We start from the raw sequence: 69,869 nt of genomic DNA, 5'->3' as shown, positions 1-69,869 counted from the left end.
AGTTTCATTTTTCTTGCATTAAGCAAATCTAAATTCTAGCTTTGCTATAATAATCTCTTTGCTCAACATTCGCAAAAACATAGCATTAACATATTTTCGTAAATCTCATGCTTAAAGAAAAACATGTCTCAATTTGAATGCTTTAGAAACTTAATCATGCTTTCTCAAAAAAAAAAAAAAAAGAAATATGAACTTGAAACTCATGCCTTGCAATTAAATTTCATAAATCTAACGCATTCAAATGCTTAAACTCAAAAGATGATTTAAAACATAATTTCTTAAATCAAACTTAGAAATTCATTTTAAAATCATTTTAGTCACTCACAACTCTTGGCTAGGTTCTTGGGTTATAGGTTTGCCCTATTTCCTCATGCCCTGAAAATAACAAGAAAAATCAAGTTAAAACTTGACTTCAATTATGACAAAATCTAACCTTTTTGCATTTTTCTTCTTTATTCTTAAGGAATTCCTTTTCAACTCAAAGGAATTCTTTTCTTACTAACCTTGATCTTCCTTGAACTTTTGGGGTAGTCTTAGCTTGCTCAAGACCGAACTTTCAAGTTTGCCCCTAACTCTTCACAAAGCTTCCAAGTGGCTTAAGGCCTAAAACAACAAGAGCCCTAGCATAGCAAACTTGCTCTTTAAGTTTTCTCAAACAAAGAAGAGGAAACTTTAACTTACTTGAATCTAAACCTCACGTTCTACCTCTTCGGTCTCGCCAAATACTACAACTATCATGTAGGTTCTTGACCAAATGTCGGTTTGGACGAACCACACTCTTATTTTAGCTTCAACTCTAGCATAGAATATCGATATAGATAAATGGGGCAGATTTTGGAGAAGGTGGACCGAAGGCTATTAATTTTCGAAACCACCTTATTTTTCTAATAATAAGTTTACGAAACTGTAGTTTATAAATAGAACCTCCTCTATTTTGTCCTCCTTTCAAAATTAAACTTTTTCCTCACTCTTTCTCCCTCTTGATTTTGAAGAAACTCAGCGTTGCAGATTCCAAATCTTTGATTTTCGGTAATCTTAGAACTGCTTCATCCTTTTCACCTCTACTTTTCTGTGTTTTCTTTGCTTTTTTCCCCTTTATTCTACGACCCTCTTATGCTTCTTCTTCTTCCTTTAGCTGTGTAAATACACATCGCACAACAAATTTTGTTGAAATCACATATATATTCTTTGTTTTTACGATTCGTTTTAGGAGTTCGAGTTTTTGTTTTTGTTTTTTGTTTTTTAGCCATCTATACGGATTTCTCGTTAACCACTCCCAGATTTTAATACCCTGAGCCTATTTTTATTTTCAAAACTGTCTCTGATTGGTTGTTCACTCTAATTCTAGGCGTATGAATCTTTGTTTCTATCAATTTTGAGAACAATAATTGCTTCCTGTTGGGCTCCGCTATGAAATTCTTGCTGAAATTGGGATCAAAATGCTTAACTTGAAGGGTTTTACCCCCAAGGCCTGGAATAATTGACATCAGAACTGAGATGTGCCCCTTTCAATTTGCTCGAACTTTTTTCCATTGATTGTTTTATAGTGATGTTAAGAAGCACTAAACACGATGCTTATTCAAAAATTTTCTAGCTTCGTAGCTTTGGCATGACGTAGTTTTCATTTTCTTTTCTTTATCTTTTCATCTTTGTAAAGAAAAGCTAGTAATCTTTGATGGAGGATTGCGGTAGCCGACGCTGGGATGAGCTATTTCCTGATGCATTGGGTCTCATATTTAAGAATTTGTCACTCCAGGAGTTACTTGTTGTAATTCCAAGGGTTTGCAAATCATGGAGAGAAACAGTGTTGGGGCCTTACTGTTGGCAGGAGATAGACATTATGGATTGGAGCTTACTTCGAGATCCCGTTAGCGTTATTACAATGCTTCAATTGTTGATTTCAAGGAGCTCTGGTTACCTTCACAAGCTCTGCATTAGTTCTCTCCCTAATGACTCTAGTTTGTCCCTGATTGCAAAACAGTGAGTCCGATAATAACCCTATCTTCTTGTCCGCTTTTTTGATGCACGGTTGTTTTAGCTACTCACCTTTTATTATCGCAATTGAGATTTATCTTCCATTTTTTTAATATCACTGTTTAGGAATTATACTGTTTGGCCAAATGACTGCTAAAACTATGACTATCTCTGTTTCATTTTGGTCTTTTCTTTTAAGTGCTGTGCAATTGATTGGTCAAGTTTGACAGAAAAATGTTCTATATTGTTCTTTAGATGAGTGGAAAAAAATATAAACATTCATCTTCCAAGTTTAGAGTTTCAACCGGGAAGGTAACACAGAGTTTAAAGTGTCTACAGAGAAATTTGGAGTGAGGGTTGAAAACAATACAACCTCACAAGCTTGGGAGTCATGTACTAAGTTGTGTTTAAATTCGTGTATGCTTGAATGCGCCTATTTTCTGTAAATTAATATCTTACTTTCCTGATTGACAGTGGCAAAGCCCTTCATACTTTACGGGTACCAAGAAGCGAAATAACCAATTCAACTGTAGAACAGGTTGCTGACAAGCTTTCTGCTGTAACTTTTTTGGATTTAAGCTTTTGTAAAAACATTGGAGCACCAGCCCTTGAGGCAATTGGGAAGCATTGTGTGAATCTCATAGGGTTGCGTAGAGTTATGTGCCCTTTTGAAGCCATTGACAGGTCTTCTCAAGATGACGAGGCAATTGCAATTGCATCAACGATGCATAAGGTCAAGCAGCTTGAGATAGCCTATTTGCTTATCAATACTGAATCAGTTCTGAAAATCTTGGAGAACTGCCCACAGCTTGAGTATTTAGATGTGCAAGGGTGTTGGCATGTGATACTAGATGAGAGGTTCAAGAAGTTTTCGAAGGTGAAGTTGATCGGTCCACTGGAAGAGTTTTCGGAGACGATCAGATGGGATGGTTACTCAGATTCTTCTAGCTACTTGGTTTGGGAATTTGTGGCTGATGAATTAGATGATCAATTTGACATGCTGGAGTTTTTGGGAGAAGATTACACAAGTGTGGATGATGAGGAGCATGTTTATCCTGATTGGCTTGAGGAGTCTTCTTGAATCTTGCTTTTGCCTATCTTTGGCTACCATTTCAATGTCAAATCCGAGAGAAATGGTGACTTTGATTTCACTTAGTTAACCAAATAGTAGCAGCCCATGAAATTTGGTAACCATTATGGTTGGTTAATTTATCTATTCAAGATGCTTTCTCACATGGATATTTTTACTCTTATCTTCTTCTTTTGTTCTGTTTTTTTTTTGTTTTTTTTTTTTTCTCATGAATTAGGTCGATAGTTTTTTCTTGCAAGTAACTTTGTAAATTAGAATTTTTTTATGCAAGTAACCATTCAAATTAAATTAACATCTTTTCATGGTAATTGTGTTAAATGGCAAAATTGATTGAAATATTTATGGGTTAATTTAAAAATTAGGTTATTTTTTTAGAAAATAAGAGCGTTCGGAAGCTACCGGTTTTATTTAGGTGTATTTTAAAAAAGAGTCTTTAACTAATATGACCTAAAATGGCCTAAAATTGTATACAATATGACATGATTGACCTAAATTTCTCAAATTGAAATGTCCTTTATTATTTTACATAAATATAGGGCAATTTATCCATCTTTATTATTGATAATATATTAAAAAATAGAAAAAATAAAAAGAAAAATGGATCATATTTAAGATTTGCATTTATTATTAAATATCCTATGTAAATATATGGTAAGTGATTAAATTTTATTATAGTAATATTAATAATAAAAATTGTTTGTTAATTAGTTTTCTTTTTATGATTTTTTTCAATCTCTCTCTGCTCGTTCTTTCTCTCATTTTTCATTATTTTTCATATATTTTACGTAATTATAGTATATATTGAATAGTATGTGTATATTTTAATTAATGAAAGATTCTTATATTAATTTGTTTATGTATTTTATTTAAATATTCATATCTTACATAGTAAATAATACGTTATGTTTGAAATAATATTGATTGTGTATGAAAGTTGTTTTTGTTTACATAAACATGAATAAGAAAAAAATTATGATGAGTATATTTAATAGATGTCATTAAAATATTAGTTGTTCTCTAATATATATCTAATGTTGAGAAAAACTGGATATGTGTATGTATTATTGAACATATGCAGTGATATATATGTAACAAATCACAAAACATAAATGAATTGTTCAATAGCATATATGTATATATTGGTATCTATATGTTATAAGAAAAATCACAGAACATGAAAAAGAATATATGTATGTATTATTGAATATATGCAGTAGTATATATGTTACAGATCACATAACATAAATTTATTACTCAGCGATATGTCATAGTATATATGAACGACGAGACATTTAATAAAAATTATATATCAAATATGACAAGAAGATGAACTGAACAAAACAAAATAGGAAGGACGTGACCGGAATATATGCTTCAAAATGAAAAAAGAAAGAATACATATGTCATATTGTATATATGAAGTGGTATATATGTGTGAGCAAAATCTCGGTAAAGTACGAAATTTGAAGAAAATGAAAACTAAAGTAATTGATTAAAACTTGAAGAAAAAAAAAGTAATTAAGGAGACAAATAATTAAAAGTTGTATATAAAATGAAATTTCGAACTAAACTAAAGAACCAAATTGAAGAATGATATTGATAACAATGAAATTGATGGAAGAAACGATCGAAATTGAATTACGAAGAAGACGATATCTTCCCCCGCGCTAGAATTTTGATATCAGACATTGCAAATAATGATATATTGTTATTTTTAATTATTAAATAATTCTATATTAAAAAAGATTTCATTTTATATTGAATTAATAAAATACTTCTAATCAATTTCCATAATAAATTTATACCTTAATTAATAGACTAAAGAAGGAAGTTGTTATTTACATCCTTAATTTGAAATCATTTAAATTCAATTTCAAAAATTATAAACTATATATAAAATAATTATTATAAGTTTATAAATGTCTTAAAAATTTATTTTGTTATGAAAGTCGTAAATATTGTAATGTTCTGTTATGTTTATGAAAATTTTACTATAAATTATCATTTTTAGTAATTTGATAATTTTAAAATACTTTTGTTATCGAATATAATGATTGAAAATCAATTTTAAATATATGAATAGTTACCGAACATAAATTTGATTGTTTGAAAATTAATCTTACAAAATCAAATGTATCACTTCCAAACAAACATACTCTTGGCATGTCAAAATCACTCTTAAACATATCCTTCCCTAAATTTAAATTAAGGAATGAAAGTATATAGATTCAACATGATCCACTCGAAATCTATTTCCATTTGTCCATACGCTAAGTACAAGAATCAGAATGTTTAGGTTGGAAAAAAAATATTTTCTAAAGTGTTGTTTAAACAGCGTTCTCAATTCTCAACAACTTCAAACTCATAAAGATTGAATGAGAGCATGTATCTGATTAGATCAAGCAGATTTCTCAGCTTCTTCCGCTGCTGCTTCTTCCTCTCGCAACTTCTTCAGAGATGGAGGTGGTCTGACAACAATACTTTTCTTCCACTTTCTATCTAACTTTCTTGACAGCCTTTTGCCCACACCCTCTTCAATCTCTCTCTCTCGTCTTACTGTTAGCATCCGAGAAATCTATCGCCGGACAAACGACAATAAATGGTTAAAAATAGTGTCGAAAGGAAACTTGTTAGGCAAGTCCAAACATTGGATGTATTAGCTACGATGTTGCAGTCTGAAGGTATGTGAAGATAAACAAATACACTAAAGAGAGAAGACAATCAATATGTAATATAAACTTCCTAATTGTCCCACATTATCATACATCTGCATATATATCAGTCGGTTTACTGATAGGTAGGATTGTCAAGGCCAATTCCTATGTTCATGAACTCACCACTAATCTCTAAGAAGGCTTCACCTAGTTCAATCTCCGAGAAATTATTCAGTTAGACCATCAAAATGTAGGTGGTAGTTTTTCACCTTTAGATGCAGAGAGAGAAATAGTTCAAATTTATATCAAGTGGTTAATAGAGGATTGACCAATTATTAGATCCTCATTGAACAGTTATTATGAGACAACACATTGTGGCAGCTTCATTCAATAATCTTTAGGGTACTAAGTTAGATTATTCAATGGCTGGCCTTGGAGTACTAAGTTACCTAGTTGGAGGCTTTGAAACAATACGTTAGAGGGTCACTACAAACAACTCAAGATCTTATCGTGATCTCAAATCTGCATTTCTAACGACGTTTTGGTGTAAGAGTCAGGAGAAGGCTACATATGATCAAATGGCAAACTCTCTTTTATGCACTAAACATTGTGATGCTTCCAAGATCAGAATAGAATTAGCTTCTCTACATTAACCAAACTTCATAAAAGAAGACAAGTCATTCTAAACCCGAATGGAATTATGATTTCCATATTTATAGACTCATGCAAGCTTCAGACATTTTGGGAATCTTATACAAAATGTTAACATGAAGACATACAAAAGTTTCTAGCAGATGGTGCTCATTTTATCAAAAACGTAACTATTTAGAGTTAATCTTAGTTGAGTATGACGTTGTTAACGGTAGAAATCCCAATTTCAGTTACATTTTCTGATTCTAATTGGACCTCTACGTTCCAGAGCACATTCTAATTGGATCTAAAATGCAACGTTTGTAAAAATTCCCCAACATGGTGAAATACTGTTTTGGTAAATTTCTTTCGGTTGTGAACTCAAATCTGCATTCTAAGTTGATTCCCACAAACATATATGGCTCTAGAATCATTTTACCCAGTAGATTTTATTGATTCCCACACTTGTTCTCTTTTGATAGCAAACAATAGTCAATAATCTTAGGTCTCAACAACTACAAATCCCCATTACTAGACATTCAGCTCCAGAGTTTAATCCTACCAATACAACAGATAAGCAAAAAATGGGGAGGATTGGAGAGAGTAAAACGTATATGTATGAGACGAACATAACAGCCACATTTCTACTGAACTCAAAATTAATTAAGAATCAATCCATGAACAAGGGAAAAAAAAGGTACCCGTTTGCGCATGCGGCGGAATTCGCTAGACTTAAACTCATTGCGGGCTGATTTTTGAAGACGAAGCATAAGAAGTTCACCCTTAAGATCGATGACCTCTTCGTTTATTTCCTCAGTAGTTTTGGACCTGATATCCTTCAATTCGTCCTCCCTCTTGGCCATCATTACCACCGACGAATTTCGGCCTCTTCCAGTAGTTGCAGTTTTAGGAGGAAGGCGAAAGGAAAATGGGAAACGGATTTGAAGGGCATTGAAGGAGGATTTGGAAGTAGAATTAAGAAATTTTGAAGGGATAGGAAGGGTGGAAGGTAAAGAAGCAATTGAAAGGTTTATCATCTTCGAAGTTTGTAAGAGCGCTGTGGAATTGAAGAATAAGATAAGCTCCCAGTAGTTCTAATGTTATTTTTCGAGATCCTTTATTACCCTCTCTTGCCCCTAGTAATCCACCAGCTATCCACCACTATTTTCACACATATGATGATTTTGGAAAACAATCACAAAATAAATAAAAAACACACAGTGTAATTTGGAAAGAAAGGATAGAAATTAGAGGGGTTTAATTGTAAATTTAACCATTAAATTTAAATTAATTAAGTATATAAAACAATTTAAAAAATATTACAACTATTGTAAAATTTAAATTTGTCGAAAATAATAAATTTGGTAAAATATTTACAACATAAAACAAAATTTTAGATTATATTAATAAAAGACATTGAAAGACATTAAATGCTTCTACCAGTGGCATTGATAGACAATGATAAAATGTTATTAATTTCTATCATTAATAGAATTTAAAAAAAAAATTTGTATAGTAGGTAAATATTTTAGTTTATTTTACTAGATTTGAAAATGTTTCTTAAAAAACTTAATATTCAATATACATTTTAATTTTTTATTATGATTATTATGTTTTAATTTATGAACATTTTAATTCTTTTATTATGATTATTATGTTTTAATTTATGAAAAAAACTACCGTATTTAAAAAAAAACTTAAATATTTAATTAATAACGTATTTTTTAAAATAGTAAAATAAATTAAAATATTTACAAGCTATATATCAAAATTTTGAATTCTATCACAGATAGTCTTCTATCACTGTAACAAATCAATGACTATATATAATTTGCTATAGAGGTCGTAAATCAACCATTTTTTAAAAATTTCCTAAGAATTTGCTGTAGGTTGTAAATATTTCGTAAAATCTACCATTTTAAAAAAATTCTCTTAATATATAATTAATCAGTAAGTCATTAGTATAATTATTATGGTTTAATTTCTCTTCATATTCAAACGTTTTGATTATTTTATTTTTTTTGGTTGATTATGTTTCAATTTGACAAGATGAAGATGAATCTTGAGAAATTTCCAAAAATGGGACACACTTTTTTAATCGAAGAATTTTAGGACAAATTTGATGTGAAATGTCATATCTACCCTCGTAAAAAAAACTCTAATTTCATGTTTTTCATCGTTTTCCTCTCATTTAACGTGCTTCGCATTCTTTCCCTCTCATTAAACGTGCTTCCCATTTTTGCGTCATTCTTCCCCTCCCCACTATTCTTTCCCTCCCACACTTCTATGTGATCTTCTCTCTATCTCTCTTGTTATGTCATAGCATCTTCGAACCAAGGGTGAAGAAAATCGAACAGAGGCGACACAATATGACATGGAGTTCGAATAACGTGGTAAGGCAACTTTCTTTTTGTTACTAAACCTTTTGGTAGGTGATAAATTTTTAGTTGGTGCGAAAATCTTGTTTATTGATTTTTGCTTCATTGTCGTCAAGATCTAGATTTTTGTGTGAAATTTTGTGACAAGTTTTTTTCTATTTGATCATTCCATCGTTGCCTATAACTAGATTTCTAAAAAAAAGAAATTCATTGAAAAATTTTTATTTAAGAGTTAGATTAGAAATTGATTGAAAATTTTTTATTTAAGAGTTAGATTAGAAATTCATTGAAAATTTTTTATTTAAGAATTAATCAATTGGGGTTGATATTCTTTAAGAATTTGGTGGCATGACTTGCTTGATGGTTTCTTTTTTGCATTTGACTACGGCTAGAAATTAGAAATTAGAAAATTTTCTCTTACAAATTAGAAAATTTTCTCAAACTCCAACCATTATAGTGAATTGTTCTTTGTTGGTTTTTTTGGAAGTTGTTCTTTTTGTAGAAAATATTCTTTGATTTCTATTATTTTTTCTTTTGAGTTTTTGGTTTTCTGAATTATAATTTCTAATCTTTAAATTGATGTTGGTTGCCAAAATTTGGTATGAGTAGACTAAGAAAAGAAAAGTTGTTATACATCTTTTCCACGAAAATGTTTATTGACTTTTGTTGTATTTTAAAGTATTATTTACTGATTTTTTTGTTGCTTGTGAGATGAAAATTTGTAACTAAAAACTTAAGAAAGATAGAAATTTGATTTTGAAATGCATAGTAAAAGTTTGGAATGTGTGAGACCTGTGTGAGATGTGTATGAAATGTGTGCGAGATAATACACATGTACTTAAAAAGGCTTTCTAAACATGTGTAAAAACACTTGGAACGCACAGTAAAAGTTTGGAATGTGCGAGATATGTGAGAGATAATTATACATATGTTTTTAAAAGGTTTCCTAAACATGAATAAAAGCACTTCAAAGAACTTATGATAGGTTAAAATTTGATTTTGGAACGCATAATAAAATTTTGGAATGTGCGAGATAAAGTTTAAAATGTATGATATGTGTGTGAGATATATGCAAGATAATACATACATACTTAAAATGCTTCCTAAACATTTGGACTTATGTGATAAAATTTGGTTTTGGAACACATAGTAAAATTTTGAAATGTGCGAGATACTAATCAATAGTTTAACTTCACAATGAACTATTGATTTGCATCCATTACTTTGTATTCAGTGATACTAATTAGATCAACTTAATACATAAGACAAATAAAGAAGAAAAATATGTACAAATAAGCACAGATAGACAAAGATAACTATCTATATGTATTTATCTTATACATGCACAAATAGATTTCAATCTTTGTATATATCACTTTTCATGTTCTAAATGCAACACATTCTCAACCCAAGAAGTCAAATGACTCTTCATTGCAAAAGAAGCTTTACTTCGTTCATAAACCACTTTTGTAATACATCTCTAATTGAACTAAGCATGGTAGCTACAAGTAGTTCTCTAAGATCTTTAAACACTAAATTTACACTTTTTGCACAATTTGATGACATCATTCAGTACCTTCGTCTTTGTGAATATGTCTAAGACCACTTCTAAAAACCAACATTACTAAGATAACCTCTGATAATTGGACAAACTGGCTCCATACATCTCACGTGGTATTCAAATTCATCAATGGTGTAGGCATAAGCACAACTAAAGAAATATTTATCAAGTAGTGGATCCATAAAGTGGAGTTTCATGTTATTTAAGAGATGTTTTGTGCACACACAATACTCAACATTAGGAAACACTCATAAAACTCCTTTAGAGATGCTAAAATGTCTATAAGAAACAATGACTAAATTTTCTCACTTTGAAAAACTACCTCGTATCTCCTTAAAAAAAAACCATGTCCATGATGTATCATACATTTTCAGAAAGAGGGAAGACTTGATTGTTACCATCCTGTGATTAGGCTATTAATAGGAGGTTACCAAACTTAAACTTCAAAAACTTGCCATCAATAGAAATGATAGGTCTACAGTATTTTCACCCTTAATTGATGCACCAAAAGCCATAAAGCGAAACTTAAAATGATCTCTATCATCCATCTCTAAAGTAGTGCATGTACCTATAAAAAATACAAAATATTTATGTTAGCACCGATATTTGTTTATCCCCACCTATCTGCAAATGAATATAAATTTGATATACGAAACTAATCGTACCTAGGTTAGATTCAACCAATTTATCAAAGAAGCTTGGAATCAACTTGTATGATTCAACCATATCACCTTTTAATATCTTTACTATGTGTTCTTTTGCCCTTTAAGCTTTTTGATAACTTATATTTAGTCCAAGATTTGTATGAGTCTTATGCACAATTGATTTTGGAATGGAACGATCAGTAGACATGAACCTAAAGTCATCTATCAAGCAATTGCCAATTACTGTTAAAGAAGCTTGCATGTGACAACTTTGGGTAGTATTCAGTGAACAGTCATGGTAAAAAATATATTTTCGTAGCATTCACAACTTGCTCTTCTTATAACGAGATGCCTTAACATAGCATTTGCACTCTTCTTGCAGACATCTAAATTCAAGAGACCTCATATTTGATATTGCAGTTCTAAATTGAAAGTTGTTCTTCACTGCTATTATGCAAAAACACTTTGAAAGCACTTTTTTACTTTCAAATAAACTTTTTTCTTCAAATCACCATGATAAGAAATCTCTCTTATAACATCATCATTTGAAATAGAAGAAGAACCTATATTCAATGACATCTCAACATTCTCTCGTACACTACTAAAAGAAGACATTTTTCGAAGAATATTTAACACTTACATGAGCAACTAATGGATGTCTACTAGTTGTATTTTAGCAAAAGTAGACATCATTGTCTTTCTTTATTGGATAATCTTTAGCAAAAGCTAAATACCATCTACGGCCAACAATGTGAATAAAGATAATTTCAGACTATCTTTAGTGAAAGCTAAATACCAAGCAACATCATTGTCTTTCTTTATTGGCACTACAGTTTGAACATTGCTTTTACCAAAATCAAGTAAAATAGATAATCCTATCGATCCATCCAATTGAATCTTTTCATATATTAAACCGACCAAAAAATGAAAGTTGACTCGGACATTTATGAAAATTGCACCAATTGAGTAATTCTTGTAAACATTGCATCCATTCCATTGACCTACATAAAAAACAATGATAGAAATAGATATTGTATTCAGTAATATATATACAAACACAATTAAGTATTTAATAATGATAGAAAGAAATAGATAAACATAAACACCATCTTGAGGGGCATGTTGACAACATGTTGAGAGCCCCACCTTAAAAAAATCAAGAAGACTCCTCTCATAGCCAATTAGTTTTGAAATGGAACCTCATACTATCAAACACGTACGTGAAAAAAATTAGTTTCTACTACAAGAATGTAAATAATGAGTCAACTAAAGTAATTGATTAAGCTTAAACAAAATGATTTAAATTCAAAATAGATAATTTAAATGAGTCTTTTAAAAAATATAACAAAGTGACAAAATATTTACACTATATAAAATAATTTCGAAAGACCACAATAAAAAAATACAAAAAATGCTCCCATGATTATTTGGGACCCGGCGCGCCTAATCTATTTGGTAAACGATCGTTTAGATTTGACTATTCTTTGCTATGCGATCATTACCAAAATCTAAATGATTTTTTTTTCAAGATTCTTTGTACACGATCATTTAAATTTGGGTAGTCAAATCTAAACGATTTTTTTGTAAAAAAATATTTGGTACATGATCGTTTAGATTTTATCATTTAAATTTGTTTATGCAAATCTAAATGATTTTTTTTCAAGATTCTTTGTTACATGATCATTTGAATAGTCTATCATTTAGATTTGTTCGTTTAAATTTGATAGCAAATCTAAACGATTTATTTTAAAGATTTTTTTGGTACACAATGATTTTTCTACCAAAATCTAAAATATTTTTTTATAAATATTCTCTGTAGTTTAGGTTTCGCTACCCAGTATTCTAACTTTTTTTTTTCACATCTTTTACATTTTACACGTGATCTTCAACAACCAAAAAAACAAACCTATACGATTTTTTTAAGATTGTTTGTAGACCATCGTTTAGTTTTGACTATTTTTTTTATAGAAAATAAATTAAAATATTTACAAACTATAGCAAAATTTTGGATTCCATCACTATAACATATCAATGACTACCAGAGATAGAATTTGCTATAGATTGTAAATATTTTGTAAAATTCACTATTTTTAAAAGTTCCATTTTTTTATATTTGATAGACGATCTTGAACCGAAAAATTGGAGAAAAAAGAAAACTTGCAAAACAAAGAAGATGGAAAGGAAGGACAGACTTGAAATATAAAAAAAAACCGATTTCATCAACTTTTTTTATTGTTTATGAGCTTAAATATTTTAATGTTTTTATTATATGTATGAAAATTAACCTAATTTAAATCTCATTATATTACGTAATCCAATTGAATCACACCCTCATACATTGAACTTAAAAAAAAAAGAACCAATCATACATTTGACTTTAGTTGGATGAGACCCAAATTTAAGTATAGAGGTGGATATATAATTCTTTAATCGAACAACACATATACTTAATTAAACAAACAATTTTAATAGATAAGATCAAATACCAAAATGTCAAATTAAAATACACCTAGAAATAATTTAAAATTATACCAATAGAAATAATTTTTTTTTTTTTTTTGTAAAATCTTATAAAAAATTCTATTGTTAATAATTTTTTTATTATATTAATTAACTTACAAAAAATTATTATGAATATTTAATTAATGAAATTTGGAAAAAAGAAGGAAAAAACAGAAAAAAATAAAAATAAAAAGGGGAAAAGAGCGGAAAGGGAAATCCGAAAAAGGCAATTAAAATTTGGTTGTTGGAGTATAGTTCGATCCACGTGGCATCTAATTGTTGCCCTCCGCTTTGGTGAAGAGAAGCCATCGATTGTTTTTGTTTGTTTTAATTCCAAACCAGTCCTTCTCCTTCTCTTCCTTCCTTCGTCCTCCTTCCTTCTTCCTTCTTCCTTCTTCCTTCTTCTTCTTCACCCAAACCCTTGTTTCCAATCTTCCTTCACTCTCTGCAATCACAATTTCTACGAACGAATCACCAACTCAGCTATTTCATGCCCACAAAAACCCTACAATTTTCATTCAACTACGAGACGAACCCACTACTCTCTCAGCCAACAGATTTCTTTTTTTTTTTTTTTTTTTTCTCTCTTTCGTTTTCATTTTGATATGGCGACCAATTTCCTGATTAAGATCTGAGTTCCCTTTGATTCTTTGTTTTCGACCACGCGGATGGGTGCGACTGGCTCTAAGCTCGAGAAGGCTCTCGGTGACCAGTTCCCTGAAGGCGAGCGCTACTTTGGCCTTGAAAATTTTGGCAATACTTGTTACTGTAACAGCGTCTTGCAGGTTTCCTCCTTCTTTACCGGATGCATGATGCTTTTACCTTCAATTCTATTATTCCTTTTTCTAGGATCTTAGTTGGTTTCTTCTTAGGGTTTTGTTTGTTTTGCGATGCATCCAACGCTATTTTAAGGCTAGAATGCCGGTCGATGGATTGGATTAGATTTGCGAGCCTTCGCTATATGATTATTCATTTGATTGAATAATCATCGTGGTCTTAACATTCTTCATCAATCAAGTAATTGCATTTTTAATTTGTAGTATGTATTACCCAGGGACTTTTTAACCTAATATTAGTTGTGTAGTTTCTTAGTCTGCAGGGTAAGATTTCCCTACCCTTGCAACTTTTCCCTGTGGAATTATCTGTTAGTTGTCTTCGGAATCCACGCTCATATTTGTAGTATTGGGATTTGGGGGACAAATAGAAACGGTGGTGAGATTTTATATTATGCATTGATTGCCTCTTATCTTTTCAAACTCTGTATTATTTTATATATTTCACGAGTACATCTTAATCTCATTTTGTTTTACACATGTTTTAAGAAATGCCAACTTTGATTATACGAATGCAGATTCCTTGGTTTGATGTATGGTACTTCTCCATTTTTTTTTCCTCTAAATTTTATATCGAAGTGTGTTATTCAAAGTGTAATTCTCTATGCATGTGTTATTCAAAGTGTTTACAATTAGATATACTCAATTGTGAGAAGATGATTCATCGTTTCACTTTAACCACAAAAGGTATTTATGTTCATGACTTTTATGAGTTTCTACAGTTTACTGATACAACAGATGTCATTTTAGTCTCTTTTAATATCATCTTTCCTCGTGTTTATGTTGGATTCCTAAAGCATCTGCTCAATATCCAGCTTGAATCCTTGTTATCTTCTTTGATCTGTCACGTAACATTCTGAAATTTTCACTTGTATTATACTCATCATTTTTCTTTAATATTCAGGCACTGTATTTTTGTGTTCCTTTTCGTGAGCAATTGCTAGATTATTACTCAAACAACAAAAGTATTGGAGATGCAGAGGAAAACCTTTTAACATGCTTAGCAGATTTGTTCACCCAGGTAATTTTATTGGGTAAAGAGGTGTGCTTTACTTGGGTTTATTGCGTGTCTATTTAATTATATTTGTACTTAAAGAAGCAAAGAGGAGGAGGTTAACAACTCTCTTTTTAGAAGATTTATCGTTTTAGATTGTTATGACTATATATCTAGACTTTAGATGCGATTCACTTATTGTTTATTAGGCTGTAATCTTGTTGACTGGAAGAGTTATCTTGGAAATGGTTTTGTAATCCTCATTAGATTGGTGGGGGCCCTTTTGGGTAAAGTCTAATGAAAATTGTGTCTCAAGTTCTAGTTGAGATCTTGGGTTTGGGATGAGTTAGTTTTTCTATGTTAGTTAATGGTACTGGTACGCCTAGGAGAAGAATCTTTGGAGGCAAACTAAAGTGCACTATAGCCTCTGGGGCTTAAGTGGTAGTGGTAGGTAAACGAAAAGGCACATGTGTGCACTAGTGTGAACACATTAGGAAGTAACAAAATCTTCATGGGAAGCAATGAGGTGTAATTGTTCCATTGTGCGTGCACTATTTTGTTTGAGAGGAATAGAAGAAATTTTGCAGATGTTGAGTCTTTAGCCGGGTCCATTACCTCTCTATGTGAATTAGAGTTCTGTAAGTATGTTCTCTCTTATTTCCAACACCTGAGCTTTTCTAATGAACTCTAGTTCCAGTTATTGTTTAGGCTCCTTTCATAATAGACTGTTTTTTGTGTGGTCAGTTTGTATTCTTTATCGTTTCTTATTTCTAGCAACTGGAATCTTTTTGTACACTCTAGTTTCAAATTTTTGTTTACATACCTTTTATATATTGGTTTTAACTGAAAAAAAAAAGGTATTGTCAATTGGTACTCTTTTACTAATATAACAAAATTTAAATAAAGTTGTATATGCTTCCTTGTTAAGAACTTAAAAGATTTATTTTGGTTGGCGTATAGTTTTTTCTCCACTGATAGGAGATGAAACAAAAAGAAGATGATGTTATAAGTTCTGTATGTGTATGTATATTTTCTTCCAAAGGTCATCGGCTATGTCTTGGAGAATTCTTTACAGACTAATTGATTTAAATTATCTTTCGATTTTTTTGCATACCTTTTTGTGAATCCTAACCAAAGTTCCATGTTTTTATTTTATTTGGTTTCAAGTTATATCGTTCTCTTTATGATCTTAAAGAGGAAATCTTTTCATGGATAGGTTGGAATATAATAGTCGTTTATTTAACCTCTGATTGCAGATTAGTTCCCAAAAGAAAAAAACTGGTGTCATTGCCCCAAAGCGCTTTGTTCAGAGATTGAAAAAGCAGAATGAGATATTCCGTAGCTATATGCACCAAGTATGTTTTGAATTTTGTTTCTGAATGTCAATGTCCCCGCTTTGGTTCTTACATTAACATGGACTCATTTTCCTAGTTTTATTTTTCTTCGTTTTCTCTTCTTTACAATCTAAGAAGCATGAACACGGCGACACACCATTTTTTAAAAATCTAGGTTATAGCGTGGCAAGGACATGTTTATTAAAATATTCAGTTTTAAAAAATATATATAATTTTTATAGTAAAAGAAAATTCATAGCAAATGAATTGTATATGCTTAAAAGACTTAGCTTGATGTATTCTGCAATAAAAAAATATTATTGTCATATATGTGTCTTGTTAGTCTGCTCAACCAGTCTTTTATATGTCTAATGCATTTTTGCACTAATAAGTGTCCAATAGGTGTCCACTAAGTGTTGGAGTGAAATGTCCCACACGTGTCAGACACAATCAAGCTACTAAAGTGTCCATGCTTCTTAGTTTACAATTCATATATTAAAATGAGAATTTCTACCCATATTAATTGAGTTGATATTGTAATGAAATAGAAAAAAGGTATTCAAATTTTATCTATATCGCAATTGATGTGCATCTTTAAATGGATCTTCGTGCTGTTTTGTTTCTGGATTCAGTCCGCATCATTTGTATCTTAATCATTTATTAGTGGCTTGTACATTTTTAACCTTATCTCATTTTCATTGGTTCAGTTTTTGTATACTGCTTTTCTGTTTCATTTGGGTGTTCTTCCGTTTGGCTTTTGGTTTTCCTTTTATGTGCTCTTTGGATATTTTATTCATCAATGAAATAAATGTTTGGCAAGTGCTTCTATTTTCCTCTTATTTGGCAACTTCTGATGTAGGATGCTCATGAATTTTTGAACTTTTTGCTCAACGAACTTGTTGACATACTGGAGAAAGAGGCACATGCTATTAAAAGTGATGCAGAAAGTTCATCACCGCCTGAAAAAATTTCAAATGGTCCCAAGACTGGTCAGGCAAATGGTGCTCAAAAAGAGCCGTTGGTGACTTGGGTCCATAAAAATTTTCAGGTAATTTGGTTAGCCATTTTGATTACATAGTCCATAACAACTTAGTATTTTGTTTCTTCTCTATGTTCGATTAGAAATATTAATTCGATAAATGTCATTTAAGTCCTTTTATTGCTTTTTTTTATATCAGTGAGTGTCTGGGTCAGCTTTTGCACACCTCAGCCAATCTTACAAACCAACCCTCTAGACCCTACAACATTTGGGTGTTAAGCAAACTTGTAGGAAATCAACTCCTTTTTTTTCCAACGTGAATTTTGAACTCATGACCTTTTAGTTAGTTATTGAGACCATGTCTCCCTTTTTTCTGCTATGCCAACTCATGATGGTTCAACCATTTTATTGCTTGTACATAAAAAATATGTTAAAAGATAGTTCTTCATGGGGATAAAATTATCTTATGGTTTCATTGTTCTTGTTTTTTTTAAATATAATATGTACATATACATGCATGCATACATATATATATTTAGATATACATACATACTTACACGTACTTGTATACACATAAGTTGTAGTTCTCTTCTTCATATACATATATATAAATGTTTAGATTTTTATTGAGAACCTCATAAGCGAATCTAGTATGGCCGTTTCACTCGTTCTCCGCAGCTTAACTCCCTTCTTAGAAACTATAAGAGAATTACTTTGTTTTGACCTTCAAAAGAGAATTAGACACCTACTTGTAGCCTCACATGACCATCTGGATGTTTCTATTAATGACTAAAGATGATGCTAAGTAAATTTGTCGTTAAAGGCTTCACCTTTTTTCTTTATGAGAGTTAAAAGACTTTACCAAGAAAGATAAAAGAGTGTTAGGAAATGTGGAGATCGAGAGCACCAATACTATTTTAAGCAAACCACAAAGTCTATTGATCTTTCCAACAGAAGTCTATTGATCTTTCCAACAGAAGTCTATTTTCTAGGAAGATCCTTAGAGAGTTCTTCGTCTGGACTAAATTAGTGTTTGAGGCTTGAGTCGTGAGTTGTTACTTTGTTCTGTGCATAATAAACATTTAATTGCAGTCACTTGCAATCTGTCTTTCAGGGTTTACTAACTAACGAGACAAGGTGTTTGCGGTGCGAGACAGTTACAGCTAGGGATGAAACTTTTCTCGACTTGAGTCTTGATATTGAACAGAACAGCTCAATAACTAGCTGTTTAAAAAATTTCAGTTCCACTGAGACATTGAACGCGGAGGACAAGTTTTTCTGTGACAAGTGCTGCAGGTAGGTTGGTAAACAAGATTCTATCTGACTTCTAGTTGCATTTTTCTTTTAGTTTAGTTTAGGAAACATCATTTATATACAGCTCTTTATGGGAGTAAGTTTCCAAAGAAGCCAAGTGTGTCCTGCTTATTTCATCCTAGCCAAGCAAGGAGTGTGTCCCGCTTATTTCATCCTAGCCAAGCAAGGAAATTACTTACGTCTATTGTTGGCTTACTTAATTCTTTACAGCTTGATAATTTGCCGTATCCTAATTTTGCTGTCTTCATCATCATCTCAGCCACAAGCATACTGTGATTTGTGGTGTGGGGAGTATATGCTAATGAAAATTTTTAAAAAAAGTATTGAATGTGAATAATAAGTATAGTTAGTAACTTTAGTCCCCACCCACAACCATGAAAAACTTATGAACAAAAACCAAGAAAGAGAGTGCTGAAAGTGGACTTGTTTTGTGTGCAGTTTGCAAGAAGCACAGAAGAGGATGAAGATTAAGAAACCACCTCATATCCTTGTCATTCATCTGAAGCGGTTTAAATATATTGAGCAGCTTGGTCGCTATAAAAAGCTGTTATACAGAGTTGTTTTCCCTCTTGAGCTGAAGCTTAGCAACACGATGGAGGATGCGGATTCTGAGTACTCTTTGTTTGCTGTTGTGGTTCATGTTGGAAGTGGACCCAACCACGGACACTATGTTAGCCTTGTGAAAAGCCATAACCACTGGTTATTTTTTGACGACGAAAATGTGGAAATGATTGATGAGTCTGTTGTGCAGACATTCTTTGGATCTGCACAGGAATATTCTAGTAATACTGATCATGGCTACATCTTATTCTATGAGAGCATTGGCACTGGCAACAAGAGCTGATAATTGGAGAATTCCCATATCATCAGCCGTCGGGTAATTTATAATTCGACTCTTGTTTTTTTGGCTTCGCATGTTTATTAATGTTATTATTACTTTTTTTTTCTTTTTTTTTTTTCCTTTTTATAACACCATTGGGAAGAGCTGTGAAATATTATTGATGTTATGGACTGAAAAAATGTATACATGTTCGTTTGCCAGTTTGGCATATATAGTGTTGGCGGCAGCTTTTCTTTTCCCCTTTCAATAAGTGAAAAGAGAGCAATGTATGATGTTTATGAATTGCTGCTTTAGAGTTGGAATGACTTCCTATTTTGATTCTGTTTCTATTTAGTATATACATTCTGATGATGTAGAGCAATCAATTAACATCTATTGAGTTCAATTCCTCATCAGACAGCAATGGGATTTTTCATCTTTTGATCTTGTGTTTAATATTGCTTTGATTGTTCTATTTTAGTCAGTTGGGAAGGGGATAGTTGGTTTGGGAGTTGGACATTGTTCAGTTGATCACGGTTGCAACAAGTTATATTATATTTTTTATGAACAGTTCTTTAATGGTTCCATTCATTCAAAATATCACATACTAGCTTGAAATTGTGGTTGATTTGGAAAAGGTTGGATTTAGGGGACAGAATAAACCAAATGATGTGTTTGTATTGTAAAGGAGCAAAATATAGTTTTATGGAATTATTTAGAAAGGCAAAATGGTATGTTTTTCTCGAAGGCAAGATTTCCCCAAACATTTGATGTGTACAAATTACTTTAGCTTAGGTACAAAATGATGTTTTTTGCGAACTCTGAATATTCAGGATGACAAATAAACCAAACTATGTATGAAAAATCATTATTGTAGAAACATGACATAGAATCCGTCATTGTTATGTGTTTCGTTAGTTGTGAAAGCAAGTCGTCTCATGACAGTAGTTGTCAAGAGTTGCCTAAGAGATAGGGAATAAATCAAATAGTTAACATGCATTACCGTTAACTAGTCGCCATGGTTTAGTCCCAAAAATTAATGCATGTGTTCGCTAATCTTCCAACGCACTACCTTGATTAATTGGCCGTTTAATTAAGATGCAAATCTTAATTATTAGTGTAGGACGACGCTTAAACGACATTCTCCAAGTTTGGTGTTTCTGTCCTTCTGGGCCGTAACATTTCATTAGAATACATTTGAGTTATTAAGAAGAATAACAAATTACAAGTTTTACTTTGACACAATAGTAAAAATAATTTTAAATTGTTAGAATAGCAAAACATAATAAATAAATACATCTCTCTGAGTGTTCTAGTCAAACTGAAAAATACAAATTGTTTATCCGAATAACATAAATCCCAACTACATTCTACTTGAAATAACAAATGGTACCAAAAACATTCCCCAAAAACATTTTCTTTTTTGGAATCGTGCATATTACTTCCTTCTTCATTCAAAATCCTAAATCTATTTTGAAAATGATTTGAAAGCATTTGTTCACCTTCTTAGCAGATTCCTCCATAACCATATCGAGGCAAAGCACGATTAGTCTAAGTCTCTTCATCTTCTTCGAATATAGCTATTATTTTGCTTGCTTCAGAAGCACATCAGACTTCGACCGCTTTGGTTTGCATTGTTCGTTCTTCTTCTTCGAATAATGCCATTAAAGTAGGTTAGTTGCTCTGTTCGTTCTTCTTTTTATGCAATTTTTTCTTCCAATATCGTCATGCTAGGAATGTTTAGGACTGTATTCTAAAATCCCTATTGTTGTCGGCTCGATAATATTGAAAGGTTCAAAAGAAAAGAAATTTAAGTTGAAAAATATATTGTTTTTAATTATTTAATTATACGATATATAGAGATAATCAGTTTATATATTTTTTTTTATTAATATAAGATCAAAAGTATAACAACTATGCAACATTTTAGGAGAAAAAAAGGGATTGTCTTAATATTTGTTTATGTTTTGAAATGTTTATTATTTAATAAATTGTAGAAATTCTAAATATGAGGAAAGAAAAGGGGGAAGCGAGACACGAAGAAGTGACATGTTGCCGTCTTCTAGATACATTGGTACAAAAAAGCGATTGTCAACGGTGGTCGAAACTATTTCAAGCTCTTTAGAAGAGGTAAATTTATATGTATATATACATACTTTTTAAAGATTTTTCTAAGTATATTATTGTTGTCTACATTATTATAGCTTATTGTATGGTTCATTATAGGATAAAACACAAACTACAATAGCGAAAGGATCAGTAGGCAAAAAAGAAGTTGCACAATCATGGGGATGAAGGACCCTCCAAAATAAGAACCAACCATCAAGAAGAAGCCAAGAATAAAAAACATGATAAATAACTTATTAACCTTTATGTTCTCTTATTTTATTATGAATACATATAGATTATTTAGAAGTTGTGCACTGTGTAGGTTTCATTAAGTCGAATTAAGAGAGCAAAACGTATAAAAGAAAGTGAAGAAGAGACTGAAGACAAGATAAGTTTTACAACTTGTTGTAATGCAATTAATAGACATGAACCAAATTGTCCAATTTAATAATCAAAATAGAGAGAACAGAAAAAGACAGAAAGTGTGGAAGAGAAAAAGGAAGAAGACGAAATAGATGGGGAATGGAAAGGGGAGATAGAAGAAAAAGAAGAATCAAGATCATCAACAAGTGAGTCAAGCGAAACAAGTCAACAATCAATGAATAATTAGAAGGGACACAAGACGAAAAAAATTGGGAAGAAGGTAAGTGTATATAAATTACATAACTGCAACCTTTTTGTCTCATTGTATCTTATCTATTGTTGTAACAAAAATGTAAAATAGGTGATAACTCAAAAGAAGGGAACGAAACAAAAAAATGGCAGAAAAAGAAAAGGAAAAGCATCAATGAAGGAAGATAATGTTGAGGATGTGTGAGGTCGTACTGTATTTCTCATGATACGAGTCTTTGTACTATGTAACGGGCAATTACATTGTACTATAATTACAATGTATTTGTAATACATTCATATATATGAATTGATTATTGATTCTGGTAGATTGAGTATTTAATATTAGATATTTAGAATACCTTGAAGTTGAGATAGTATGTTGATCATTATGCAATCATTATAGGGAATATGTATACTTGATTACTGCAATCATAGTGTGGTGTAAGTTATGGAACATGCTAGCTAATATATTGCATTTTAATGTGTTGTATTTCATTATTTGGGTATGACGTTACATTAAATTACAATTACAGTGTACTTGTAATACATTTGTATATTGAGATTGATTATTAATTCTGGTAGAGTGAGTCTTCAATGTTACATATTTATAATACATCGAATTTAGTATATTGATCGTTATGTAATCATTATAGAAATATGTATAACTGATTAATGCAATTATAGTGTGTTTGAAAATTATGAAACATGTTGACTTATTGATTATTATTCGTCAATATTAGGAGTGATATACTTGATGTCCCAACAACGGAGGACCGACCCTTTGAGAATAAACATACAGACAAAAAGCAACATAATAGATAAGATCAAAGAAAATCTTGGGGAAAGATTGACATCTAGATTTAGTGAGGCACTATTTGACCATTTTCTCAAATTTTCTATAACAAATCAATCATCCCAATTACTCTTGCACCTAATTCAACTTATGTGCAAGCCGAAATAGACCACCCAACTACATTTCATGATAGGGGGTGGGGTGCTGACATTTGGGCTGAGGGAATTTACCTTCATAACAGACTTGAATTGCAATGAAATACCATATATTAGTATAGAACAAATAAAGGGTGGGGAAAGGCTAAAAAGGATTTATTTTGAGACCCTCGAATCAGTTACAAGACATTATTTGAACACCATGTTCAATATAAGCACGACTGGAACAAATGATGACATAGTAAGAATGGCCAAGTTATACTTTCTAGAGAGCTTTCTACTTCCAAGACAAGAGTCTTTGAGTATTGAGTGGGACCATGTCTTAATGGTAGATGATGACGAACTATTTCATAGTTATCTTTGGGGGATGGTAGCTTTTAACCTACTATTAGAATTTATGAATAGGGATGTGGGAAGCAAATGACAAACAAGAATATCGATGGAAGGTTTCATTTTTTCCAATCCTAGTTTGGGCTTTCGAGGTAATTCCATCCTTGAGTACGCCACCAAACATTTTTGCAACACGGATCTCAAATGAAATGCCTAGGATAATCAATTGGGCAGTAGACACACAGCCAAAATGGAAGGATCTACAACAGGTCTTTGATTTGCCAACGATATGAAACTCATTTTACAACAGATTTATACGTAAATAATCACTTATAGTTGTAACATTTTTTTTCTTCTTGAAACATCTTGAACTAACCTAATGCTCGCTACACCTGAAGAATTGAGGAAACCATACTTTGCACCATTCGTTGATGCAGGAAAAACAATTCGTAGAGATGCTGAAGAGGAATTTACAAAGGGCCAAAAAGCTGACCGTGTTGCTTAGTAGAGGCATGTCATCTACAAGCCAGCTTGATGGACTATCCAAGGTTGTTGAGAGCATTAAACAAACACAAGAAAAAATGGAAAAAAGTATGGAGAAGATAGTTGAATTGTTCAAGATTGTTGAGGATAAGATGAACAAAAAATTTGAAGAACTGCATACCCACTTAAACAATATTATTCAAGAGATAAAAGGAAAACAAAATACTTATTCAGGTGTCCAAAAGACAACCGGATATATGTTAAGCATGCTCTTTAAACTATAAGTTACTTCTGTATTTGTAAATTAAAAATACATTGTATATGAAATCAAATTTGAAAATACAATGTATTTGTAAATTCAGGGGGCTAGGTCTTTTGAGAAGCACCTTGATAAGGTGGAGGAGGGAAAGGAAGAAGAAGACCGCAACCTGTCAATATTTAATTTAAATCATATTTAATTAATATCTCTCCAATATCTTATAGTTTTATATTAATTTAATTAAATAAAATAAAGGGGTATTTTTAAAAATAGAAAAATGTTAAAACATTTACAAGTTATAGTAAAATTTTGGGTTCTATCATTGATAGTCTTCTATCACCATAGCATATCAATAACTATCAGTGATAGAATTTGTTATACGTTGTAAGTATTTTGTAAAATCTATTTTTTTATAAAAAAAAATCTAAAATAAAACTAAACTAAACTATTAATTAATTCTCCAATTAATTAATAGCTAAATTAAATATCTTGTATTCAACTTAAATTAAATTTAAATCATATTCAAATATAAGTTTCTCTCATGACCAATAATTTTAATATGAACACATTAAATTAATATTTGAACTTATTCAAATATTTTATCTCTAAAAAATTAATTTTGAATCATATCCAAAATTAAATTTATATAATAAAGTTTGATAAACTTTATATTATAATGTATCACTACACATTATACTAATTTCCAAAGTAAATTTGAACATCTCAAATTACAACAAATATAAATATATCTCATTATCCTTTACGACCTAGGAATAAGATCTAATGAACCTACAGATCAAAAGCTACAACGATATGAGATTAATTAGCTAAACTCATTAACCACATTAATCAATATTCGTTAACTATGTACACTTCACTAAAGACCCACAACTGAACTCTTCTCACTGTAGATATATTTATGTGTCCATGGATATAGACCAATAACAGTGAGTTAGTCCTTAATGAGTGTTCACAGCACCAATTGGGTCAAATTACCATTTTACCCTTAGGTTATCTCTAATCCTTACATATCAGTGCTTCTCTAATGAACAACTTGTTTATGGTCCAACCAATAAATAGAAATCCATATCATGCCATAGAGTGGGTAGAGCCCTTTGTTCAAGTCCCGGAGACACAATTTAAGGGAGCATTCTTCTACTTACCCTAAAGTAGGAAATGAGTGAATTCCATCTTTTGTAATTATATTTCCAACTCCCCACTTGGTTTTCCCTAAAATGATAGGATTATTGAGTTAGCAATCTGACCACTCTCACCTGTACAAATCGAAGGACAATCTCTTGCGAACAGGAGTTCATAACACACTCAGGATTAAGACTGAGTTACCTAGGTCATTCTAATGAAATAGAAACCTAACTAGTTAATGGAGTTACATCTAGCAGTTACTATTTTGCGATCCGGTCTTATGCAAACTCATTGCATAGGACACCCTCACTTGCATGTCAACTACATGAATGCATTGGATCATTGCGTTTGTATCAAATACAAAGTAAACTGTATCCATAGTGTTACTAGGATAAGGTACCCAACCTTATTCCAATATTATAGACCCTTTAAGCTGATCTCGAACATTGATTCTTGTATGTCTCTACATACTATTCAAGACTCATCAAACAACTTAGGATGTTAATTTATTGGATTTGGGTTATTAAGACAAAACTAATAATATAATCAATAACATTTATTGACATTATAAAAATAATACTTTATTAATAACAGTCAATGGATTATATTTACGATCTACGAGTTTTAGGACATAAATCTCAACACCAAGTAACTCGCGTGATACTGACAAGAGCGAATCTCAGGTCTAAGCGATGAAAAATTCCTAGGTCTCAGAATGGACTTGTGAAACAATTCCAGCGTATGACGCTGTAGCACTCACTGCAAGTAAGACGTTGATGAGATGCTGATAGAGTGTAACTTCCAAGTCTAAGAATGTGAATGTAGCGATACGTTATTGGATATTTCAGATAACTCACGTGATATTGGCGAGAGTGAATCCTAGGTCAGCGAGGTGATATTCCCATATCTCATAATGAGCTTGTGATCGTGATTGTTATATGAGTTGGTAACTCGTTATGTGGGTTATTGATTTGTGGTGGTTATGTGATGTGTGTTAATTCTTCGTTGTGACGAACTTTATGTGTTATGACTTACTGTTTATTAATCTGTAGATTCCTTATGATTTCCCAAAAGGTTTTTATAAAATTTGTCGCTCACTAGTTTCGTTTGACTTACGTTTTAACTGTTTCCCCTCCCCAGGTTGTCAAGCGTTGAGGCCATGCTAAGGTTGATTCTAAGGTTGTGTAACCCAAGTTAAGGAGGGAAGTAGAGTATTTCTGTAATCTTACATGGTGTGCTACCAATGGCATCTCATCATGCGTTCAAGGAGCCGGTTGGTAAGATTGTTGCTCCTTAGCACCCAAATCAGCTCAGTTAAACAGAGAAGAGAGGCGTAAGCATTTTGAGAAGCTAAGGCAGGGTAAAGAAGCCCTGAAGATTGTCGAGGTCGTAGGATGAATGAGGTAAGTAAGAGAAAGAGAAGTTTCACACCTCTAAGTACTTGCCCCGGGGAAACAATTGAAAAGGCAAAGAAGGAAAATGGGCAATAAATAAAGCAGAGGTCAAGTATCGATACTAAGAGAGTTCCATCAAGTCATATCCACCACGACATGAAAGGCTGCAACTTGGTGAAAAGAAGAAGGACGTGAGAAGGCCAAAGTTGGTTCATTTCTATGCAAAGCAAAGTGTAATTTGTAATTTGTACTTCTATAAGCATTAAGTTAATAAAGAAAAGAGTTTAGGTATTCTGCTGTGTTAATTTCTTCAGTTGTTTTCGCTGTAAAAGATATGACGGTCTCTAAGGCTCAATTGGAAGAGCTTCACGAATAGACGAAAGAAAAGAGTTGTCCCACTTACTAGGCATTTAAAGTGTTGTATTGCAAGAGGTATGTGTTGAATGTCTAGGCAGTAGGCCCTCCATTTGAGTGATGCAACATTTGGGGCGGGGCGTGACAATATAGAAATATGAAAAGAACACAAAAGCATGTTCTCTTGACTAATCGAACATGGATAAAAGCAACACATGTCATATAAAACCATGTCATGACCAAAAGAAGCCAAAAGCATGTTCTCTTGACAATTTCATTTTGATCTCGCTCCCGCTCGATGTCAATCTGGCTCTTTCTATATCTCGTTTAGTCTCGCTTTCTCTAAATCTTTTCTTATCTCTCCCTCTCTATCAACCATATGTCTAGCACTCTTCCAACTCAAATTCCATATCTGTTGCTCTCACTTCACTCCACATTCACATGTCTCACTCTCACTCAATCCATATTCCAAATCTCACATGCTCTTTTTCTCTCCATATCCACATGTCTCACTCTCTCTTAATCAATATTTCACATCTCTCTCTCTAATCCATATTCCATTAATAAGAATGAAAAAGAAAAAGAAAAAAGTATAAAATGGTTGAAGGTCAAGCTAGAGAGGAAGGAAAGAGGAAAAAACGGTTTGAAGATCCGTGAAAGAAGAAGAGGAAGAAAAGAGAAAAAAAAAACACAAGAAAAAAAGAAAAAGGAATAAAAGTGTGAAGGTCATGGCAGAGAAGAAGGAAAGAGAAAAAAAAAAGTTAAAGTTCGACGGAAGAACAAAAAGAGAAAGGAAAGAGAGAGAAAACAAAGGTCACATGGAGGACACCGAAGAAGCATAAAAAAATAAATCAAGAGCATATTTGTAACTTTACTCAACCATGACATCAACATAATATCATTTGATATTTTTCTTAAAAAAATTATTCATTTAACATATTATGGGTCACATTTCTTTACTTTACAAGTGATCCTTCATTTTTCTGAACCACAATTGACATATTAGACTTGAGCTAGGCCATTAGATCGCTAAAATAAAATGGAAAGAGCATTATGGTCAGAAAACAAAAACATAGGGCTAATGGATTTTAAACATGTGCAACAGAAGTTGGATCGAAATCCTACCCTAATTCATAAGAATAACATGTATTAACCCTAAATAATAAATCAGGGAGGAAATTTACCTCCTTAGCTCCAATTTCTCGAAATCCTTCATTCGTACTTGACCTAGACCACCACTGGAATGGACCTACTATCCTAATGACTCAAAACGAGGTTGTGAGACCCTATGAATGAAGAAATCGAAAGAGAGAAAAAGATGGAAAATAAGAAAGGTGAATTTTGTGAGATTGGGTTTTAGGGCTTGAGAGAAATTCTTTTAGGTATAAATTCAACGGCCCAAAATTCATTCAAAAACAAAAAAAAATTCTCTTCATGTAAACGAAAGCCCAAAATTATAATGAAAACTCATGCAATGCTTGGCCCATCAACACATAATACACTCTCTAATGAGGGTTTTTGTCTTCATCAAATGACAACACCTAGCTCACTAAAGTTAGTGGAATTATCCAATAAAATGTTTGATTTTCCCGCTAACAATGGTGAAAGGGAAAAAACGTCATTTGGTTAAAGTCAAACATTGACTTTTCAAACTAAATGGTCAACATTTTGACTTTTTACAATTTTGTCTGTCTTGACTAATTTCGAGCTCTGGAGCATGAATCTGCATTCATTTTCTTGATATTCAAATCACATTTGAATATATCGACTATCAAAGTTTAACTTTTCAAAGTAAAAAAATAACTCTTTGATTTTTTCCAACTTTGATCATTTCCATCATTTTCGAGCTTTCGAGTATGAATCCACATTCATATTTTTTATATTTAAACATAAAGCTATATCTCTAAACTAATAACCAACAGTTATATCACATATGTTTGTCTGTTTCTCTCTCATTGCCTAATTCAAACTATTAGAACTAATCCAACGTACTGTTCTAAGTTAATTCCATATGAGCTAGTAGGAAAACCTAATAAACCTATAGATCATGAGCTCTAATAGTCTGAGATTAATTGACTAAACCCTTTTAAACAGAGCTTATCAACATTCGTTAACTAATGGATCATTCCGTTAAAAACACATAGTTGCACTCCCCTCACTATAGATGTATTTGTGTCCATTTGATATAACCATGATCAATAAGTTAATCCTTCATTGGTTGTTCGCAACCTAGGATAGATCAAAACACAATTTTACTTTCAATACTACATTTTGTTCCTTAAGTCTCACTGATCCACTATTGAATAATTGGTTTAAGGTCCAACTTATAAACTAAATTCAGTTCTTAAGAGAATAACATATCTACTAACCCTAAAGCAGGTAGAAGTGAATTCCATCATGCACTCTACGTTCTTAATTATCCACTTGGTCTTACCCCTAAAATGGGAGACTTATTGGGCCAATGCTAATAAACTTCTCTCACCTATGCATATCTAAAGATAATTTCGTATGAAAAAGAGTTCATAATTAGCTCAAGATTAATATTAAGTTATCGAAGTCATCAAAATTCGAAATAGTTAGTTTTATATAGTAAATGGTGTTATGACGTAAAAGTGATTATTTCATAGTCTTATGTAAACTCTTTACATAGGATGCTTCTACATGAACGATTGAAGATCACATCATTTGAACTAACTACAAAGCATGTCACATCCGTAGTGTCCCTAGAGTAAGACATCCAACCTTATTCATTCATGCTTATGCTTCTCAATAAAGTTCAAGTTTACTCAAGCTACCGTTGAAACCTAAATTTATTAGATTCAAGATTGTAATATTTAATTTCACTAATAATTTCTCACTTGCTATAACAAGCCAATAAAAAGCAAGATAAAAGAAAGATATAGAAAAATTTAAATTAAAATTAACTAATAAAGGTTTCTGATTACAAAGTAAAATAGGATCGACATATAATTGAGTTGAGTAGGATGGTAAAAAAAAAAAATCACTCACCTTACCAACAATTTAAGATTTTTTTGAATTAACTCCACTAATTACTCTTTCCCGTAGTAATTAACAATTAGAAGAAACTCAACCTTGAAAGTAACTCTAACCAAACACACCTATTATCTAACGTCTATCTATTGCCCTGCTCTCTCTTGTAGTCCATCTATTCGTTTGATTTCTCGATGACTTTTTTGTAAGAGTCGAAGCCACAGCTGCGGACTCGATCTCTTCCACCTTCACAACAATGGTTGTTAATCAATGTAAGGTAATACTCTCTTCAATGCTCTCCAGCAAATCACTGAAAGCAAGTTTCAGTTAGCCCTTCTTCCTCTCCATTTCTTCTGGTAATTTTAAAGACTCTGATTTGGTCTTTCCGTTCGTGTTTTGCAAATTTCTGTTCTGTTGGAAGGTTTTTTTCTTTTTTTTGTTATTTTATCGTTTCATTTCCTTTCAGACTGCAGTTGTGTCGAATGGAGGTCTCCTTCAGGAAAAATTAGTGTAAGTTATTAGGCTTGACGAGGGGGGTGTCCTTCTTTAGGCATTTTTCTTGATTATACTTTGTAAGTTCTTTAATTGGTAGTTGCATGTTACTGATAATCAATTGTTGTGGTGGACTTTCTGAAATTTTGCTAATTCTCTTTGAGAAGGCTTCGTCCCCCTTCGAAAAATCTTCGCTAAGTTTTCTTTTTTTTTTTTATGGTGTATTGTTTTTCCACTATATTTTGGTATTCTCTCTTTATTAGTGGCAGCAACTTTTTGGAGCTCAGTTTTTTTTCTTCTTTTGGACATGAACATTGTTGTGTGGAAGAGGAATATAGCTAGGGCAAATTTAGCAATTAAAGAATTTTATGAAAGTAGAAATTTTTTAATTAGAACAAAACTAGCAATTACTACATTTATATTGAGTTAATCAGTTCTTAGATATCGACAAATACTTGATTGTTTTACATAATTCATAATTTTGATTGTCAATTATGGATCAAATCACGGACTAGATAACTTCAATTTCATCAAATTGTTATCTATAATCATTATCTTACTTTTACCATGTTGATTACCTTTTCATATATACATAAAAAAACAATGTTGATTGCTTTTGAAATAGTAAATTATGTTGTATAATATTTATTAGTTTCACACCTTTTTCTTTTAAAAAAAGAAAAAACTATCCTTGTTTAGAAACACTAAACAAAATCAACCCCACCCACCTCTCACTGCAAATTCCCTTCAAGGCACAATCTCTTACCTTTGTTGTATTCCTTTTCCTTTGCCCACAACCATCAGTACCCCAATCAGATTAATCTCCTATTCAAACATTATTGGATTCACCCATATTTTTCTATTGAATTTATTTTATTATATTTGATAAACATGTAGATCTCTTGAATTGTTCCTATCTAGCAAAAAAAAGTCATGATGACTTGTGGTTGTCATTTTCTTTTTCCTATTGGTCCTTAAAATTACATGTCTCTTCTTTATTACTATTTTTTTCCCTACACATTTGCCTCAGTTGAGATGACTCACACTGTACTATATATTTTAGAAAATAATTATGTTATATGTCTGGAGAGTTTCTTTTCAAATAATCTATATTTGTGCAGGCCCGTGATTCCTCTGGCTTTTTAAGTACTGAGGAATTGGACAACAACCCACAGTGTGATCCTCGTTTAACTTTCTTCAACTTCCTGGAAGTTACCCATTCAACAAAAAGTAGGATGTCATTGGAAACGTCAGATGCCCATGCTCGCTTGACTTGCCATAACGTAATTGATATACACGTGAATGGTGGAGATGTTCATTCCTCGTGCATAGTAAATATTGATATTGTCAAGGATAAGCTCAAACTATCTAAATCCTGTGACGGAACTTTTGAAAGTTTGAAAACTGAGAATACATTGGTGGTAAGTGAATTCGTCTATTTACTCACATTTTAGAGATGGTTTTTCCTTTTTAAAAAACTAAGACCAAGGATGGATTCATGATCATCATGACAATTTCAAAATCACGCCTAATCATAGCCTCTTAGATTTACATACTAAGGTGGTTTTTCTTGTGTTCTGTAATCTACATTTCTTACAGCGCATAGAGAAGGTACTGGAAAGACAGTCCAGTCTTAAAATGGGGGCGAAAGTTGTGCATTATTTGTTGAACCATGGACTAATGTTACTGAAGTTCTCGTCTAAAGGTAAACAACTTTCTCTAGAAAATCCCATCGAACAGGGTAAATATTTTTTTTCCCTCTATTTTCTTGAATTCATCATGTTTGTTTGGCCAATTTCCATGTCTCTCGGCTCAAGTGCCTAACTGGAGACACCTAGGTTCAAGAAAATTATAAAATATTTTATATTTCGATATTTTGGACTGTTGGTTGAGGTCTAAACCTCAAGAATATCCAGGATTTATATTTTTCGTTTGTAATCTGTAAGCCTATCTATTGAAGAAAATATGACATTTCTTATGAGATCATGATTTATCCCCTTATCAAGTCCGAATACTCCATAAATTTACCAAAGCCCACTTTCATGGCTAAATGTAACCATGATCTTTATTTTCTCCACCATAGATCTCTTCTAGAACCCTAAGGCTTTCAATAATTTCACATCAATGCTTTGAAGTTTTCTATCTATAAATATTCAGTGAACCAAAAAATTTGAGCAGGTGGATTATAGTAAATTTAATTTTTGGACTTGAAAATTTGTAGAAGACTTATTATGATTAACAATATTACAAAGGTACATTCTGCTCTTGTAACGATGTAAGATCACTACTAAACTCAAAATGTTATGTTGATAGGTTACAATAAATTTTATCTTTTATCGGTATTTTAACATCTATTCCTTGTGTGATTCGACAGAAAAATTAGGGACCGAAAGGGCTCATGATATGCCAAACATTAGGTGGAGGAAATATAAATGTTTTGCACTTGACTCAAGAAAGATTGTTATTCTCTTCTCGGTATTGTGAGTACCAAATTTCACATCTTGTCAAGCTTTTGGTTTCAACCTGAGTAATGAGTAGAATTTTGGGCATTCAACTTTAAGTAGCTACCCCAAATCGAAATAGTGAAATTTATCTATGAAGTCCAACACACAGGTGGCTTTTACTACATTGTTATTTACTATTGATACTATTGGAGTATTTAGAATATTTTTAGGAGATATTATTCTGCCGATTCTTTCTTGTATTCCTCATTTAGTATATTTAGGCTTGTACTCTTGCTAAATAATCAATAAAATAGATATTTATTCCAGAAAATCAACATGGTATGAGAGCTCTAGGTTTCTCGTCTCATTGAATCTAGCCCCCACATCCCTGTTCGATGTTTGCCTCCGTTGATCATTCGTCGATGGAGGCATAGCCATCCCCCATACCCGCTGCCCCTTAGATACTTTACGAACATATTCTTTCAATAACTCCGCCAAATAGTTCAAACCCGATTCAGTCAAATTGACACTTGGAAGTAAGTGTGTTTAAATATTTAAGGGTTAAGTATTCAAAAATCTTTTGATAAGATTTGAATATTGATTTTAGCACTTTTGGAATATTGGCCTTGTTTTTTCTCGTCTTTTTCTTTTTCCTTTTCCTTTGATAGAAAAATCAAGCTAAGTTTGACATCACTATCATCCTTGTAGATTAGCAATGTATTTCATACTTAAGAAAGCAATGCAAGTCAATATTTTAAAAAAATATAAATATAAAAGAAGTCAGATTTTGTTTATGAATCATATCTTCATTTGTGATTACAGGTCAAGCTTGGGAACCTTGATGTTGATATATTTGACTCTGAGAGTTAGGCAGCAGGGTGGAGATGGATCTGTTGCTATATAATTATAGTTTTGGTCTCTGGTTTTGTCTAATTTTCTCCATTCTCTCTTAAAATAGTTGATTTTTAAATCTTAATCTCTTTATAGAACATTTTTTTAGGCATGACTATTTATGTTTGTACATAAATGTCTTCTACTTGTGATTATGAACGCTCTAGAAATTAGTGAACTTGTGAAATTCGGATGAATCCTTGATGGAAATGTTAGCAGATTTTGAGTTTTATAAGATTATTGATCAAATTATTTTAGTTTCACAGAAAATTAAGAAATTTGTAAAGGTGTTTTCTTTTTTGTTCATTTTTCAACTTCTTGATTTAAAAAGCAATAGAAATCCATAATGAAGTTTTGAGTGTTTTGAATCAAATTTATAAAGTATATTATAAACACATGTATTAGTTTAGTTGCACTTGTAATTGACATGCACTCCTTCTCTCTTTCTCGGTTTTAATTTTATTCATTTAAAAGAAACTTTGAATCTTTATACACTCGTTACGAAATGTTGATTTTCATAATTATAATAAAACACCAAAATATTTACAGATTGTATAATAGAATAAAAGTTCATAAAATTGGTCTTTTTTTAAAAAAATATTTGAAGTTTGCTTGTGTCACTTTTGAATTTTGTGTGGCTTTGATCTCTTTCTTCTCTTCATTTGTAATTTTTCTTTTATATTTTTTTGAAATCAGGATAATTGTTCTACAGTTATTATTATTCTTTTTCATTATATTTCTATTATTATTATTTTTGTTTTCAATCAATTATCAATGAACTATATAATCGTTTACTATAGGGCTCTTCAAAACTATAGTTTATCATGAACTATTTGATCGTGTATCATAAACTACACACAATCGTGTATCATCGTCTATACGATCGTTAACCAGTACTTTTTCAAAACCATTATTTAGAAAAAGAATTACATGCGCACGATTTATCCGTGTTGACTGAGACATTTTTTGTATTTTTCATTATGAGCATGTGACATTTTTTTGTTTTCAAAATTGTTTTATATAGTGTAAATATTTTGTCTGTTTGTTATATTTTTTAAAAACACCCCTTAATTGTTTAATTAAAATTTTCCTAGATTGATTATTTAAATTAATTGGGTTTTCTATTACAAAAATAGTAATAAAAAAACCATGGAGAAACATTTCCTCCAATGAACTCGATCCTCGCAAATTCCCCATGGGAGGAATAAAATGGGGAGCGGGGAATGGCATCCCTAGCCCTGCCCTGTTCCGTGAACATCTCTACCAAGCCATCCGATACATTCTTTCATTGACGTGGTACACATGATTTTTGTAAGTATTATTTTTGACACCTAGGTCACTCACATTTGTACCCAGCCAACTATTACACAAATTTTCTCTACTTTTTAGTTATGTATTTGCGTTCTATCATCTCTCATTGTTCAACCTGTCGAGAATGAACTAAGGTACAATTTCTAGCTTGGATTTCTAGGGATCTCCTTTTATTTCTTGAAATTTGTGAGAGTTTGAACTTAGTTCTATTATATGTTTGGTATCAATTTTGTTATTGAATGAATTTTTGTTATACAAAGGGAATGTATGACTTTCCCTTTCAATTAAATCTTTGACTCGTGACTTTCTTGATAAAATTTAATTAGAGACAATAAGTTAGGTTAGCTTGTTATTCTATTTAGATATGTGTTATTCTAACCAACCTAAAATTGTAACCAATGAATGTTCAATTAGATACATGAAAATTAGTTGTTCCGCTTAAAGATCTCTTAAACTTATTGTGATTGAGAATATTCAATTATGCATGCTTTTCGTCACGTGGAATTGAAACAATTAGAATTTTGGGACAGTTTAGTTAGCTTCCCTAAATAAATTGGTTAAGTGAAAACATTCTTTGAATTAAGTAATGATGATTCAATGAACAAATACTTGAGTTGAAACTACATTCTCCTTAATCAATTCACATCTAAAATTTTCTTCATTTCACAATTTCTCGACTCAATTCGACTTGAGGACTTTACGTGCTCCTTGACTTCTACCAGGACTTAACACTAGAACTAGCTCCTTAGTGTGTAATTGAGTTATTATTTGATCCGAAATTGAGGCGACAAAATCTGTTGATCAACGACTGTCTCTGAAGACGGTGGTTGAATGTTGGCCAATGACAGTCGACGGACGATTTTCAAAGGTTGGCCGTCGAGGATAACCGAAGTTGGTGGTTGAAGTTTTTCATACAAATTAGTAAGATCAGCCATTAAGACTCAAAAATTATTTTTCTAAAAGTTGATTTTTAGTGTTTATCCTATACCGTGCATTCTTCTATAAACCCTTTTGTTTTTTCAAAACCCATTTTAGATGGTTGCTGAATATTTAAGTTTTTTTTTAAAAGAAAAGCAACTTAGGTTCTTAATTTAACCATTCTTGAAAATGCAATCCAAACACTCTCTTAAAGTTGCTAGAATATACGAATTCATGAAGTAATCAAAAGAATTAACATACTATATTGATAGGATAAACTTATGCCATGTGGAGACAATCCAACCTTGTAAAAGAGTAACTAACCATTGACAAGAGATGATAATTAGTGTTTTAACCATCATCTCCTGTTCATACAGACTAATGATACATCAACTTTACAAAAATCAATGTAACTCGTGATTGATGACAGTATAAAAATGAGATGAAAAGAAGTATTATTAATGTTGTAGATGATGGCTGGTTGTCAGCAAGGGATAAGGGTCTCCAGGCCATGCGAGGTCTCAAGCTCTAACCTTCAAATTAACTTAATCTCAAGCTCACCTGATTGTAAAAGATAAATATGGATAGTAAAATAATTATTCATGAATAGGAACAACCCATGTTTCTAATTAAATAAACACTCTTATATGTTAATAAAACATGCTAAGTAACTTCACTCAAATCAGATATTTGATATTCATTCTTTTTAAGTTTTTGAGATGCATAATGATTAAAGGTTATTTTTTTTTAAAAAAAAAAGAATAAAACGCAAAAATTTGAAAAGGAAAAAAAGCTTACAAGTCCACTACGTGAAATATAAAAAATACTCATACAATTAATCGATCACATGCGTGAAAAAATGATTTTGTACCTCGTTTAAACGATATTTTGTACCAAGTTCAAACGATTTGTACTAAGTTTAAACAATATTATACCCGTGTACCTGATCTTATACTTAGTCTAAACGATATCGTACCAAATTTAAACAATTTTGTACCACCCTAAATGATCTTGTACCAAAGTAAATAGTCTATTAGTGATAGTGGTCTATATGTCTATTTGTGATAGACAACTGATCGTTTAAATATTAGTATTACGATCGTTTAGATCTAAGACCAAAGAAAATGAAAAATGAAAAAGAAGGAAAAAAATTATGGAAGAGAAAATGAAGAAATTGTAAACAAGAAAAAAAAGAGAGAAAGAAAACGTAATAATATGAAGAAATTAATAATACGAAGAAAAGAAGAAAAAAAAACTAAAAATCGTCCCACAATAAAATTAATAATCAAAATCGATTTACACCTAAAATTACCAAGATTTAAATTATAAATTTTAAAACTTACTTTCAACTAGAGCATAAAATAAATTTAAAGAAATTGTATTTCTTTTGATTAGAAAATGTCTATAAAATTTGAATTAAAACTAAAGTAATCAGTTAGATTCAAATTTCCATTAAGACAACGCGGTCGCATTTTCTTAGTTATATTGTAGACATCCATTGGGGTAGAGGTAGATGGAAGGGAAATATGATGATATCATACCCAACATTCCTCATCTCCCTCATAAATGAGCACAATATCAATCTCCCACCACTGTCTCTCATATTGTTACAACAAATGAATGAGCATTTCCATGGACCCTCCTTGATAGATCCCTCTCATCACAGCCACATACTTGCTTCTCTTGCATTTATTTTCTCCGTTTCAAACCAAAGCCAAAGCCAAAGCCAAATCCAAATCCAAATCCATCACAGACAAAGAAAGAGAGATCATAATATGACAAACAGTGAGTAACAACACACTTACAGCAACATGAAATCTCTTACTGCAACGCCAAATCCCGAGAGCGATTCTGATGGAGCCGAGCAGGTTCGTGACCAGAGGATCGTAGTTCCGAACAAACTCATCACCCAAGCTGAGTGCGTCAATACGAAAGATCAAGCATGGTACAAACTTGAAGACTTAGTTTGAATACTTGGCCTTCTACTACCTGAAGACTTAGTTTGAATACAATCTCTGTTTCTTCCCTTTGCAGGTTTATCACCACTCAGATCCCAACAGATTTGAAAATTAAAGTTGAAGAGGTCACCTTCAATGTTCACAAGGTAACTACCTATATGCAAATAAGTTCAAACTTTGGTTCCATAATACATAAACATTATATGCAGCAAAAGAGTTCTTGAAGCCAATCAACCAAAATGATCAGGATTGAACAAGCTAACAAAGAAATTGCATTTCTATTTCTCAAAAGTTTCCATCTAAAATTTCAGTGTATCAGCTCATTCTAGTTGCCCAACGATGAAAGAAGATGTAAGATATAGGTTCTCACCCCCCCATCTTTCTTGAAACAGTATACATTGATTTCCAAATGTGGCTACATAGGCCGAAAGGAACTTGAATCTTCAATCTCAACCCAGGAAGGAAATGACCTAAAACTCGAGAACTTCCCAGGTGGATCGAAAGCATTCGAAATGGTTCTCAAATACTGTTATGGTTTCCCAGTAGACCTGAACTCAAGCAATGTAGCCCCACTAAGATGTGCATCAGAGTTTTTGGAGATGACAGAGGAATTCGAAGATGGAAACCTCATTTGCAAGACAGAGTCCTTCCTCACATTTGTAGTCCTTTTATCATGGAAAGAGTCACTGGCTGTTCTCAAAACTTGTGAGAGTCTCTCACCATGGGCTGAAAATCTACAAATTGTGAGACGGTGCTGTGACTCGGTAGCTCGGAAACTCTCTAGAGAGAACATAGTAGGAGATACAGTCAGTGAGGATGGGTGGTGGTTAAATGATTTAACTGCACTTCGCATAGACTATTTCACAAGAATTATAACTGCAATAAGAGCCAAAGGTATGATAAAGCCGGAGACTATAGGTCAAAGCATTGAGCAGTATGCAAGAAAGTGGTTACCAGGCACTGAAATGGACCCGGGACTCGGAGAATATACACAGGACAAAAGTGACCTGCAAATAAGTATTTTGAGTGGTAGGAAAGATGAACTGGGAATTGTACACAGCAAAGAAAATAAAGCTATTATTGAAAGCCTACTAAGCATACTTCCTCCTCAAAGAGAAGCAGTTTCGTGCAGGTTCTTGTTGCAGATGCTCAAGATGGCAAGGGTGTATTCTGCATCACCAGCTTTGATTTCAGAACTAGAGAAAAGAATAGGAATGGTGTTGGAGGATGCCAATGTGATTGACATTTTAATTCCTAACTGTACATATATTGACCGAGGGAACTCGCCAAAGTAAGTATTGTTCTTACAAGCTCAACAAATAGCAATTACAAGTCTCCAACACATGTCAAATTCACTAATCTGTTATATTCTTGCTCCTCAGTACACAAAAAGAACGCACTATGCATGACATAGAAGTAGTGCAAAGGCTCCTTGAATACTACTCACTGTTTGAACAGCAACAGCAGCAACATAGAATTGGGAATTCTAATGTATGTAAACTCATAGACAATTACCTAGCTGAACTTGCAAGAGATCCAAATCTCTCGATTACCAAATTTCAAACTTTAGCCAACTCACTGTCAGAAAATGCAAGGCATTGTCATGATGGATTATACAGAGCCATTGACACCTATCTCAAGGTTGCATCTAGATTATCTTGTTCTTAATAATTTTCTGCAGCAAATTATACATGCTTGGAAGTATAGAAGAAATTTCACTATAGCGACTTACAAACTATTCTCCTCTACAGACCCACCCTTTACTATCTGAGCATGATCGAAGAAAGCTATGCAAAATCATGAACTGCGAGAAACTATCGCTTGATGCGTGTGTGCATGCTGCCCAAAATGATCGACTGCCCTTGAGAACCATAGTTCAGGTGATATTATATAACCCTGTAGTTCAAAATTCCAGCAATATATCTAGATTGTAGAACGTAACTAGTGCAGTATAGAATGTAACTAAATGAGCAAGAAAGGATAAGAAGTTGTAAATTTATAATGCCATAACATATACTCATGATCAAAGAATAGTTGCATATCTGAATGTGCCACATACAGAAAAAAATATGAGGTTGAACTTGAACCCAGACATTCAACAAATTTTTTTTTAAAAAAAAACCATTCAACAGATACAATAATCAGAACATATAGATAGGCTCTCAAATGTTGTAGACAAAAAGGATTTTGGCTTATTAAAACCAGCTGCTCTTATTTCTCCACAGAGAAATGATCGGTCATGAATACTAAATACACCATAACAAATCTTTAAACAAGGTTAAATACAAAATAAATAGCTTCTCATAAAAAAAATCAACAAAAAGCAGATTGTAGAAGCATCTTCCGAGTCCCATTCCCAACTCCTCATATATTATCAATATTATAATAATGCTTTTATGCATTCTCCTTCTGATACAATAGTAAAAAAGTCATATTAACGTTCCATCGTAGTAATAACGACACGAGAAACAATGCCTTCACTACTTATATAGTTGGCAGTCAGAACCAAGAAGGAACGAGAGATATAAGAAGACTACAATATTATATTTCTACGTATCTTTTACTTTATAGAAGCAGTGAGTCAACAGTTCCGAGTGGTAATCACAATATTTCTGAGTGAATATGCAGGTTCTGTTCTCAGAGCAAGTGAAGATGAGGTCAGCGATGCAAGAAAAGGAGAAAGCACCTAGTAGTGACTCAGATCATGATGGAAACCATTTATCAACAGACAGAGAAATTAAAAACCTCAAGACAGAACTTGAGAGCGTGAAGGCACAGATGGCAGAGTTGCAGAGTGACTACTCAGAGCTACAACAAGAGTATGAAAAAATAAGCAACAAGCAAAAGAATATAGCAGGTTGGGGATTTGGTTGGAAGAAGATAAAAAATTCCTTTCACACAAGAATTGATGGAGATGAACCTGCCCATCAGAGACACAGCCGCACTAGTTCTCGAATAAGCTTACGACGTAGATTATCAATGACCTGAAGTATTGGAATATCAGATTCCTCAAAAAGATAAAGGATTCAAAGAACTTACTATTCTACTTCACTTGTGCATGATTGTCTCGTAGGTGTATAGGGTTACAACTCCAAGTTTTTTGTATCGTTCATCTTGCAGAATGCAGACTATATACTTTTCATTTCCAAGAGATTATCTTTCACCAGCTAAAAACATTTAGAAAAATGGGTTTTGTTTCTTTTTTGCCTGAAAAGTCCTAAGGAAGACAAACGACAATAGCTACAAACACCCTTTGCAGTAAGAAAACGAAAAATTATTTGATAAAATATATAAATCTCTATGCATTAAGTTTTTCATAGTGCATGTGGTTGCATGTGAAAATTCACTATAACCACAATATTGCCATTGAATATTTGATAGTGAACCTACACCACATACTGAAATGATCTAAGTAAATTCACATAATACGAGGGGAATAATACAAATGCAACTCTAATTTATTTATTGATTCAAGCAACAAAACAGAACTTCCTCCAGCAAAACATCCCATAAGAGGGCCAAGAAGTTCATTTCATAGTTAAAAAATAAAACATCTATCAGTAAGCTCAAAGCCATCACCAACCTATTGCACTATTATCATTTTGAGGATAACAAAATCCAAAATATGACAATTAGGAAGTAACTGGATACGTTTCTTCACACTACCACTACCTACCAGACCTCATGCTACTCCAAGGAAATTTAGTTGATGGCTCAACCGTTTCAGCGCCACCGCCACTTCGTCGGCGGCCTCTATCAGCAAAACCCTTGTAAGTTTTGATTCCCACAGGCTCTTTCTCATGCAGCCAATGCTTCTTTGCCTCGCCCTCCTCAACAATGCTGGACTTAGACTGCTTGTTCATATTCCTCTTATCCTCCTCTATAATGCGGATCGGGTACATGTCCGGAGATATTGACAAGGGATTTCTGAGAGTAACATAGGCCTTCTTGTAATCAGGCTTTGCGATCAAAATCCCTCCACGCTTCTTTTTCTTCCCCTCCATGTTAAGAGTTTGAACTTTATCGACCTCAAAGCCGTAAAGGCTCTCAAGGACGCGCTTGATTTCAATTTTGGAAGCAGAAGGAATGGTTTTAAGAGCAATTTCAGTGATGTTGGTAAAAGAGGTAGGCATAAGAAGCTTGATTGGAAGATTTGCGAAGTGAACAACTCTTCTCCCGAGTCTGCTTCCCATGTTCCTGGATTTCTTGGCTTCCGCGTCTATGAACAGCAGGTGAAGAGATCCTTTGAAAACCCAATTACAAATTCAACTCCAATTAAAACAACAAGAACAAGAAACCAAGATCTAAAAAGTTAATTGAAAGAGAGGAGGTTCACATTGGAATCAAACCTGTGGATTGTAGATTTGTACTCGCAAGCTTTCAGCGAACTGAAGGGATTTGGGACCGAACGGCGAGGTGCACTGCTGGGACTATTAGGCCTTCTGCTGGGATAATAGCGGTCGTAGACAGGGTTTAGGACTAATTGGTAAAGGATTTTATGTATCCTCGGTTCGGTTAGATTTTGGATGGTTTTAATATAAATCAGACCGACCCAAACCAAACTAAGCAACTTACAAATTCAATCAACAAATCCAATTTGACATTAACAAAAATGGCAAAATATACTTTTTGATCCTATAAATATAAATTTAGACTTAATGCCTATTTAGGTTGTAAAGTTTAAAAAAAGAACACTTTAATTCTCAATTTTATAAAATACTTTTAAATGATTTTCTTTTTTGTTCCTTTCTTTTTTTCTTTTCCATTTCCCTCCTAGATGTAGAAGAGAAAAAACTCTTCACTAGGGATTACTCTCTTGTACAATATAGTGGCACGGATTAGTTTATTCCTTGGTTGGTCGTAGGAGTGTCATGGTAAAGTCATTACTTACTTTGTTTCTTTGTATTAGAGTTAACTAATCCAGTTAGTTTTTAGTCAGCATCATTGTTGTTACATGGATATATTTTTGTTGTTAAAACAGTTGTAATAATTGGCTATTTATATGTCTTATTCATTTCAAATAAATTAAGAAAGGGTTTATTTACCTTCTAGCTTTATATGGTATTAGTTGAGTTTTAAAATTCCCTCAAATTGTCACCATGGCTGAGTCTAACCCCATTCTTCAACCTTCTTCATCCAGCATCCTAGAATATTCTTCTTCCACTGTTAACCCCACCCCAATCCCACCCTTCGTCATTGCCCAATATGAAAATCCATATTTCCTTCATAACTCAAACAACACCAATTTGGTTATTGTATCCGATCTTCTCACCGAATCAAACTATACTTCCTGGAACCGTGCCTTCCTTCTTGGCCTCACTGTCAAGAATAAAGTTGGATTCGTTGATGGAACCTTAACATGTTCCACAAATGCCTTTTCAAGTTCTTGGATCATTTGCAACAGTATCGTCACTGCCTGGATCCTAAACTCAATCTCAAAGGAAATTGCAGCCAGTATTTGCTTCGCGCCCAAGAAATTTGGCTAGACCTCCAACAGAGATATCAACGACAAAATCGACTGCGCATTTTCCAATTGCGCGAGAACTATCAAATCTCACTCAAGATCAGCAGTTCGTCACTACATACTTTGCAAAACTGAAGACACTATGGAATGAATTAGTTGTATACTGTCCTTCTTGTTCCGGTGGAAAGTACTCATGTGGAGGAGTAAAGAATCTGCAGACCCATTTCCAAACAGAACACGTGATGTTGTTTCTGATGGACCTCAATGATTCTTTTTCACAAATTTGTACACAGCTACTATTAATGGAACCGGAACCAACATTAGAGAAAGCATTTTCTCTTGTAATACAAGAAGTTGAGCAACGTGCATCAACCTCTCAAGTAAGTTCACCTAACCTTCCTATAAATTATGAAAACTCAGCCATGTTAGTGAAAAATGTTTCATAAAATCCACCACAATCTCGCTCAAATCCATCAAAGACGAAAAATCGTCTTGTTTGTTCCCACTGCAATATCCCCGGTCACACGGCTGAAAAATGCTATCGCCTCCATGGTTTTTCTCCCGGATACAAAACCAACCGTAACAGTAAGAATGACCCTATTATTACTACCCCTACCAACACTGACCCTCTTTCAAACATGAATGCTAAGCAATGCCAGGGCCTTCTCACCATTTTACAATCCCACCTAGCCAAGGTATACTTCTCAGAAAGTCCTCATCTTTTCAACTAAAAGCATTTAGTGACGCAGATTGGACGTCGTGCATTGACTCCCGAAAATCTACCACTGACTTTTGCATATTCATGGGAGAGACACTAATACCCTGGAAGGCAAAGAAACAAACCAATGTACCACGCTCTTCAGCAGAAGCAGAGTATTGTGCTCTTGCCACAACAACCAGTGAACTCACCTGGATAAATCAATTAATGAAGGACCTTCACATTTTGTCTCCATCACCTGGTGTCATATATTGTGACAATGATGCATGCATCCACATTGCCTCCAATCCCATTTTTCATGAACGAACGAAACACATCGAGCTTGATTGTCACTTTGTTCGTGAAAAGGTCCTCCAACATTAGATCAGACTGCTGCCAATACGTTCCAGTCAACAATTTGCTAACATCTTTACCAAACCACTTCCATCTCATGCTCTTACTCCTTTACTTTCGAGGATGGGTGTAGTCAATCTTAAGGGGTATTAGAGTTAACTAACCCAGTAATTTTTTAGTCAGCATCATTGTTGTTACACTGATATATTTATGTTATTAAAACTGTTATAACAATTGGCTATTTATATGTTCTGTTCATTTCAAATAAATCAAGAAAGGGTTTATATACCTTCTGCGTTAGTACTTTGGAATTTCATACATTTATTAAAGAGAGAAAATTATAGTTTACTTTCGAAGATGTCATACCACGTAATACTCACATACTTTTTAAAGATTTGTATCGCTATCATGCATATTCACTCGATTAAATTGAAACCAATTCCATTTTATAATTAGAAAAGATAATAAGAAACATCTACTAGCACATTTATGATTAAGACTCTGACTCATCTATGAAGCCTAACCAGTTGCTTAATAATCCAGAGTAAGCAATAGCAATATGGAGTAAATTGCCATGAATACAATGGGACTAGATGTTGAGAAGCCAATAAATGGCTTATTGGTCTTTTTTTTTTTCATTTTTTCTTTCACTAATATTGATTTTTGTAGTGTAATTAATTATAATTAATTTGGTTGAAGGAGGAGTATAATTGTATTTAGGGGAGTATAATTTTTCTTTTAGTTTTAACAAAAGCATAACTTTGAAAATTGGAATTTTCTTTTAAAAATAATAGGAAAGGCACAAACTATGAATAAAATTACTAAAAGACTAAAAGTTATTGAGTATATCAAATTGGTTGCAACCAACAATCACCAGTAAACTATTGATAAAAACCTTCGTAGTTGAAGTCCTAATTTGTAGGGACTGGAAAGAGATAGTAAACATTATCCCCCTACAACACATGAATTATATAATCATTTCCAAACCTATAATAAGATTTTTATTTATTTATTTTATTTTATTTATTTATTTGACAAAGGATGTACAATCAAATTGGGAAGAATAAAAGAGTTATTATGTAAATCAATCCAACATAATATATGTTTGTGCTGAAAGATTCAAGATCAAAGAGTTTTATTCTTTGAGTTACATTTCTTCCTATCATTTATCATTCAAGATATCAAGATTTTGTTGACAAAATTGTACTAACATTGAATTACCTACTACATTACATCGTACATGTATCAATCCTTACCATACTATCAATCAATCAATCCTTCCAATTCATTTCTCATCTGCCTTTTTTTTCTGTTTTACTTCAATCCAAGCTATCTTCTACTGCTCACAGCTTTCCCTTTGCTCAAATCCGACAGTTCCTCAATCAACTTCCTCTCCTCACTACTCAACTTTTTCGGGATTTCAACCTGCACACGAACCAACTGATCTCCCCTCATATTTCTCTTATTTAGAAGAGGAACTCCTTTCTTTGACATCACAAGTGTTGTATTTGGTTGTGTCCCGGCAGGGATTTTTAAATCAACCATCCCGTCTACAGTTGGAACTTTGATGCTAGTCCCCAAGATAGCATCAATGTACGAAACTTTGCAAGTGTACAAGATATTGGTATCATCACGCTTTAGTACGGGATCAGGCATAACATCGATAATGACAAAAAGATCCCCAGGGGACCCACCTCGTCTTCCTGCATTCCCTTCGTTTCGAACTCTTAGACGACTACCAGCGTCAACACCTGCTGGAACTTTTAAACTTATCCTCTTTGTCCTCCGTACTCGCCCATCCCCAGAACATGTGTTGCAAGGTGTGGATATTTCCCCAGTTCCGCCACAGGAAGAGCAAGTCATTACCTGCTGGAAGACACCTAAAGGGGTCCTTGCCGACGAGACAACCTGGCCTTGACCACCACATGTACTACATTTGGTTGGTTGGGTTCCAGGTTTAGCACCAGACCCTTCACAAGTCCCACAACTCTCCAATCTGCTAATCTCAATTTCCTTTTCGACACCAAAAACAGCTTCCTTGAAATCCAACACGAGATTGTAATACTCATCTTGTCCATCTACTGCTCTACTCCTCGACCCTCGACCCCCCATGCCCATACCGCCCATGCCTCCCATGCCTTCAAATAGAGATTCAAAGAGATCGAAAGGATTGCTGAAATCCTGAAGAAGCACAGCCAAATCGAAGTCAGGCAAAGGAAACTTCATAAATACACTTTTCATATTTCCATCAGAGAATTACTTACCCCCATGCCCATACCAGCGCCTTTAAGGCCAGCCTCTCCGTATTTATCGTAGAGTGAGCGTTTCTCATCATCAGACAAGACCTGAAACAAGCAATTCCAGGGAATTAGTTGCCATGGGTCTCACTCGAAACTGTCAAATCTAAACACGAACAAGAGCTACAAGGCTCTTACTTCATAAGCATTACTAATTTCCTTGAATTTCTGTTCAGCCCCAGCATCTCTGGTAGAACAGGAAACAACGAGTTATAAAATACCTATTATTCATCTGAGTCTGAACTACTACTAAATGAGAAAATAAAACAAACCTATAACTAAGATCAAAATAACAAGATTAAAGTGCTACCCTGTCATGTCTGTTATAATCTGTATTCTGTACAATTGCCTAGTGTATTTTCATCCCAAAAAGGTTACTGAACTTACTTGTTCACATCCGGATGGTAACTCCTAGCAAGTTTCCGATAAGCTGAAGAGTGCAAAAGAACATATCAAGAGGGATAAGGTAAAATATACAATGGATAAGATACATCTAGGAGTCGAACTTATGAACATTTGAAATAAGTAACAAATCAAATAAACATGGATGAAGCCATGACATGTTCACAGGATAAGGAAATACATCCCGCATTAATAATGGAAAGCATACAAGATGAGGCGTTTAAAATAGATAACAAATAAAAAAATAAACATGGATGAAGCCCAATAGATATTTAAGGAAAAGGTAAGTACCACTTTTAATTTCAGATTTACTGGCATTTTTGGACACCCCAAGGATAGAGTAATAATCCTGCAAATTAATTAATAATTGTTAGTATTTAAATAAATGCAGAAGAAAATCTCTCAACCTACCTCTCCATTTTCATTTTCTTGACTCTTTTCCTTTTTGGGTGGGGAAGAGGGCTGAGGTGGAAGAGGGAGAAACAAAAATTGTACGCACACTATCTGCTCTAACAACAAGCAACCCGCCTCTTCGTTGATGTGAAGTTTGTGAGGATCTTGTGTCAAATAGAACGCTGAAGGAACCTCGGGAGAAGAAACTTGAGTTCAGAGCAGCTATGTTGCTAATCCTGCTTGTGACACTACAATATCAGAAAATAAATATTATTGTGCTTTTAAATGTGGTTGTATACAAACCAACTACATTGGCTACTACAACAGGTTTTCACAAATGACTCGTAAGAGATAATAAGGGGAGTAATAGGGCACCTATTCCTCACGTACACCACCTAGCCTCAGTAAAACAACAACAAACACCCATCCCCAATAAAAGGCAACTAATCTTGATTTTTGACAAAAATTCTAACTTTTTTCTCTCACATGCTTTGATAGCTCAAAACTAATCTCAGCAAAATCTTTACAAGTTCATGTACACTAAGGATGGAGAATTTCCATTTTTTTTTTTCAAAATACAATTTGAAAATTCCAATTGAATAACTTGTAGAACATTATGGCACTTTGTGCATTTCAATCTATCCACATGTGACATGTCCGTAAGTTTTTAAGAAATAAAAACTAGAGGGAAAAATACAGTTGAACTTATATGCTAGAACACCCTAAAAATGATCCAATACAATGTTTGAACACGTTTTCAAAGAAGTTCTATACCGTACAATACATCCTCTATATAAAAATAGGGATCAAATACATCACTTAAATAACAGTCTAAAAGTAGAGAGATTAGAAACCAACTAGACCAGTTAAGTAATTCCATTACAAGTTTACAACAAAATAAATTTTTTGTAAGATCTAACCATAATAGCTATCAAACTACAAATTCTGATGTGCTAGCAACAAGAACTACTTGCACACTGAGAAACCTCAAATGACTTATGGAAACATATGGAAGTTGAAAAGTAAAAGACAGAGACAGCTAGAAAAACTTACCCATATTGGATGGAGGATATCTTATTCGTTGAAGGTCTTAGCATGCACTGAGGACGAATTCCCCATTGAGCAATTGATGTACTTCCACAAGGTATAATGGCCATTGAAACCATGTTGAATGATGCAGTATCTAGTGAAAAGGCTACTTACTCTTGATTGGATTCTGCAATTTAATAACGTAACCGTGAAATCTTCCACCAATCATAAGACGCTTCACATTACCCAAGCATTAAACCCCATGGAAAAAGACAGTTTAGTTCCAATAGGATTACAAGATTTAAGGAAAAGCCTAAATAGTGAACAACTCTCAAAGCAACAAATTATCGATACCATTCTAGGTCTCTAACACCAAATCTTCATGGTAATCAAAAGCACTAAATAACATGAAAAGTGAACTCTATTACCAATCTCAGTCTCATATAACACAGTGAATAAATCCAACGGGGGGTGTGGGGGGGGGGGGGGGGTGGGGGAGACTCGGAAGCTGAATCTAATAAAGTGAAGAGTAGTAACGAAATTTATCTTTACACAAGGCAATGCTTCAGACAAAACTTTTCTCATTCGCAGCATCACATTCTCTTCCTTTCAAGTACATTCGCACTCTTCCCCTCCACGAAAAAGCAATCTAACTGTAAATGCGAATGTAGAAGATTCCAAGGCCCGAAAGGAATAATCATCCATACTCACTTCAAACACACAACTCATTTCAAACAAACTGAAATTCAGACAAAACCCAAAAACACAACAGAAAAGTCGCCAAAATACATCGCATTAGGTTTTTTCTTAGGCGATAAACAACGCTTCAAATCAACAGAGACCCCAAAAAACCACAACACGTATCACAAAAAAAGCAAAGCAGAACAAAACAACGCATGGTAAAAGCAAAAAGAAACAAGAAAACTTAGGGAGTGACAGAGAAAAGTAAGAAAAGATAGTTCATGAATCGGTGGAATAAGAACGGGTATTGTTCTCGAAGTGTTAAAAAGAAGAAGAAGAAGAAGAAGAAGAAAGAAGTTAGGGCATGTGAGTGGAAAATACCTGTGTTGGTTCAACACTTCTGCTTCGAATCTGAGTATGAAATGCTTAGAGAGAGGAGGAGGTAAGTGGTGAAGAGCAGAAGAAGAAGAAGCAGTAGAGAGCAGCCTCCACGGTTGCAGGCGAAGAGGAAGATGAGGTTAGCGACTTCTGGAGTAATTTGTCGACTTTTTTCTTTCTTTATTTTCCAGAGTTTTCCATCAAATTGGGTTAATCGGCTATTTTAAGACCGTATATTTATTTTCGGACTAGGAGACAGATTTCCACCGTCGGATTCAATTGGCTGAATTCAAACAACGGCCTCAGATCGATGGCTTCAGGAAAAGCTTGGTTTCCGATTAATTTTTCTGTTTTTTAATAATTTCAATCTTTTTGTTGTTTTTAAAAAATCTCTTTAAAAAATCTGAAAATATATTTGTAACTAAATTACAGTTAATTGTCAAATAAAAAAATAACTATTGATTTCTCATTCGATTGACACTTGAGTCTTTGTCATATAGAAAATGTCTTCCCACGGTAGCCATTGTAACTAGTAAGATTAAGGTAAACAACCGATGAATTGGTAGACTCTATGTTTAATTGTTATCACCATTTTTTAGAAGGATTACCAAAAGTTGTTAACTCAAGAAGAGTTGACATATATGATCAATTATCATAACTTAACCAACCCAACAAAAGACCCATAAATTATTTCAAGAATTAATAATCAAGATATGTCAAAGGTATAAAAACCCGAGAACTTACTTTCGATGATGTCTCTGAATCTACAAATCACCGAATTGGGGACACCACCCGTTGGAAGAAAACTGCTTTTTTCTAGATATTTATAACTCTCTTTTCTTCTTGGAATAGAAAAAAGAGTAGGTGATAATCATGAGATTATATTATCAAATTTACTAATTAATTAAATCATATTTAATTAATATTTCATTTAAATCGTATTTGAATAAATATCTCTCCAATATTTGATACATTTATATTAATATAATTAATTAAATTATATTTAATTAATATTTCATTCAAATCTTATACGTTCCAATATTATCTTATAAATTTAATTAAATCAAATTTAATTAAACAAAACTAAATTATTAATTAATTCTCTAATTAATTAATAGCTAAATTAAGTATCTTATATTTAACTTAAATTAAATTTGAATAATATAAGTTTATCTCCTGACCAATAATTTTAATATGAATTTAATTCACATTAAATTAATATTTAAACTTATTCAAATATTTTATCTCTCATAAATTAATTTTGAATCATATCCAAAATTAAATTTATATAATAAAGTTTTGCAAAATTTATATTATAATGTATCACTATACATTAAACTAATTCCCAAAGTAATTTTGAACATTTCAAATTACAACCAATATAAATAAATCTCGTTACCGTTTACGAGCTAGGAATGGGATCTAATGGACCTACAAATCAAAAGTTACAACGATCTGAGATTAATTGGCTAAACTCATTAACCACATTAATCAATATTCGTTAACTGTGTGTACACTCTACTAAAGATTCACAGCTGAACTCTTCTCACTGAAGATATACTTTTATGTCCACGGATATAGACCAATAACAATAAGTTAGTTCTTTGTGAGTGTTCGTAACACCAGTTGGGTCAATTTACCGTTTGACCCCTAGGCTACATCTAATCCTTAAATATCAGTGCTCTTCCAATGAACAACCTCTTTATGGTCCTACTAATAAACAAAAACTCGTCTCGTGCCATAAAGAGGGTAAGACCCTTTGTTCAAGACCTGGAGACACCATTTAAGGGACACTAATCTACTTACCCTAAAGTAAGGAAGGATTGAATTTCATCTTGTATAATTATGTTCCCAGCTTCCCACTCGGTCTTGTCCCCAAAATGATAAGCTTATTGAGTCGGCGATCTAACCACGCTCACCCGTACAAATTAAAGTACAATCCCTTGCAAGCAGGAGTTCATAATACACTCAGGATTAAGACTAAGTTACCTAGGTCATCTTAGTGATAGAAATCTAACTAGTTAATGGAGTTACATCTAGTAGTTACTATTTCGCGGTCCGATCTTATGCAAACTCATTGCATAGGATACCCTCACTCGCATGTCAACTACACGAATGTGTTGGATCATTGCGTTTGTATCAAATACAAAGTGAGTCGTATCCATAGTGTTACCAAGATAAAATACTCAGTTTTATCCCTATACTATAGACCCTTTAAGTTGATCTTGAACGTTGATTCCTGTATGTTCCTACATACTGTTCAAGACTCATTAAACAACTTAGGATGTTAGTTTATTGGATCTGGGTTATTAAGACAAAACTAATAATTTAATCAATAACAATTATTACAATAATCACACTTTATTAATAACGGTCAATGGATTATATTTTCAATCTACGAGTTTTAGGACATAAATCCCAACAACAACATTATTATAACTTAAGATCCATAAATTATTTCAAAAATTAATAAAATAGGCGTATAAAACAAATGAACTAATATAAAATATAAGAATGGTTTGAAATATGAAAACTAAATGCATACAAATAAAATAACATACTTAAAAATAGAGAAAATAAATTACAAAAATGATAAAGTTGAAGAAGATGGGAAGAAGAAAGTTGAAGAATTTAAAAACTAAAACAAGAAAGAATGATTTTAAATATTAAAACAAATGCATATAAATAAAATAACTAAAAAAAAAGAAAAATAAATAAATAAAACAAAGAACATGTTGAAGAAGGAAAATGTTGAAAAAATTAAAAGATTTTATAAAAATTATTAAAAATTAGATAGGATTCTTTATATATATTATATAAAGACGATAAAATTGAGAAAACTATACCTAGACTAAATTCATCGGTGGTTACACATCGATACTCAAATATAATTTAGAAAATATAGTTGTTAAAATTAGATTCTATTTTCTTAGTTCTTAAATTCATTTTTCTCCAAACAAGTCATGAGAAATAAAATATTCTACATAACCGAAAGTCTTCGACCTTTCACGTTGGGCTAACTTATTAAAAAGTAGAAATTTTGACTTAATTAACACATGTAAAACTATAAACAATTTTAACAAGTTGGTAGGTACATATACTAAATCCATATTTCAAAGCATAAATATTAGATCATTGAAACTACCAACTATGATTTAAATTGTTACTCCCATAAAAAGTTTAGATATCGATCAATATACAAAGTTCAATTCTTCAATCACATTTCTCCAGAAATCTTGTTTGAATAGTTTGGCACATCCAATGGAATCGTCTCTACCTTTCATCTCTTTCTCTTTTTGAAGAACATCTGGAGAAATCATGACGTCTAAAGACAAGACATCCAAAGCTCTAAGTGACATCAACAAAAGACCAAATACTCACAGTCGTTCAAGAAAAACTCAATTATTTGAGGATATGCCACCCTTTGAGGTAGCAAAGAATATTTGGGAACCAATGTCCAAGCTACTAAAATGTGGAATTGTAATCAAAGAATATGTTGTGATCGATGAAAATAGTTCGTCCTTTAAATGCTTAAGTGAGAAGATGCCTCACCCAAATACAATGCCAGTTATGGTGACTGATGTGGATACAAGTGAAGATGAATGACAGAGCTTGAAAAGAAGGTTAACATGCTCATGAAGATGATTGAAGAAAGGGATTATGAGATTGCATCCCTTAATAATCACATTGAGAGTCGTGACTCTGCTGAATCAAGTCATACACATACTGCCAAGAATATTGACAAAGGGAAGACATTTATGCAAAAAAGTCAACCCCAAAATTTGACCTCAATTTCATCGCTGTCTGTTCAGTAGTTGTAGGAGATGATATCGAACTCCATCAAAACTCAATATGGTGGACTTGCTCAAACTTTCTCTTTGTATTCCAAGCCATATACGAAGATAATTGAAAATTTGAGAATGTCAAATAGATACCAGCCACTCAAGTTCCAACAATTTGATGGAAATGGCAACCTAAAACAACATGTTGCTTATTTCATCGAAACATGCAAAACTGCTGGTAAGCAAGGAGATTTTTTAGTAAAACAATTCATCCGAACTCTCAGAGGAAATGCCTTCGACTGGTACACTGACCTTAAGCCTAAATCCATTGATAGTTGGGAGCAACTTAAGAGGGACTTTCTTAACCATTTCTACATAACTCAGCGTATTGTCAGCATAATAGAGCTAACTGCCACCAAGCAGCGAAAGAGTTGAGCTGATCATTGATTATATTAACCACTAGAGAGCATTAAGCCTTGACTGCAAAGATAGATAAACTAAACGGCCAACAATGAAAATGTGCACTCAAGGGATGCATTGGGGGCTTATGTACATCTTGTAGGAAATAAAACTTCGTACATTTGAAGAATTACCAACTAGAGGTCATGATATGACACTAAGTATTGCTAAATAAAAGGAAAAATGACCTACTGGTCTCAGAAATTAGAAAAGAAAAGAAAGAAGTGAAGAACACCCAAAAGGTATTGAAGGGCGATACCAAAGAAGCTATGGTCGTCAGCACGACCCCTTAAAGTTTGTCTGTAAGGATAAGGAGATTGAAAAACGACAAGATTGAGGCAAAAAAAGACACCTAACATTAAAAGAGATATAAGAAAAAGTTTATCCTTTTCCAGACTCTGACTTACCTGACATGTTAGAACAGCTACTGGAAAAACAGCTCATTCAACTTCTTGAATGTAAACAACCTACGAAAGTAAGAAGAGTAAATGATCCCAATTATTGCAAATATCATTAGGTCGTTAGCCATCCCATAAAAAAATGTTTTGTATTGAAAGAGTTGATTTTGAAATTAGCTCTAGACAAAAAGATTGAGCTAGATCTTGATGACGTGACACAAACAAATCATGCCCATTAAATAGATAGATCATACAATAGACCTAATTTAATAAAACAACCAAATGTGATAAATTATTAATTCATATACATAACCCACACTTTAATTAGACATATTATTTAAATATGTCTAACAATCTCTCACTTGGGCTATGTCTGTATTCCTAATACAATTAAATCACATAAACCTTAAGTGCGCATAAATAGGTTATTTTAATTATAGAATTCCTCTTTAGTTCAATATGGACCATCCCCTGCATCAAAATGGAACCAAGGCAGCTTTTGACACCATCCTTGTAACTAAACCTTCCTTGATCACCTATTCTAATACATTCAATGACATAGATCAAGTATGGATGGATAATATGGAAACTACATGCAAAGTGATCTAAATCAGGTTTGTTTCCAATCGATCCAAATTCTTTAGTGAGATTATTCTTGAAAAGAACTTTATGCTAAATTGCATTTGCAAAACTGCATGCATGATAAACAAGTTCTGATAATAAAACAAAAATCATCAACTTTATTTTATATAGAAAACAAACAAATTAAGGTCAAAGAACATCCTTAATAAAAAAAACTCTCACTAAACCATGGAATCATAAAATTAACTAACACCAATATGAGCAACATGCTGATGGAAAACTTTAATGGTGTAGCTTTAGTCAATTGATCTGTTATCATCGAGTTTGTTCTTATATATTCTATCAAAATTTGACCACTCTAAACTCTTTATTTCACAACTAGAAGCTTTACATCTACATGCTTTGACTTTGTATTACTTCTGCTGTTATTGGAATACATTACTACCGAGTTATTGTCACAAAATAATTTTATTGGTCTTTGCCAACTACTATTTGCAGCCTAGTGACAAAATTTTGCAACCATATTTCATTACTAGATGCCTCATAATATGCTATAAACTTCACATTTATGGTAGAAGAAGCCATAAGTGTTTGTTTAACACTTTTTCAAAATATAACTCCTTCAACCAACATAAAGTTACAGTCTGAAGTGGATCACAAAGTGTATTGGCATCCAACATAATCAGAATCAGAATACCAAATGATCTCCAAAATGTGTGATATTTGATAAAGGAGCATATAATATTTTGTTCTTAGTAAATACCTTATAACCCGTTTAACTGCTCTCTAATGATCCATCCCCTGGTTGCCCCAATTTGAGAATACATTAGGCTTCCAACAGCCGATGCATAAGGAACCTTCTGCATCTTCTTAATGTTGAATGAGGTCTTGGGGCATTGACCTAAATGAAATTTATCACCTTTAGCAACATGGGTATCTCCTCATGCACAATCTTTCATGCCAAATCTACTAACAAAATTTCAATGTAGTTCTTTTTGTTGGGTTTTATGTCCTAAAACTTGTAGATAGTAAATATACTTCATTGGCCGTTATTTATTAATAAAATGTTGTTATTATTATTATCAATTAAAAAACCAGTACCAATAAGCTTGGAGTTTTGAAAAAGACTAACTTTATTATTTCCAAAAGAACAAGAAAACCAAAATTTGTCCAAACTGGAAATAGAAACTAAGTTCCATCTAAATATCGATACAATAAATGTCTCATCCAAATCCAAAAAAATAACTATTTTTTAAAAGTAATCTAAAATTGCCAATAGCTTTGATTGCAACTACTTTGCCATCGTTCATATAGATGAATCTTTCAGCATCATTTAGCGGTCGGCTCCACCGACAACCTTACATGGATATACTTATGTGAGTGTTAGCACCAAAATATACCCACCATAACTTTAAAACAAAAGCTAAATTTACTCCATTTATCCTTCTAAGTATTATAACTTATCTTAAACTAAGTGAATTGTGCAGGAAGAGAGATAAATGGCAGATGTAGGAGTAAATTTTCATTTATCTTGATATCAAGCGACTTTAATTTATTACTAGCAAGAAGACATTTCCATAATGTACTCCCTTATGTTTCCATTGTCCTCATACCTCATGGAAGTTAAAGTAGTCAAAAGACGACTTGCTTCATCTTTTCATTTTAGCAAAATATTTTTCAATTTCAGCAAGAAACTTTTTTTTTTTTTTTTTTTTTTTTACATTTTAACTTTCAGTGATAGAACCCTAAAAAAACCCTAGAATGAAGTGTCTAATAATCATCAGACTCATGCGATTTCACCGTTCCCACTTCTCAATATTAGTCGTATTCGACTGTTCCTTAGTAGAAGTAGGTTTGTCGATCCTTAATGCAAGATTCAGATCCATACACCCGAGAAGTATCTCTAGGCTTTCCTTCCAAATCTTGAAATTCAATCCATTCAACTTAGGGATTGAATTTAGATTTCCAGATATTTGAGCAAGATCAACTAAACAAAGCACAACAAGCAAATAAATGATATACTCACAATTAATGTGTATCATAAAATAAAAAAACTTCACATATACAGTGGGCCCCTTTTACAAGATATCTAGCACATCATTGATGTCCAATCTTTGGGTAGAGACATCAAGGGTAAATAGTACTCTCAACTTAGTAAGCAAAGTATGACAATAAACTCTATAAAAACAAATTAGCCTTTCTTTAGACCGACTATTATTTAATGAACAATTCTTATAACTGTCACCAACTCATTACCACACGCATACTCATAATTTGGCCAAATAATTATCTTCCCTTGGACTGATAATTATTCACATAAATTAATGAATATGCACATCCTATTTTCTAGAATTAAACTAATCTAGATAACATATGCTACTTTGGCAAAATGTTATTTTTGACAAATTCAATCTAAAATATAAGACACAACAATAATAATTTTATTATTGTAAAAAATTAATGAAGGAAGAACACCAAATAATCTTTACCAAAATTCAATCAATAATTGGGTACATTAAAATACAATTAATCTAACATAAACGTGTAAATATTCCAAAATTTATCATTCAAGTTTAATCCACAAGATGATTAATTAATTTTGAATCTATTAATCTTGATCAAATTAAACATGAATTCACAACATGATTATAATCAAATCTTGAATCTAGATCAATTAAACTTAAAACCATAGTATGAACAATCAAATCTTGAATCAAGAAACATTAAACTTAAAACCATGATATGATTAATTAAATATTCAATCAAGAACCATTAAACTTTGAAATCATAATATGACTAATCAAATCTTGAGTCAAGAATCATTAAACTTTGAAACCATAATATGATTAATTAAATCTTGATTCAAGAATAACCACTAAACTTTGAAATCATAATATAATTAATCAAATCATGAATCAAGAACCATTAAACTTTGCAACCACAATATGATTAATCAAATCTTGAATCAAGAAACCAATACAAAACAAACATATTCTAACAATTCAACATGAAATTCATGCTTTGATACCACTTGTTGGCATAAATATTTTAAATCTATATAATAGATTTAACCCAAGATCATTCATGTTAAATTGTCAAGAATAAGTTATATACCAGATTCCACTAATGATGACTCTAAAATGGCTATGTCTGGATGGTTATAAAATGGTTATCGTCTTTCTCAACCAAAACCCTAAATGTCCTTGGTGGGATATTTCTCTTAATGAGATACAAGATAAACGGGGTGCTTATTTGTGAGTTTTTTTCTACCGATCAAGACTCATTCACTAAAGTTATTTGCGAGTTTTCTTCTACCGATCGAGACTTCATTCACTAAATTTGTCTTTAACATTCACACAGAATTGTCAACAATTAAGACCTTTGGAGTTTTAGTCGAGAACATAACTTGTATTGTACGCTCAACTTATTACGAAGAAACCTTGGTCATACTAAAAAGTGAAAACATCAACAAAACAGATTTTATTAAACGGTAACAATCTCAGGGTCTTTTGATAAACTGAGAAAATCCTGATTACAAGGTTCACTTAAATGCATCTGAAATGGATAGGACTAAACTGCAATGCATCCTGACAACTACATATTATTCCTGACCACTTAAAACATTCTCTACAACACTACCCAAACGCTCGTTCTTCAAAACCCGAATTTGAATTCTGGGATTTTTTATTTGAGAATAAACACATGTCATTTGCTTATGGTAACTCAACAGGCTTAATGCTCCATATATCTTTGGCATATTCGTGAATGGTTCTGTCACTGCTGAACTTGTATGATCCCGCCGTGTTCAGTATTGACATCCTCGTCCATTTCTGAACCAAACAAACAAGTTTTGCGGATCACAAACTAACTACACGTTTCATTTCAATCACATTTTGTTAATTTTAACTTCAGTAACTGAACGGAATTAATAAGACATGACTCTCAAAGCGCAAATCAAACTTGTAATTTAACCTCTTAGTTTTGTTTTAATAGCAACTCTAAATAATTATGATCATACCTTTTGATCCCGGTAGGCCTCGTCGACCTTCTCTTGACATTCAATATAACTGGGGAAGTCCTTTCCCACAAGGAAATAATCTGCACGACCAAAACCTTCATTTCCCTCCAACGATGCTATCAGTTCTTCGTAATCACAAGACCCAAAAACACCACTTCGAACATATTCTTTCACTTCTTCAAAGCGTGGGTCCGGAATAAACTACAGTGAGACACCAATCTTAGTATAGCAAAGCAAGATATGTGTGCATGTAAATATTGTAATTCACTCTCTTGACTTTTCTTATTATTTTATTTGACATATTTTGCAAAGAAAACGGAGTTGAAAAAACGGTACACTTGATTTTCCATTGTCACCACAGTTATTCCTCGAGTCAAAGGCATAAGGCATAAGCATACCTTTCCCTCGGCTCTTTCTTTCCTAAGCCCAGCAATCTCGTGGGCTTCAGCACCAAACAGGAAAAAGTTGTCAGCTCCCACTTCTTGCCTTATTTCAACATTCGCTCCATCCAAAGTCCCAATCAGGATGCACCCATTCATTGCAAACTTCATATTACTTGTTCCACTGGCTTCCATTCCAGCGGTACTAGAGAGAGAAAACGAAGGATGAACAGAATTAAAATTTCTCAAACACAATGATTCCGCATTCATTTTCAGAATTAGAATTAAAATTGTAAAAGTTGGTGCATGGAGTCGTCCCCCTTTTTTCCCTCTTAAATAGGATCTCCAATTTATTTCTTAGGCCAATGTTTTATAGAGAGTGACTACAAACTTTAAATATTGATGTAATGTTGTATGTTCTGTCCCCCTCATCCAGATATACAAAAACTGTTTAAGTACTCTCTACAAAATCACTCTAAATATATCTCTAGGCCAATTTCCATTGTAAATTATAGATGCAATTTGTTGTTCATGTTATATTTCAGCATCTCGCTACCACTTGTACATTACCAATTAACCAAGAATTAGCGATCAGTCGGGAAGAAAAGCATCTCTAATATTGAAACCAAATAATCTGGGTAAAATAACATGAAATATCATTGCCTTGTATATTAGTTTATATTCATAACCACCAGTTTGACAAAGCTAGGGGTCAAAATAAGTTAGAGCAGGGTTCCTCTTTTCCATCACTAACATCCAACAACTGATAGTCTAAATTTCCTATACAAACATACTGATACGCGTTCTACTCTATCTACATAGTAAAGAAAAATGAGCAACAATGAAATAGTATATTACCTGATATGCTGTGACAACTCGCTTGCAGGGATAAGTAGTTCGGCAACACTGACATTGTAATCAGGAACAAAAATTACCTGGGGAAAGCAGGCCTAACAGTTATAAGATGTCCTATGTTTTGTAATAATGAAACTAGTCAGAACTTTCATTGAAAAATGCACCCAATGGGCCAGAACAGCCTAAAGGACGAAGGTAAATGTTGCTACTTCTCCCAAAAAGAAAATGTAGTCACATAAAAGCCCTCCACTAGTTAAAAAAAGAAGAAAAAACTGGAGCTTTTAATCGGCAGTCCAATTAGATGCCATGAAATGTGCAAGAAATGTCATGAAAATAATAGACACTTCTCATTGATGTATTAAGGTCGAATCCAATATGAATTACTTTACCACAGGAGTTAAACTAAAACAAGGTTACTATTATAAACCTAGATGCGGTTTATAAAAATTAAGTCCATTTTTTCAACTGAAAAAACTACTTGTATTCCCAGATTATGGTCTATGCCATGTATTTTTATTAGGGAATAAAACCAACAAAAAGACATGATATACATGAAACCCACATCTAAGTGATTGTACAAAGCAATATGCTAAATTTATAACTATTTATGTGTACGATTGTACCTTCAATAAGTCACCAATTTCAGGATCATGATTTACTGTAGCCCCCACATCTGTAATAAACTTCACGATCCTCTTGGCTTGCACATAAGTGGCAAACGCTTTCCCACCAAAGATACAAACTCGTGGAACATATGTTTCTTTCCTTTCTTTTGCGCTCATTTCTTTCATCTTCTTGTAGCGGTAAACAATTCCTAATATATTCAATAGCTGTCTCTTGTATTCATGAATGCGCTTCACCTGAAATAGGTGGAGAAAAAATAGGATAAGCAACTGATCGTACAATACAAAAAGGTATGATTAGATGGAACACAGTTTGATACAATGTTGGACAATGAAAGAACATAGATAGCAGAGGATAAATCAACAGACACCGATAAATTTCTAAGCATAGCAACTTGCTAGAGGAGGCATCAAAGCAAATTACCTGGATATCAAACATCGCATCGGGACTGACAGTATACCCAGTTTTTTCTTTTAGAAACGACACAGCTTTCAACTTATTGTTCCTTTTTGCTATCCTCCACTGATTTTGAAGGTCCTCATCATCCGCAAACTGTGTGTGAAATAGAGAAAGAGAGAGAATCATGCCAGGTCAGACATACCGAGAAAACCAGTTTGTTATACAAAGAATATGCACACACCAGTAACCAAGTATAATAAGATCAATAACCTAAAAGGCACATTACCTTTTTCAATCCACCCAGCTTTTCAGTATTAAGGACCCAGTCCTCTGAGCCAATCCAGTTTGTTATAAGTTTGCTCAAATCAGGATTGCAGAAAAGAATCCATCTTCTAGGTGTCACTCCATTGGTTTTGTTTTGAAACTTTCCTGGCCATAACTGCCAAAATAGAATATTGGATACAAGAAATGAGTACAAATACTTTTTTGTCACCAATTTAAACCTCAAGCAGGTATTAGTATCCATTCAAGTGCATACCTTATAAAATGCATTAAACACTTCGTCCTTTACTATTTCACTGTGTATCTCTGCAACCCCGTTAACTGCATGACCACCTACAACAGATAGATTAGCCATTCGAACCATCTTTGGCGGTGGTGGTGGTGGAGTAGGTTCCACTTTTTTATCCTGAATGCCTTTGCTTTCCAGCTCATCATCTACCTCAACAAATTCATCTTTATCAACAGAATCAGCTTCTTTGGACCTTTTAAGTACTTCAGTCGATGCAATGGTTGAACTTTCTTCAGGTTCAATAAATAAATCGGAATAGGCAGCTGGCAAATCAACATTTTCTAAAATTCTCAACTCCTTCAGCTTTTCACGTAACAGCTTAAGATCTGCCGTACCATATTCTGAAATAATAGTTCGAATAAGCTGAAAACAACAAAGAAGGTAATAAGAATAAATTAGACCTAAAGTGTCAATACTATGGAATTCTCAATCGGAAGTTACATAGCAATACCTCTTCATCAATCAGTTCTATGATCTCAACATGTCGGGGAAGCAATCTCTGCATGAGTTCAAAATTCCATTTCTCCAATGCCTCAGGTAGAACAGTATGATTTGTGTAAGCCACAGTTCTAAACAACAAAAGGTGGAACAAAAGTAAGTTATAGTCTTAAGAATTAACTCAACATACACTATAATCGTTGCAATCAACTACCAAGAAGTAATACAGTTGGGCAGTGAGACTCTGTGTTTCTATCAACTTTTTGCATTTTTATTTATCAAGCTTTTCTATCTGAGAGAAACATATGAAATAAACAACTAAATACATCGAGATCAGACACTTAGAAGCTACAGGATTCCACAAAAGAATAATAAGGCAAAATTGTTTAATATGAAATAATAAGTAAACCACAAGGGTCGCCCCTTTATTATGGAATGATAGATAATCATCAGCTATTTTCTGAAATATATTGGCCTTATGTAAATCAACCATCACTAACATATTCACAAGCATGTACCTTTGAGTAACATTCCAGGCTTCCTCCCAGCTTAAACCCTTCAAATCCAATAAGATTCTCATGAGCTCTGGAATGCATAGAGTTGGGTGAGTGTCATTCATCTGCACAGCAACTTTCTCAGGAAATTCTTCCCATTTTATGTTTGCACCAGATCTTCTCACGAAGCGTTCAACTATATCCTGGAGAGATGCTGAACATAAAGTATACTGTTGCTTCAGTCGAAGAATCTTTCCTTCAATTGAATCATCACCAGGGTATAGCACATGGCAAATCTGAATTAAATAAGGCAAACCATTATTATGATTCCTGAAAATTTTGCTCTCATAAGCAAAAGGTTTTTTCAAATTTTTTATAAAGCAGTAGAAGGTTTGGAGCAGGCTGTAGGCTGTAGGTTCAGGATAAAAAGAGATGGCCAGAATATAAGTACAGGGAAAACCCCTTTTTCAAGGAAAGTGTCGTTTCCAAGAGAGATGAAGAAAAGAAGACCACTAAAGATCATGAATCTATTAGCTCAATATAAAGATCGTCTCTTGAATAATAGAGTTCTACAAAGTTCAAGTTAAGATTTAGTTTGAAAAAAAAAAAGAAAAATATAATTTGCCAATTTCACAAAAACAGAGAATGTCAACCCATAAGAGAATTTTTGTAACCAAGGTGCATTTGAACCTTTTCAGCACTTGCAAGAGCCTCTGATGCTCTACTGTGCTCTCCGGCATTGAAAGCAGCTAAATCAAAATCTTCGGTTGGAGCTTTAGTGGACCAAAGTCGCAGGTTGATTGTATTTTTTGTTTTATATCCTGGAATTGGAACGTCATGTGCTACAGCCTCTATATCCTCTCCACCAGTCCAGTTCTTTTTCCCATCTGATCCAATAACAACTTTTCCATAGAACTTTATATGATATTTAATATCATTTCTCACAATTTCCCAAGGGTTACCAATCTGAAATGAAGATTAGAGTAAGAAAGTAAGATATATTAAAGCCAGCACAGGAAATCTAATTGTACTAATAATCACAAAAGTGAAACTAAAATACCTCGAGCCAATTTTCAGCAACCTCCTCCTGACCATCTTTAGTGATTTTCTGTTTGAATAAGCCATACTTGTACCTTAGTCCATAACCCCATGCTGGGTAATTTAGAGTTGCCAAGGAATCCAAAAAGCAGGAGGCGAGCCGCCCAAGGCCCCCATTTCCAAGAGCAGCATCTGGTTCCTGTTATCAAGATCAAATAACTAACTTAGTCTTTATCATGGCCCTTCTTTAGCAAAAAAAATAAACCAAAAATAGAATTCCACGAGAAAGAAAAGTATGGGAAAAGAAATTCTCTAATAGAAGAAGGGTGAGGCGTGGACTAATGTAATGTAAAATCAGGAACTAAAAAACGCCTTCATTCTATCAAACATTTCGAACATCTTGAAAATATCCATATATTCCTTTCCACCGAAAGAGCACGTTAACTGAAAGAAAATCTTATCGAATAGCCTTACCTGGGAAGCAACATTTTCTAATTCATATCCAAGCTTGCTCAATGCCTCTGCATATGGACCAGTGAGCTCCAAATTGCCAATTGCATTCAACAGTGCCCTACCCTACAAGAAAGAAAGGGGGAGTAAACAACTCCGAGAACCACCAACTCCAGGAAGAAGCGAAATATAGTCCATAATGGTAAATCAGTAACCTGCAGAAATTCCATGGATAAATAATATGCCTGCTTGACATTCAACCTTTCGTAAAGTTCAAATGTCTCATTCCAATTAATGATAAGAGCATCTCGAACACTTTGTGCAGTAGCAAAGAAGGCCTTAGGAAGATCAAACCGATCGGGAGAAAATAAAGGAGTAAACTCTGCATGGTACTTAATACTTGAGGCAATAGATGAGGCGTCGGGCGCAAAAGCAGTTGCAGCCGTTGGAGATTCTGTACAAAAACAAAAGCCTATAATATTTCCTGTAGTATATGACAGATTTTAAAATAAAATGATTTCGAAACTTTTGCAGAATGCTCAATGCCGCAAGATCCCATTAAAAAAATCATTAGAAAAAGAAAAGTAAATAGAGAGAATCCGCTATGAAAAGAGCATCTCAATTCCGACAATTTCATTCCAATCGCATCAGAACTGTAAATAAGTACATTATATCCTGAGCCCTAGAGAAATGAGAAAAAAAATATATAATTCAACGTCCACCTTTGCACTGCGAATGACAATCGTAGCAATTTTCCATCATAAGTAATGAAAACACAGAACGAAAAAATTGAGGGGAAAAAACCTCGGCGATCAATAATTTAAGAAAGGAAGAAAAAACAAAGATCAGATCATGCAATGAGCGCAAAATCCACAGTAAGCATGAACAAAAAAGCGAAATGAAATGAAGCAATGAAAGAAGAGAAGAACAAAGTACCTTCATCAGCAACCGGATCCTTGAGCTTGGGCTCACTGGACACATTCCTTACGAGAAATGTCCGCTTCGGCGATCGCCAGGAAGAGGTGGAAAGGAGCAGAAACTTGGATTGGCGATACCTGCTACTGAGACCAATAAGAGAAGGAAAGGAATAGGAGTGCGAAAAGGAGTGTGGTGGATTCAAAGCAAGGGTGAATTGGGAGGTGGCGGCCATGAATTTCAGTCTCAGCGGATCGCAAGAGCAGATTGAATGTAGGAATATTTGAGAGTTGGCGTGGAGTGAGTTGGGTTTCAGTTTGTTTTGTTGTTTGTTGTTGAGAGCGTTGCTTTGCGGTGTCTGCCTAAAGATATAAAGGAGATCATGGGAGTGAGATATTAAAAGGGAAGCAGAGAGTTGAAACTGAAAGTGAGCGATTCCATATAAATGTAATGTATGAGATTTTTATCCCATGCTTCCAATTACATTCTCACCATTGTGCATCCATTTCTATGAGTGGTTCCCATTACCCTTCTTCTTTGATTTTTTTCCTTTTCTTCTCCATCTGATGTCACACAAAAATATCCATCTCATCTATCATTCATCATTTATCATTATCATTGCTCCAATCAAATTTAAACTCCAATTTCTATCCATTTTCATTCTTAAATTAATAATTATATCAATTTAAATAAAAATTTACCAAAAATAAAATTATTATTAAGGGTATAAAAAGTTTTGGGATAAATTTTTTAAAAGTTGATTTTTAGGACAAATATGTAGGAGAAAAAAGTCTATTTTGCCCTTAAATTAGAAAAAAAAAACTAAAAGTTAACTTTATACTATTATTCTCCTTCTCTCTCACTTTTTCTTCTTCCATGCGTTGGGTTTAGGGGACAAAGTTGGCAACTTAGACATCGGTGACGATAGTTTCGACGATTTGGATGCAACTACTTCATCCTTTATTTTGGTTTTAGTTTTAGGAGATAATTTCTAGGTTGCTTATTGATGTTTGTTGTTGCCGTTGAAGTACTCTTTTTCTATTTTTGTTGCTTTTTATTTTTAGGTTTTTAAATTTTCTAATTTGTAAATCGATCTTACCTTCAAAATTGAAGAGTTGGATTTTTTTTTTTACTTTACTTCTTGAGAATACTTTTATTGGTTAATTTTATGTTGGGCTATTTAAAGGTTATTTAGATGGTTTAAAAATGTTTGAACAAGTTTTTAGTTATAACTTTTTATTGTGTTACCACCTCATATTTATTTTACAATTCCTAAACCTGCGTAAAAGCACTCTAAATGAGTTAAGAGAGGTAAATTTTTTATTTCAGAACACAGAAAAATGTTGGAATTTGCGAGATATGTGCAAGATAATACATATGTGCCTAAAAGTCTTCCTAAACATGCGTAAAAGCACTCCAAGGAACTTAAGAAGTAAAAATTTGATTTTAAACGCATGGTAAAAATTTAGAATGTGTGAGATCTGTGCAAGATATATGTGAGATACGTGCAAGATTGTGTGGGAGATAATACATAGGTACCTAGAAGACTTCCTAAACATGTGTAGCACTCTGAAGAACTTAAAAGTAGGGGTGAGCATCGACACCTGAAAAAGTGTATAATTGATTTGATATTGGACATTTAAAGTTTGGAATTTATGAGATACTTATGAGATTAAAAACAAAACAAAAAACATTCTAAACGTATCGAACAACCCTAAACCATAAATCATGTGCCTCCCTAAATCATCTAAAACAAGTAAAATTAATTCATGGGTAAACTCACCCTAAATTAAAAGTGTAAATACTACACTCATGACCCATAATTTATCCATAATAGTTAGGAAATCAAAGCTCAATTACCAAAAGAATATAATAATAATAAAACCAAAAAATTAAAGGGCTAATAAGAAGAATTGCAAAATAGGAGATTTACTTTGGATAAATAGAAAGTTTGTTTTTAAATTGATAAAATAGAAAAACAGAAAAATATGAGAAAAATTGATGGAATAATGTGTTAAATGACCTTACCTAAACGAAAAACTTAATCCTAAATACAATTGTTCAAAAAACCACGAATACCCTATAATTAAATCAAACCCCAACACATAATTAACACCTATCAAAATTCTAATTTTCCCCCAACACCCTATCTTCTGCACCTTTACCATAAACCTGAATGGCTCATGGCAAGGCAAAGGCAGCGAAAGTGCACAAACCGAACCAAAAGATGGCGTGTAAAGAAGAACTGAGTGTGGCTCGACTGGAAAAGGAGAACTCAGCGCGCGTAGTACATTTGGCTTGGGCAGAGACAAAGCGACTCAAATCTAGGCATATAAAATGGATGGGCTCGGTCAGAGAATGAAACAGAGAAGCTACGACCGAATTGAGCTAGGGATGACTTGATGATCGACAAGAAGCTTATGACGAAGTGGACGATGCCGACATGGAACAACAAGATGTTATGTCGTTCAGCTCGAGTCAAGAACGTAACGACTAGAGATGACGAGCTTCGACTTCAATAGACAACATAAAGTGACAGACAATGAGGATTGGCTCTGTCTGAGTGGGTGGCGCGCGAACGTCGAACGACAGTAGTGATGAGACTGCAACGACAACTAGAGTTTATTTTGCAAGAGAAAGGGAATGAAGAATGGTGAAGATGATGAGATGGAGGTTACACTAATACCAATGTTTCTTTTAAATAATAATAATATATAGTAATAATAATAATATATTAAAAAAGTAAAATAGCAAGTATTGAATAAGAAATTTTGAGACCAATCACAAATGGTCACGTCATTTACTAAATTAATGATGAAAATATATATAATTGAATTTGAAATTAATTAAAATTGACATGTGTCCCAAATTAAAATTGAAAACATAAATTGGCCAATTTTGATAATGTCACATGTTTTCATGCTAACAGTTAGATCAAGTTAATTATTTTGGTTCAATTAAATATTATTTACTTGAGTTTAAGTTCAATTGAGCTAATTGAGCCTAAAGGCTAAATATAACCCAAATACATGTGGTTGAGCCCATGGGTCTGGTCCATGGACCAACCAGACTCAAGCCCATAAAGTTCACCAGAGAACTCTATAAATAGAGGAATTCTCCTTTGTAAGGGGTTGAAATTTTTTGTGCTCCGCTTTCTCCACAAATCAAGCGTAAACATTCAATTGAGAGAGAACAGAGGGATCGAACTACATCAAATCAACAAAAATACAACACCAACTCAAGTTCAACTCCACGAATCAAATTTCACGAATCAAATTTTTTCAAAAATCTCGTGCGAACAAATTGGCACGCCCAGTGGGACCACATCTATACCTCTCATCTCTCTCTCGTCATCTAAATCTGCAAGCAAAAAAATGGCATCAAAGAAAGTGGCATCCAAATCGCAAGCGACACCTACACGGATCTAAGAGGATCGTCCAAGAGAAAGATCGAGGTTCCTCCATCGCGCAGGGCATCCTTAAGCAATTGATGAAATCGTCTAAAGCTGGAATTGTCATCAAGGAAAATCCTCTATATAATGATTATGATTCTGCCAGAAAGAAGCACATCCTGATGTGATGTTTGTCATGATGGCTAATGTAACGGTCGAAGGTGCCATGGCGGAGATGGAGAGAAAAATTAATCTTTTGATGAAGGTTGTTGATGAACGAGACCACGAAATTGCAGCTTTAAAAGAGCAAATGCAGACTTGTGAAATTGTTGAATCGAGTCAAACTCTCGTTGTTAAAGATGGTGACAAAGGGAAGAACGTGGTGCAAGAAAATCAACCACAACAACAATAAACTTTTGTGGCTTCTCTCTCAGTTCAACAATTACAAGATATGATCACAAGCTCCAATAGAGCTCAGTATGGAGGCCCGTCTCAAAATTCTTTCATGTACTCTAAGTCATACACCAAAAGAATTGATAACTTGAGGATGCCGCTTGGGTACCAGCCTCCAAAATTCCAGCAGTTTGATGGAAAGGGAAATCTGAAATAGCACATTGCCCACTTCGTCGAAATATGCGAGAATGCATGATTAAGAGGAGATCAACTCTGTTCATACTATCTTACCTAAACTCGGTGGTAGCGACTAAGTGGTTGGCATAGCCCTATACCCCTAAAACTCTATGCACATTGACCATCGAGAACTCAATATATATAGAACAAACAAGGTTTTCTTGTTTAAAATCTTCCTCGTTAAATTTATGCCTTTCAAGCATCTTTCTAAAATAGTAGCAATTCCATAAACTCAAAGCATACTCATAAACGATAGCTTGCAAATCTCATTAGTAAATTATCAATGAATACATGATTTGTCAAACATTTCTAATCTCATGCTTTAGAAACATTTTTTAAATAATCATACTTAAATACTTTTCATAAACATGCTTGTAAATCGAGATATAATAATCAGTACAATTCA

At 33.1% G+C, this 69,869-nt stretch overlaps 8 protein-coding genes across 13 annotated transcripts; 4 read left to right on the top strand and 4 right to left on the bottom strand.

The window, feature by feature from the left end:
* The first annotated feature begins 821 nt into the window (after positions 1–821).
* Positions 822–3,227, top strand: LOC101220420 (F-box protein FBW2). Of its 2 annotated transcripts, none has more exons than XM_011655051.2 (3): positions 822–1,029; positions 1,663–1,980; positions 2,449–3,227. In XM_011655051.2, exons 2-3 carry the CDS (start codon positions 1,676–1,678, stop codon positions 3,053–3,055), a joined length of 912 nt encoding a protein of 303 aa, XP_011653353.1. In that variant the 5' UTR covers positions 822–1,029; positions 1,663–1,675; the 3' UTR covers positions 3,056–3,227. The 2 variants fall into 2 exon arrangements, with proteins under 2 accessions (XP_011653353.1, XP_004137189.1); XM_004137141.3 differs by having other exon boundaries at positions 825–1,029; positions 1,658–1,980.
* Positions 3,228–5,198: 1,971 nt separating this feature from the next.
* Positions 5,199–7,482, bottom strand: LOC101220655 (50S ribosomal protein L29, chloroplastic). The gene is made up of 2 exons (XM_004137142.3): positions 7,050–7,482; positions 5,199–5,639 (listed from the first exon to the last, which is right to left on the bottom strand). The coding sequence occupies exons 1-2, from the start codon at positions 7,383–7,385 to the stop codon at positions 5,463–5,465; spliced, it is 513 nt and encodes a 170-aa protein (XP_004137190.1). The 5' UTR covers positions 7,386–7,482; the 3' UTR covers positions 5,199–5,462.
* A 6,270-nt stretch (positions 7,483–13,752) lies between these two features.
* LOC101220891 (ubiquitin carboxyl-terminal hydrolase 3) lies at positions 13,753–20,143 on the top strand. The gene is made up of 6 exons (XM_004137143.3): positions 13,753–14,218; positions 15,171–15,287; positions 16,517–16,615; positions 17,454–17,642; positions 18,688–18,869; positions 19,326–20,143. Exons 1-6 carry the CDS (start codon positions 14,102–14,104, stop codon positions 19,729–19,731), a joined length of 1,110 nt encoding a protein of 369 aa, XP_004137191.1. The 5' UTR covers positions 13,753–14,101; the 3' UTR covers positions 19,732–20,143.
* A 10,316-nt stretch (positions 20,144–30,459) lies between these two features.
* LOC101221126 (hypothetical protein) lies at positions 30,460–34,414 on the top strand. Of its 3 annotated transcripts, none has more exons than XR_004216364.1 (5): positions 30,461–30,607; positions 31,944–32,243; positions 32,422–32,527; positions 33,197–33,435; positions 34,089–34,414. XR_004216364.1 is itself a non-coding variant. In XM_011655049.2 (5 exons), the coding sequence occupies exons 1-5, from the start codon at positions 30,587–30,589 to the stop codon at positions 34,168–34,170; spliced, it is 615 nt and encodes a 204-aa protein (XP_011653351.1). In that variant the 5' UTR covers positions 30,461–30,586; the 3' UTR covers positions 34,171–34,414. The 3 variants fall into 3 exon arrangements, 2 of the variants coding, with proteins under 2 accessions (XP_031740753.1, XP_011653351.1); XM_011655049.2 differs by having other exon boundaries at positions 33,197–33,302; XM_031884893.1 differs by lacking the exon at positions 33,197–33,435 and having other exon boundaries at positions 30,460–30,607.
* A 3,452-nt stretch (positions 34,415–37,866) lies between these two features.
* LOC101206267 (BTB/POZ domain-containing protein DOT3) lies at positions 37,867–41,530 on the top strand. Its single transcript, XM_031884622.1, has 6 exons — positions 37,867–38,331; positions 38,421–38,490; positions 38,737–39,635; positions 39,727–39,985; positions 40,096–40,224; positions 40,973–41,530. The coding sequence occupies exons 1-6, from the start codon at positions 38,198–38,200 to the stop codon at positions 41,330–41,332; spliced, it is 1,851 nt and encodes a 616-aa protein (XP_031740482.1). The 5' UTR covers positions 37,867–38,197; the 3' UTR covers positions 41,333–41,530.
* Positions 41,531–41,781: 251 nt separating this feature from the next.
* LOC101221365 lies at positions 41,782–42,855 on the bottom strand. The gene is made up of 2 exons (XM_004137145.2): positions 42,694–42,855; positions 41,782–42,587 (listed from the first exon to the last, which is right to left on the bottom strand). Exon 2 carries the CDS (start codon positions 42,535–42,537, stop codon positions 42,013–42,015), a length of 525 nt encoding a protein of 174 aa, XP_004137193.1. The 5' UTR covers positions 42,538–42,587; positions 42,694–42,855; the 3' UTR covers positions 41,782–42,012.
* Positions 42,856–45,913: 3,058 nt separating this feature from the next.
* On the bottom strand, positions 45,914–50,263 carry LOC101221606 (chaperone protein dnaJ A6, chloroplastic). 3 transcript variants are annotated; one of them, XM_031884481.1, is made up of 8 exons: positions 50,043–50,263; positions 49,005–49,215; positions 48,058–48,199; positions 47,850–47,907; positions 47,544–47,586; positions 47,295–47,343; positions 47,124–47,204; positions 45,914–47,040 (listed from the first exon to the last, which is right to left on the bottom strand). In XM_031884481.1, exons 2-8 carry the CDS (start codon positions 49,115–49,117, stop codon positions 46,189–46,191), a joined length of 1,338 nt encoding a protein of 445 aa, XP_031740341.1. In that variant the 5' UTR covers positions 49,118–49,215; positions 50,043–50,263; the 3' UTR covers positions 45,914–46,188. The 3 variants fall into 3 exon arrangements, with proteins under 3 accessions (XP_031740341.1, XP_011653349.1, XP_004137194.1); XM_011655047.2 differs by having other exon boundaries at positions 48,058–48,187; positions 49,005–49,167; XM_004137146.3 differs by having other exon boundaries at positions 49,005–49,167; positions 50,043–50,262.
* Positions 50,264–58,710: 8,447 nt separating this feature from the next.
* LOC101221832 (alpha-1,4 glucan phosphorylase L isozyme, chloroplastic/amyloplastic) lies at positions 58,711–65,869 on the bottom strand. Its single transcript, XM_004137147.3, has 15 exons — positions 65,464–65,869; positions 64,743–64,981; positions 64,552–64,653; positions 64,100–64,276; positions 63,730–64,005; positions 63,064–63,335; positions 62,559–62,676; positions 62,075–62,470; positions 61,823–61,975; positions 61,561–61,689; positions 61,137–61,373; positions 60,517–60,593; positions 59,677–59,863; positions 59,279–59,479; positions 58,711–59,090 (listed from the first exon to the last, which is right to left on the bottom strand). The coding sequence occupies exons 1-15, from the start codon at positions 65,675–65,677 to the stop codon at positions 58,974–58,976; spliced, it is 2,895 nt and encodes a 964-aa protein (XP_004137195.1). The 5' UTR covers positions 65,678–65,869; the 3' UTR covers positions 58,711–58,973.
* Positions 65,870–69,869: the final 4,000 nt, after the last annotated feature.

Source organism: Cucumis sativus, chromosome 4 (genome assembly GCF_000004075.3).
Source record: "Cucumis sativus cultivar 9930 chromosome 4, Cucumber_9930_V3, whole genome shotgun sequence".
NCBI lineage: Eukaryota > Viridiplantae > Streptophyta > Magnoliopsida > Cucurbitales > Cucurbitaceae > Cucumis > Cucumis sativus.
This window is presented reverse-complemented; position numbering and strand designations above follow the sequence as displayed.

What these genes read in the sequence shown, in the direction of transcription:
- LOC101220420 (XM_011655051.2), top strand. Translation starts at nt 1,676, where the DNA reads ATGGAGGATTGCGGTAGCCGACGCTGGGATGAGCTATTTCCTGATGCA. An exon ending in TTGTCCCTGATTGCAAAACA is followed by an intron (nt 1,981 to 2,448) that starts GTGAGTCCGATA and finishes CCTGATTGACAG; the next exon opens with TGGCAAAGCCCTTCATACTT.
- LOC101220655 (XM_004137142.3), bottom strand. Translation starts at nt 7,385, where the DNA reads ATGATAAACCTTTCAATTGCTTCTTTACCTTCCACCCTTCCTATCCCT. An exon ending in TCCGCCGCATGCGCAAACGG is followed by an intron (nt 5,640 to 7,049) that starts GTACCTTTTTTT and finishes GTCCGGCGATAG; the next exon opens with ATTTCTCGGATGCTAACAGT.
- LOC101220891 (XM_004137143.3), top strand. Translation starts at nt 14,102, where the DNA reads ATGGGTGCGACTGGCTCTAAGCTCGAGAAGGCTCTCGGTGACCAGTTC. An exon ending in TAGCAGATTTGTTCACCCAG is followed by an intron (nt 15,288 to 16,516) that starts GTAATTTTATTG and finishes CTCTGATTGCAG; the next exon opens with ATTAGTTCCCAAAAGAAAAA. An exon ending in TTCTGTGACAAGTGCTGCAG is followed by an intron (nt 18,870 to 19,325) that starts GTAGGTTGGTAA and finishes TTTTGTGTGCAG; the next exon opens with TTTGCAAGAAGCACAGAAGA.
- LOC101221126 (XM_011655049.2), top strand. Translation starts at nt 30,587, where the DNA reads ATGGTTGTTAATCAATGTAAG. An exon ending in ACTGAAGTTCTCGTCTAAAG is followed by an intron (nt 32,528 to 33,196) that starts GTAAACAACTTT and finishes GTGATTCGACAG; the next exon opens with AAAAATTAGGGACCGAAAGG. An exon ending in GTTATTCTCTTCTCGGTATT is followed by an intron (nt 33,303 to 34,088) that starts GTGAGTACCAAA and finishes TTGTGATTACAG; the next exon opens with GTCAAGCTTGGGAACCTTGA.
- LOC101206267 (XM_031884622.1), top strand. Translation starts at nt 38,198, where the DNA reads ATGAAATCTCTTACTGCAACGCCAAATCCCGAGAGCGATTCTGATGGA. An exon ending in AATACGAAAGATCAAGCATG is followed by an intron (nt 38,332 to 38,420) that starts GTACAAACTTGA and finishes TTCCCTTTGCAG; the next exon opens with GTTTATCACCACTCAGATCC. An exon ending in CCATTGACACCTATCTCAAG is followed by an intron (nt 39,986 to 40,095) that starts GTTGCATCTAGA and finishes TCTCCTCTACAG; the next exon opens with ACCCACCCTTTACTATCTGA.
- LOC101221365 (XM_004137145.2), bottom strand. Translation starts at nt 42,537, where the DNA reads ATGGGAAGCAGACTCGGGAGAAGAGTTGTTCACTTCGCAAATCTTCCA.
- LOC101221606 (XM_031884481.1), bottom strand. Translation starts at nt 49,117, where the DNA reads ATGGTTTCAATGGCCATTATACCTTGTGGAAGTACATCAATTGCTCAA. An exon ending in ATATCCTCCATCCAATATGG is followed by an intron (nt 48,200 to 49,004) that starts GTAAGTTTTTCT and finishes CTGATATTGTAG; the next exon opens with TGTCACAAGCAGGATTAGCA. An exon ending in AAATTAGTAATGCTTATGAA is followed by an intron (nt 47,205 to 47,294) that starts GTAAGAGCCTTG and finishes TGCTTGTTTCAG; the next exon opens with GTCTTGTCTGATGATGAGAA.
- LOC101221832 (XM_004137147.3), bottom strand. Translation starts at nt 65,677, where the DNA reads ATGGCCGCCACCTCCCAATTCACCCTTGCTTTGAATCCACCACACTCC. An exon ending in GCCTGGAATGTTACTCAAAG is followed by an intron (nt 62,677 to 63,063) that starts GTACATGCTTGT and finishes TTTGTTGTTTAG; the next exon opens with AACTGTGGCTTACACAAATC. An exon ending in GAGTTGTCACAGCATATCAG is followed by an intron (nt 59,864 to 60,516) that starts GTAATATACTAT and finishes TTCTCTCTCTAG; the next exon opens with TACCGCTGGAATGGAAGCCA.